Source organism: Elgaria multicarinata, chromosome 13 (genome assembly GCF_023053635.1).
Source record: "Elgaria multicarinata webbii isolate HBS135686 ecotype San Diego chromosome 13, rElgMul1.1.pri, whole genome shotgun sequence".
Lineage (NCBI taxonomy): Eukaryota > Metazoa > Chordata > Lepidosauria > Squamata > Anguidae > Elgaria > Elgaria multicarinata.
The window spans coordinates 7,532,847-7,597,279 of NC_086183.1; the positions used below are offsets into that span (position 1 = coordinate 7,532,847).

The following is a 64,433-nucleotide window of genomic DNA, read 5'->3' on the forward strand; positions in this document are numbered from 1 at the left end:
GGATGTGGCAGAGTTGAGGACCCTCTGTGTCCCCCAAAAGGCCTTTTAGCTTTCCCCAAATCAAAGGTCCCTTTTGCACTCTAGTTTCACCTCATGGGATGGTTCCTCAACCTCCAATGGGAACTAGAGGGCAGCCTTCTGGCAAGGGACACTTAGAGCATGCAGGACCTGCTGCATGAGATCACGAAGCACCTGAGCAGAGAAGAGTGGGTGGACTGTTGGGGGATGAGGGAGGTGCATCTTCCCACAGCACTCAGAATTTGCCCTTGCAAATAGCAGAGGGTGGCAGGGGATGGGGTGCTCCTGGTTGATGGGCATTTCTTGGGCTTTAGGGTGATTTTCTCCTAATCAGACTGACATCTCTTGTGTATGGGATGGAATGAGCTCGAAGTTTCCCTCCAGCAACTTCCAATGCCCCACCCTTCCTATGTCAAGAATTTCTGGGCACGGAGAGGGTCTTATGTACCAGACTGTAAGCTGCCCTTGTCTTGCGTTCCTCCAGTTCTGGACAGCCTGCGCCCCTGCCGTCAGACCAAGGAGACCCTGTGGGAGGCCTCCGGTCTGCGAACTTCAACATTGTGAGGCCGAGAAGGTGGGGATACAGCCAGAAACACCTTGGTGAATCCAGGAGGGGCTAGAAATAGGAATATTGCTACTCTCTGAGCTTGCCCAAGATTCGATGGCTTGAGGAAAATTAATTGGGACTCATACTGATTAATAGAGACCTGCACTGGTGACAAGGAATTAGGAACTAGGATTGTTTTGAATTGTATTCAATAAAGACTGTTGCCCATTCAAAACCTAAATGACTGCATTTCTCCTCATTCCTCTGGTTTCAGGATAAGTGCTAATTTGAAGGTTCTCATTTGCAAGCTTTAACTTGTGCCATCTTGTAAAAAATGATAAAAACTCTTAAATGATCATTCAATGAACAGTTAAAACTGGATGGACCAGTTTTTAGTTGCAGATGTAGCTGTTATAATTTAAAGGACATGAATCTTTTAGATCTTATTTTTAACAAATGCACTTAACCAAGCAACCCTATGGAGGTCAGGTTGTGAATCTGATTCATTTCCATGTCCTGCAGTGCAAAAATGCAATTGGAACCAAAATCCAAGGGGTCAAGTGCCCAGAGGAGGCACCCTGAGATGGAGCAGCAAATGGTGCTCCCCACCCCCCGCTCCAAGTCAGGGTGTATCGTATCCCAAGGCCAGCCAAGTTATTAGAGTAATAAATTAAATAACTAACAATTTGCTGCCCCTTCATTATACTCAGAATCAGCTGCCTGAGACAGCTACAGTTATGAAGCCATCATGAATCTTTTAAGTCTAAAAATCCCCAAACTGTTTTTAAGGGGTCAACATGCCACCCTCCTGGGGGTGGAAATGGCAAACCTCAACCAAAGCCTTCCTGGAGCAAGGAGGGAAGTAGTACGAAGGCCCATGCTAGGGCTGGAGCCAGGTATGCTTGCTACTAGAGCGGCAAGGGGGGTGGACCTAAAAGCAGAGAGGGGAGATACGTCTGCGTTGAGATTACCCTGCAAGTGAAAAGCAGGGACTTTAGCCTAATTAACTAAACCGATAGGAATCACAGAATTATTTTATTAAGGCTGAAACAAAGTTTGGGCTTAATATTATGCCTAATTGTTTCTTTAATAAAATATCTTAGCCTGCCCCAGAGTGGCAAGAAAAGGTCTTAATGAAACAGTAGAGGGTTTTTCTATATGAGACAATTTAAATACTGGATGCAGTGATATCTAAAAAAGTAGTGTTATGCCAGCAACAGAGACCAAACAGATTATGTTAAACAGTGAAAAAGCATGGGCAGAAGGACAACAAAATAGGCATCAGCGAGCCTCCCTGGGGAGAGCATCCCATAATATGGCCACACAGTAGCCATTGTCTATTGGTGGGGGCACCTGGAGAAGAGTCTTTGTCAACGATCTTGATGGCCCTGTTCAGAAGACGCCTTGAACCACAGCTTTAACCACCGTGAATGACGCAAAAAGCCTTATTCACCATGGTTAAAGCTGTGGCTTAAGGTGTCATCTCAGCAGGGCCAGTGACAGCCTATGGAGGATCACAGCTGGCGCCCCAGCCTCAGCGGGAAGAAGGTGGTCCGTGCCATAGACTACAGATCAGACTACAGATGAGCTCCGTCAGGAGAAGGGCAAACTTGCCCAGGATGGGACCAAGACTGGCTCACAATCTTACTGTGCTGAACAGCACTGTGTTGACCACAAGTAGCGATGTCCTAAAAACCTCATCCCCACCACCTTTATAGAATCATAGGATAGTAGAGTTGGAAGGGGCCTATGAGGCCATCTGGTCCAACCCCCTCGCTTCCCTTCCCCACTTTCAGCGTTCAACTGGCCAAATTCCTACTCCTAACTGCCATTCCGCGCTCCCCCTCCCGTTTCCCTTAACGTTCCACACTCCCCCTCCCACAACACGACCCCCCAAACCCCACCCCCTCCTCACATTCCGATTCAGCTGAAGCCAAAGTTCCATGCCTGCCCTGAGGGTGCTCAGATGGCCCTTCCCTCAGCATTCCACGCCCACTGCCACCTGGAATTGAGAGGAAGGGGTTCCAAGCCAGTGTTTGACCTTTCCAGGACTGCACGAGCCTCAGAGCCTCTCCTTTTAGGAAGGTCCTAATACAAATATAAAACAGCAAAGTTAAAATTAATTTATAGACTGTTAAAATGCAGAAAGAATAAAAAGGTCTTCACCTGGTGTCTGAAAGAATATACTGTAGGTGCCAGGCGAACCTCCTAGGGAGCTCATTCCACAGCTGGGGTGCCATAGCAGAGAAGGCCTTCCTCCTGGTAGCCACCTGCCTCACTTCCTTTGGCAGGGGCTCATGGAGAAGGACCCCTGAGGATGACCCCTGAGGCAGGTACATATGGGAGGAGGTGTTCCTTCAGATAGCCTGGCCCCAAGCCGTTTAGGGCTTTAAATGTTCATACCAGCACTTTGAATCAGGCCTGGAAAAGGACTGGCATGACGTAGTCTTGTTGGCCAGTCCCTGTTAGTAAACGTGCTGCCCTGTTTTGTACCAGTTGAAGTTTCCGGACTGTTTTCAAAGGCAGCCCTACGTATAACGCATTGCAGTAATCCAAAGGAGAGGTAATGAGAGCATGTACGCCACTTTGAGATCTTAATGATATAGGGCGGGATATAAATGTTTTAAATAAATAAATAATAAAATAAACTGTAGCTAGGCTATCTCCATCCAGATAAGGGTTGGTATGTCAGCCTAAGCTGGTAAAAGGTGCTCTTTGCCACTGAGTTCACCTGTGCCTCAAGCGACAGTTCTGGATCCAAGAGCACCCCCAAACTACAAACCCGGTCCTTTAGGGGGAGTGCAACCCCGCCCAGAACTGGGTGAACATCACCTAGCCAGACAGGCGAACCACCCACTAACAGTACCTCTGTCCTGTCTAGATTGAGTCTCAGTTTATTGGCTCTCATCCAGTCCATTACCGTGCTCAGGCACTGATTCAGGACAGCCACTGCCTCACCTGAGTTTGATGAAAAGGAGAGGCAGAGCAGGGGGTCATCCACACATTGATGACACCTCAACCCACATCTCCGGAAAACCTCTCCCAGCGGTTTCATGTAAATGTTAAACAGCAGATGGGATAAAATAGAGCCCTGGGGAACCCCATGGCCTAAATACCATGGCACAGAGCAATAATCCCCCAGCACCACCACCTTCTGGAATCGGCCGTCCAAGTAGAACACAGGGCCTCCAACTCCCAGCCCAGCCCACCTATCCAGAAGGATACCAGGGTTGACGCTACTGAAAGCCACTGAGAGGTCCAAGGGAATCCACCGTGTTGCACTCCCCCTGTCCCTCTCCCGGCAAAGGTCATCCCACAGGGTGACCAAGGCAGTCTCCGTTCCAAAGCCAGGCCTGAAGCCCGATGGAAATGGATCTAGATAATCCATTTCATTCAAGAGTGCCTGGAGATGCTTGCCTTTGCTTCCTTTCCCCTTAAAGATGCCACATCTTTAAGACTGTCTTGTTTTTAATCTGTATACAATGCTTTAATACATTTTAGAATCATTATTATTATTATTATTATTATTATTATTATTATTAATGCTAATGATGTGGCTGCTGGGATTTACTCTGCTTGGTGGGCAACACGTTGTGAAAACTGAAGACGAACGCCCTGCTTGGAAGATGGCACACATGTTCTCTCTCTCTGGGTCCCTGCCTGGAAGGCTAAATGTTTTCTTCTTTTTTCTTCTCCTGGCCTGGCTCTTGTCCCTTTGACAAAGGCTTGACATGCATAAATGTAGAAGGTGAAGCTTTTCTTGGTATGGAGATAAAGTGAGATAACATTTCCATGTCTTTGTTTTCCGTATGTGAGGCTGTGTGCAGGAGCCGGGTCAGTCAAAGAGTTGTGCCCCATGACCACCCTGGGCCCTGAGAAGGCCACCGTACGTGTATTGGTTCGAAATGTGGCAGTTGCTGCTCTGCCGCCCAGTCCCGGGTGTGTTTACACGGTTGCCGGGTCGCTGAGGTTCCGATCCAGCCCAGCCCATTCCGAAGTGTCCGTTGTTGCTCTTTGAATTTCTGGACGTCGTTGCAGGCAGAAGCGCCGTTGCATCGCTCCTGCCAGCGCTCCGCTCCGCTCCGCTTGCCTGCACCTGAGCGCCACCTCCGCCTCAGAGATGGCCGTCAAGACGAGGTCCAGAGTGAGTGTTGACCCCCTTCCCCTGGGAGCCAAAGAGGTTTGTTGGGAATTGGGCTCTGGGGCTGGTTGGCTGACGGATCAGGGCACTCTGGGATGGGGCCCATCGTGCCCACTTTGGGGTGGCCCAGGTGGGCACAACCCCTCTCTCCCCTTCCCCTCTGACCCGGGGGCATTTCTTCTCTCCTCTTTCTGCAGGAAAGGGAGCCGGGATGTCCCCTCAGCCTCCTGGACATCCTCGGAGAAGGAGATCCCCTGGCTTCGGTGAGGTAGGATATGCTGCTCCCAACCTCTGCTTCGCACAGCTGAAGTGCCACCGCCGTCTCCTTACGTCAGCCCCCAAAGCCAGGGCCCCGTGGACAAGGAGCTTGTGGTCTCGGTCGGCCTTCCCCAACCTGGCACCCTTTGGCTGGGGGACATGGGCAGAGGAGGGGGAGAGGCAAGGGGAGGAAGGGGTCCCGCGGAGCCAGTGCCATGCCTTGGGGGTGAAATGACGCCAGAGGGCTTGCGCTGGAAGCTCAAGGGCCGCTTCTAGGTAAGGACCACTCCCACAAACATGCCGTGAGTCCCTCTAGAGAATCAGATCTCTGGGGTGCAAGCGGTGGGGTTGGCCGTTGCCTTGCTGGGCTCCCCGTAGCCTGCTTCAAGGTGTACGGCTGTCCACTGCTGGAAGCAAGGTGCTGGGCCCGTGGGCCGACCCAGCAGGGCTCTTCCAGTCTTTCCACATTCTCAGGGCTTGTGCCTTCTTTCTCCCCGCAGTGACCTGGAGCCAGAGGGATGTGGCGCTGAAGAGCCCATGGAGGTGAAGGAAGAGCGATCCCCTTCCGGAGATGTAAGCATACAGCAGGCCAGCTGCTTTGCCCAGGACCAGTCTCTCCATTGGGCCCTCAGAACCGCCCGACTGGTGGGGCGGAAGACAGGTGGAACCCAGGGGTCATGGGAGGCGGAGCCAAAGGGCCACAAGAGGCGGAGTCAAGGGGGCCAGTGGAGTGGAGCCGACGTGGAGTCCCCGAGAGTCAGCAGCCCCCACCCCCACCGGGAGAGACAACTGGCTCACAGAAGATGCAGAGGGGAGGTGGGAGATCACACAGCCCACCCAAAGGGGACCCTTTGGACCCACAGTCTCCTCTCCCAGCCACAACCCCCATTCCGGGGAGAGTGGCGGGACTGAGAAGGAAGGCCTGGGTGGCCCAAGGGGAAGGATGGGCGTCCCTTTGATGCTAACCCTGGTGCTGCTGCTGGGGATGACGACGACGAAGAGACACACCCACAAACAGACCTACAAACACACACAAGTCCCTGCCGTACAGGAGCACACATGCAGACCCACACCTACAGAGCCCAAATAGTATATGCACAAGAGCATGCGAAACCCAGACCATACACACACAGACACCAAACCCCCCTAATATGCACACACAAATACACTATACCACACAAAAGCACACACACACACAACCCCAATCATACACACACAGAGAATCCAAACCCCCAGATCATACACTCACGCAGCCCTAACGTTACAAACACAAAACCCAAACTATACACACACAAACACAACTATTCAACACACAAACACACACAACTCACAAAGCATAAACATAGCCATAGAAACCCCAAATTTTACACACACGTTTCTCAAGCTATACACTCCCCCAAATGTACACACACAAAGCCGTACACAATCTCCTTGGTGTTGGTGGTGATGATGAAGATGCCCACACACCCACACAAGTCCCTGCCACACCCACACACAAACCCCAAATTGTATATACACAAGAGCACATATACCCCAAACCATAAACACTCACGCACAAATCTCAAACCATACACAAACCTGAAATCATACACACACACACACACACACACACAAAGCCCACATCACACACACAAACACACAACCTCCAAACCACCCACATGGATGCACACAGAGACTCCATAGCATACATACACAAGCACACACACAGGCCACTGACTCTTGGCGACTCCAAGACGGCTCCACTCCACTGGCCCCCTTGACTCCGCCTCTTGTGGCCACACCCACACACACACATACAAACCTCCAGACCATACACAAGATACACAAGCACAAACCTTTGGGGTGTACTGTTTACCGTGGCAAAGCGATGAGCTGTGGTTCCCTGGCAGTGGGGGGACAGCAGCCCTGGCCTCTTCTCCCCTGGCCCGGCCTCCCTGGAAGGGCTCTGGGGCGTTTCAGCGAGGGGCCTCCCCAGCCCTCCCTGGAGGGGCCCATGGGGAGCTGCTGCAGGCGCATCGGGAGCTCCACCGCTCAGCTGTGGTGCTCAGCAGACGCTGCTCCCTCCCTCCCTCCCCGCTGAGACCCTGCTCCTGAAGGGGACTCCCACCCCGGGAGGAAATGCCAGAAACGGCCACCCCACATTCGCCCCACCCCACATTCGCCTCCTTCTGCATCCGGAGGCGGAGGAGTCTCCCCAGGAAAGACGCCAAGGCCTCCGGCTGCAAGAGGCCTGCCGGCCTTCTCCCTCCCCATGCCGAAGGCTCAGAGCCCAAGGGAACCTGGCCCTGGCCCTGGGGGGCCCAAACCCTCCCTTCCTCTTGAACGCGGGCCCGGACTCTGCCTCCAGGCGGACCTCTGTCCTCCATGTCCTCCACACCCGTCGGCCTCTTCTCTCGTTCCTTCCTTCCCAGAGCGATGACACCCTGGCCGACATCAGCAGCATCGAGGACGAGGAGTGGGACCTCCCCCCCGAGGCAGCCAGGTAGCCTGTCCTCCGCGGAAGGGCGCTTCAGGCGGTGGAGGGCTGGGAGCACCTTCCCCCAGAGGTTCCAGGGGGATCCAGGGGCGAGAGGAGAACACTTCGGAGGGGACTTGGTTCACCCTCCCCATGCTGCAACTGGGGGCCAGCCAGAGGAGCTGACTGAGCACAGCCCAAAGGGAGTCTGTCTTCACACTCCGATTGGCCTACCTGTGGCACTCACTGCCACAAGACGGGATGGCCGTTCCCTTTAAAAGGAAGGAGGCGCATCCATGGTGGGACTGGGCAAGCTCCGCCCTTCTCCATACCAAGCAGGTGTCGGGACGAACCCAGGGGGTGGGGTGGCCGTGGGATGTTGCCTTTGCTCCTTCCTTGGGGGCTTCCCAGTTCTCAGAAGCGTCCGGAAGGCCACCGTAGAAGACGGTGGATCTCGGGTCCCATCCAGCCAGGCTCTTTGGAGCTCCTGAGGGTCATTTCCCGCCCAGCTTTGAAATCCAGGCCCCTCCCTCCCTCCCTCCCTCCCTGCCCCAAGTGCTCTGCCTTCCCTTGGGGTCTGTCTAGCAATGGCTGCCTTTCCCAAGGCGGGAGCTGCCTAACCAAGCGTTCTCCTTTCCTCTCAGGGACCAGGAGGAGCAACCGCTGACGCCCAGCTGCTTACCGCCGCTGGAGGAGGTGAGGCGTGACACTCCCGGGGGAACATTGGGGGCTTCCTTTGACCCACCACCTCTCCTACCCAGCCCCATTCCGCTCACTGGCAACCACATAGAATCATAGAATCATAGAATAGCAGAGTTGGAAGGGGCCTACAAGGCCATCGAGTCCAACCCCCTGCTCAATGCAGGAATCCACCCTAAAGCATCCCTGACAGATGGTTGTCCAGCTGCCTCTTGAATGCCTCTAGTGTGGGAGAGCCCACAACCTCCCTAGGTAGCTGATTCCACCGTCGCACTGCTCTAACAGTCAGGAAGTTTTTCCTGATGTCCAGCCGGAATCTGGCTTCCTGTAACTTGAGCCCGTTATTCTGTGTCCTGCTCTCTGGGAGGATCGCGAAGAGATCCTGGCCCTCCTCTGTGTGATAACCTTTCAAGTATCTGAAGAGTGCTATCATGTCTCCCCTCAATCTTCTCTTCTCCAGGCTAAACATGCCCAGTTCTTTCAGTCTCTCTTCATAGGGCTTTGTTTCCAGACCCCTGATCATCCTGGTTGCCCTCCTCTGAACATGCTCCAGCTTGTCTGCATCCTTCTTGAATTGTGGAGCCCAGAACTGGACGCAATACATTGCAGAGGATCTCTTCTCGATCCTCCCAGAGTGCAGGACACGGAATAACGGGCTCAAGTTAAAGGAAGCCAGATTCCGGCTGGACATCAGGAAAAACTTCCTAACTGTTAGAGCAGTGCGACGGTGGAATCAGTTACCTAGGGAGGTTGTGGGCTCTCCCGCACTAGAGGCCTTCAAGAGGCAGCTGGACAACCATCTGTCAGGGATGCTTTAGGGTGGATTCCTGCATTGAGCAGGGAGTTGGACTCGATGGCCTTGTAGGCCCCTTCCAACTCTGCTATTCTATGATTCTATGACATCCACAGCATTCCCACAGTCCACAAGGGAGGTTATCCTATCAAAAAATGAGATCAAATTAGTCTCACATCTCCGGGACAGATGTGACGTTGGCCAATCCGGGTGTCCCAACGTCAGTCCCTGCGCCTGGCTGGCCGTAGGAAGGCTCTCGGTTGGTCCGGCCTGCCTGGGGGAAGTGCAGGGAGCCTGGCCTCCTGGCCTCGGCTGGGGATCCACGAGGGGGGACCCCTGGCCCTGGCTTAGGCCCAAGGCGTCTCCTGAGCCATCACTGCACCATGACAACATCGCCACCCGTGGAAGGATGCTTCTCTGGCCCGGTTTGCGACGTTGCCGAGGTTCTGAACCGGGTTTGCAAACGCCAATGCACAACAGGGACGTGGCCACAGGGGCTTCGTTGGAGCCTGCAGCCTGAATCTGTGCTCAGCTCTTCATCTGATGGCCCCACAAGGACTTCAGACATGCCGCTGTTTCCTGAGGTCGAGAGAGGGCCGGCTTTCTTCTCTTGAGTAGCGCTCATTCTAACGCTCCTTGCAAGAGGGCTGTCGATGTGAGCTGGCTCTGTGTGGCGTGACGGGGCGCTCCAGGTGGAGCAGGCCCTGAGGCTGGCTTTGCCTGCCCCCTTGCCCCTCCATGGCCATCTCCCCATCCTGATCCCCAAGATGGAGCATTCACATGTTCTTTGGATTTCCAGACGGACCACGTGGACCAGCAGGAGGCCGAAGAGGCAAGGACGGGGGACAAGGGATGCCTGGGATTGCAGCTCCCTCGGGTGTCCCCGGAAGACGCCACCCTGAGCCCCAGCTGCCTAGGGCCGGTCAACCTGGCAGAGGTAAGGCCTGAAAGCCCAGCGAGGTGTGGTAGGACTTCCTTCCACGCCACCGCCTCTCCTGCCCACCTTTTCCCGCTCCCGGAACGTCCTCTCCTGGCCGGACGTGGAGATGGCCAACGGTCCTGTTGGGATTCGGGCACATCTGTGGGAAATCTCAAGAGGTGCCCGACATCATTTCCTCACTGAAACATCCACACTGACTCCTCACATTTTCTTGGGGTTTGCAGAAGGCGGCGGCCCAGGAGAGGATGGACGACATTTCATTCTTCCTGAACACCATGGAAAACCAGGTAGGCAGCTCTGAACATGGCACCTACATTATATGCTTTTAGACACCAGGTGAAGACCTTTTTATTCTCCCAGCATTTTAACAGTCTATAAATAAATTTTAACTTGGTGTTTTAAATTAGTAATTTTGCATTGCTGCTGTTTTTATCTGGTTGAGCTTTTTTATATTATATTTTATATTATGGTTTTATACTGTTGCTTTATACTTTGAATGTTTTTAATTTTTGTGAACCGTCCAGAGAGCTCCGGCTATTGGGTGGTATAGAAATGTAATAAATAAATAAATAAACCAACATACGTCAACAGGGACGCCCAGAGCGCCCCCTCCCCTCCCCAGTGCCCCTTTCTCCCAGCACCCTCTGGGCCCAGCCCCTTTCAAAGGGTTTCCTGGCCTGCACATGTGAATCCATGACACCGACATGCGGCCCCCGCTGAAGAGAACCCTTCCTTGGCCCCAGGGGCCGTTTTCTCTCGAGGCCTCGCCTGCCTGCAGCTCCAGGCCCCTCCCCTCCCTTCGCCTCACAGGTTCCAGCAGACCTAAGGGGAGTTCCCCCCAAGAGCACTCAGGGCAGGGATTTCCCATTGGCCTCATCCAGCAGCCATCTTACGTCGCCTCTGCTTGGATGTAGGAGCCGCCTGGGACAATGCCGGCAGAGATGTTCGGAAACCTTGGGAGTTTTGCTTCCATTCAGCCCTTCAGCCCCCTCGCTGTTTGCAAAGGCTCTGGGTGGCCAGCCTGCCTTCGGCAACATTTGGGGACAGGACAACCGTGGAGGGGGGGGCAGTGGCAGAGTCCAACCCCTGGGGCTCAACAGATCCCAGACTGGGGAGGAGGGCGGTGGGGAGATCCCCATTCCCAGGAGCCCCGGTGACGAGTCCCAATCTCCTCCTCTCCTCAGGCAGAAGCCACGAGGACCATCGGCAGGATCATCCAGTCCACGGATGACGTCGCGGCACTGGAGGCCCGGTTCCCGGAACTTCTGCTGGCCTTGGTGAATAACATCATGCAAGCCGCCGGCCTGCAGAGGACGTCCGAGGGATCCGAGAGCCAAGACATCGGCTCCCTGCCTCCTAAGTAAGTCACGGCACAGGGAAATCGGGGGCAGAAGGGGGCTGGTCTCCCGATGCTTCAGTAGGCACGGGAAAGGCTCCCTGCCCCACGTTCCCCGGCAGTGGAGATGTTTGGGACAGGGAGGCGTCCTCTGGGCACGAGGGCCCTTCTCCCCAGACATGCCATTTCCTGGCTGAAAAGGCCCCCTTCGCCCGGGCAAGCGGTGCCTCGGTGACTCTGGCCTCCCCCTCTCCTCTGCAGAGAAACGGTGGCCATCATGCGGATGCTGCTGAAGCGGGCGGCAGCACACGTGGCGGTGGACCCAGTCTGCTGGTACAACTTGTGCCGCCCTAAGACCTGCCTGGACGGAGTGGCCGTCCTGGTGAGGTAAGAGGGAGCGTGGCGCCTTTTGTCCGAGGGGGCCCGGAGGTCAGCTCCTCCTGCTCTCCGCGAGGACGTTCCCTCGCAGTCAGCCGGGACTCTTGTGTGTTGCAGGACCCTCCTCACAGCATCGCCCTCCACGCAGCAGGGCCTCCAGGAACACCTGAGGTCCCTCATGGAGAGAGAAGAACCCACGGAGCATGCAGTGGCAGCGGTGGCCTTCTTCATCGAGGTAGGAGCAGCCGTCGCCCGCGAGAGAGACTGGGCAGGGCTTGTACTGGAGAGGCCGGGGGGTCCAAGCCAGTCTTTCCCGGGGGCCACAGGGGCCCAGCCAGCGCTTCTGCTGCAGCTGGAGATGGAGGAGTGCAGGGCGGGAATCCAGTTGGGTGGGTGCTCAGGGAGCGGAGGTTGTGCCAGTCTCTCTCAGCTGTGCCCAGGGCTGCCCATGCGGCCTCGTCTTAACGCTGGCGGGGGCTGCAGCTGGGCCCTAGTCCGGGCATAGGAGGATCAGAGAGGATCATCCAAAGGAGCTGGAAGTCAGGCCAGGAGTCAGGCAGGAGAGGGTCCAAGCATTAGAGGGGCAGAAGCAGTCCGTGGGACGGGGCCCAGAAAACGGGGTTCCCGCACCTCCCCTTGTGGGAGCAGAGCAGCCTCCTCCTCCTCCTCCTGGAGAGGCCTGGTTCCTGGGCGAGGCTGGCCGTTCCTCCTGTGCTCCCGCTGGGGTTTGGACGTGGGGGGTGGGGAGGGGACACCCACAGCCCCTGCAGGGGCAAAGCGATGTGCAGAGTGGTGGAGGTGAGCTGATGCGCTCAGGGCTGGAGCACCCAGACCATCACCTTTCGGTGGGGCTCCAGGTATTGATGCGGTTTCTGCTGGCTTCCTCCGTTTCAGCTGCTGCTCAACGACACGTGCCCTGTCTCCCTGGAGAAGACCTGGCCGCTCCTCGCGGGCTGGCTGGTGCACCCCAGTCAGACCGCTTTCCAGCTGAGCAGGAAGGGCCTTCTCCACCTCTACGTCAGCTGTAAGAGGGTAAGTGGCAGCAGCCACACACAAGCCCAGGAGTGGCTCTCGCCCTTCCTACTGAGGAATTGCCACTCTTCGTGCACCCACGGCTAAGGGGGCCCCTACGTGGCACCCACACACACACACTCACTTTCCCAGCGGTTCCTCTGTCTCGGTCTGCTGGCTTTATTTCTGGGCAGTAACCGAAGTAGCAGGATGGCGGACCGGGCCCTGGGTTCGACAGCTCCTGTCGCATCCAGGGTATTGCAGCCGAGGGAGGGGTTTCTTGATGCTTCCCTGTCCGTAGCCAGCTCATGGTGGGATCAGGCGGGATCCTTTCCGTTTTATTGCACTTTTCCAGCGGAACTTTGTCCCTGAAAGTGCTCGCTGTTCTTACCCCTGTGGTATCCCGGCGGGTGGCTGGAAGTTCCAGGGAGGACTCTTGGCTCAGAGCGAATGCAGGGCTTTCCTCACAAGGGAGTCATCTGGTCTCACCCGGAGGGCAACCTCTTAGGAGATAGGACAGGATCCTCCTTCTCTCCCCGCAGAGGAAGAGGCCCGAGGAATTCATCCAGGGCATACTTGGGTCCTTTGACGGAGACGCCACCTTGGCGGCCCTGGACTTTGCCCAGCAGCTGTGGCGCCACCTCCCTGAGCAAGAACAGGTGCCTCTGAACGCTCCGCTGGCTGCCCAGGTCTGCCTTCTTTTCCACCACGTGAGTATTGCACGCCAGCCCTTGAGGGGCGCTCCGTCCAGCACAGAAGCTGGGGCAGGCGTGACCGACGGAGACTCAGCCCCGGGCCCCGTCTCTCGGATTCTCATCGGTTGGGGAAGAGGGCATCTCCGTGGTGACAGAGGCGAGGAAACGATTCTGACGTTCCTCTTTGTTCCTTCTTCGTAGGAGTCGGCTCAGGTCCGAAAGGCAGCCCTGCATTACTACCGGGTTCTTCTGCAGCACCAGGAACCTCATGAGGAGAGGAGGCGGAAGGTCACAGACCTCATAGCAGCCCTGATGCACGTGGAGGACGAGGACGAGGCCGTGGCAGAGGTGAGGCCCCTCCGTGCCCCTCCAAAGGGCTTCTGGCTCCCCCACGGCAAACGTCCTCCGTGGCTCTTGCGGCAATTCACCCATGGATGCCACTCCTGGGGATCTCAGCTCCTTAGTCTCTGTGCAGGAGCCCTTCCCTGCCTGGAGATCTCTTTCTCCCCCTGCTAGCATCTCATTGTCTGCTTCTGTTCCTTCGAAGGCAGCGAAGGACATCGCCCGGCGCCTGACGGAGGACCTGCAGTGGGACCTGCCCTGGCACGTTCTGGCGAGGGAACCCTTCAGCCTGCAGGAGCTGCTGCACAAGATCTCGAAGCGACTGGTAAGAGCCCTTCTCGGTCCCGCTCAGGCAAGAGCGGGGGGCGGGGAGGGGGGACGACTTCCCAGAGGGCTCAGCGTTTGCGCTTTCCCGTGTCATCCTAGTTACGGCACTTCATGTCGAGGTGTGTGCTGGAGAGCGAGGTGTACGACATCATGACCTACTTCCGCAGCAAGCAGGCTTCAGTGAGGAGGACGGCTGCCATGTTCCTGGGTAAGGAAGCACAACCTCTGGGTCTCCCTTCGTGGACAGCCCCAGGTCAAAGGGCAGATGGGATGCAGACCGTGGACGTGGACAGCTCAGGTCTCCTATGGCTCCCTCCGTGTCTCTCCAGGTCACCTGATGCACAAGGATGGCAGCGTCATCATTGAATGCGTCGTCGACACCTATCATGCTTGTAAGTGAGGAGCTGCGGGTGTGACTTCCCCCGGGTGGAAAACTGTAGGGTGCTCAGCCCACGTTCCTCCCTTTCCTTCCACTTCCCTCCCTGGGTGGATGGCGGTGCGGAGGACTGCAGGGGACGGGTGCTCCCGCTGGCTGGGCATTTTGTGGCGCGTGGGTTGGTGTTCCCAGTAGGACTGCCACCTCTCAGGGCGGAAGGTTGCCCAAGGTGTCCCTCCGGCCGTGGTGCGCTTCAGGGCCCGGAGAGGGTCCCCTCGGTGTCGCCAGGCCTGGCTGTGAGCTGCCTTTCTCGTGCGTCCCCGCAGTTGTCGACCTCCTGATCCGCGACAAGGACCCTGCCGTCAGGAGAGTCGGCTACCGGACAGGGGACATCCTGCGGAAGAACTTCGCTCTCCACTCCCGCCGCGGTCTGCGGGCCGCCGTCCGGCGCTTCGTTGCGGGCTGTAGGCGGACGAGGTACCCGCCAGAGTACGACGACCTCCCTGCCTGATGGAATGGTAATTGGAGCAGGACGGCTGAGGGCCTGGCGGGTTGCAGGAGCCCTCCCTCCAACGGGGCTTCGCGGCCCTTGCGGTGGCTGGATTCTGCTGGGCTCCACCAGTCCGGGGCTGCGCATCCATGAGGTGGTTCTATGAGGAGGCCGAAGCGCCGAGGAACACGGAGCTTTTCCCAAGCGGATGCTGCCTTTGGGACGTTTCCTCTGGAGGAAGACAGACCAGAGGAGGCGGGGCGGAGGGCTGGAGTTTTAGGGAAGGCTGGATTCCCTTCCGGTCAGGGTGCCATAGCGAGAGAGGCTTATTTCTTGCGGACGTTTCGCGTGAGGAGTAGGCTGGGAATCCACAAACCCCCTAAAGATTGCTGTTGCTTCGCTTAGCGGCTGGGAAGAGTCCTCCTCTCCCTGTCTTCGTGTCCCTGGGAAAGGCTGGCACAGCCCCAAATCTCTCCTCTCTCTGTGTGTGTCTTTCAGGAATGAGATCTCCTGGACTTCTGGCTCGGAACACCGCCTGGGAGCCATGCCGCAGCCCCCCAGGGAAGTGACGTGAGGCCGAACAGCGAGGGGGAACCTGGCTCCGCCCCCTGAGCCCATGCAGCCCCACCCCTAGTCTCAGGAGGCCCCTCCCCTGCACAAGTGACCTTCTCTGGGATCCTTTGCTGGGTCAGGAGGGGCTGTGGGGCCGCAAGGGAAGAGGAAGGAAGATCATCTCCCCTCTCCTCCATCTGCTGGGGGGTGGAGTGCCCCCTTTTTACTCCTGAACCCCTTTCCCCTGCTCCCAAACGGCCTCTGGGCCACTGCCCCTGCCCCCTTCCCCACCGGGATGTGCTGCTCCTCCTCCCCTCCCTCTCCGGCAGCCAAACCCCGCGTCCCCCTTCGTTCCCTGCCGCCTTCCCCAGGCAGCGTCAGCCGCAGAGCAGCCCCGGAAGCAGAGAGGCCCCTGGGAGCCCAAGAGGCTAGTGGGAGGAGGAGGAGGAGGAGGAGGAAGAGGAGGTCAGGTACAGGGCCGGAGCCCTTGTTGAACGCAGGTGGATTTATTAGGAATCCTTTTGGATTGTCTGTGCAAGCGGAAATCTGTGGGAAGTTCCCGTGGGACTAGCTGTCTCGCTCCCTGGTGTGGCCTTGAAGCCCGAAAGTCTCCCTGGGAACTTGGGACTGTTTTGGAAAGGAGGGGGCCCACTTTTTGAAGGAGTCACTTTGAATAGGCTTATAAGCGAGACTGCAGAGCTGAAAGCCTTGCTAGGTTCCATCCCTCGAGGCAAGGCCTGAAATCCCGGCTGTTTGGATTCCACCTCCGATTGGGACTTTGAAAGCACTTTGCACGTGGACGCGCTGCTATTGGGACTCTGGATTTCTAAGGACGGTGCCATGAGGAGAACTTCCAGCTTTACAATCTCGCTTATCAGCCCCTTCACAGCCACTTGACAGACAGGTCCTCTGACCTGAGCACCATGCCCATGTGCCAACAGGGCGGGAGCGCACAAGCCACGAAGGTGAGGCTACCATCTCAGGGACCCCTTGACTAAGGGGGCCCCACCTTTCCAAAACACTCCCGAGTTCCCAGAGAGCCTTTGGAGCTTCAAGGCCACACCAGGGAGCCCGAGAGCTACTCCCGTGGGAGCTCCTACAGAGACCCGCTTGCCCAGTCATCCCAGAACGATGCCTCATAAATCGCCCTACCTTCAACCAGGCCTCTGGCCTTGTACCTGGCAGAGGAGGAGAGGCGGCCAGGCCAGGGAGCAGCGGGGGTGTCTCCGGCCCCTGCCATTGCTGCTCCCCCGGTATACGAGACGGGGTCGGTCAGGGAGCTCCTCCCGCCCTGGCTCCGCCCTCCCCTCTCCACAACTCCGAGGCTGGGGTCCCCATTGGGAGGGGGCTCTCCTCTGCTTCCTGCCCCCCAAAAGCCCAACGCTCCCACCTGTCCTGGCCCGGAGGCAACTCAGAGACATCCCTTTGCCTGCTACGGTGGGGGCCGGGGCCAGGCCCTTGCTGCGTTTTGTGCTCTCCCCCCCTCAGGAGGAGATGCACCGGGGAAGAGGATTCTCCCGGCTGCATCCGGGCCCCACCACCGCCACCCAATCCCCGAGCGAACCGAGCTGGACGTGGCTTCGGCTGCCGGAGTGGGAAGGGGGGAGGAGCAGAGCCGATGAGACTGACGCCGTTTTCTGGTCCTGCAGGTGCCCCTTGCCCTGGAGCCTCCTGGGACATCGAGGGAGGAAGAAGAGGCGGTCTGGAAGATCGGGCCCAGGAAAGAAGAGGCCGTGCCGTTTGGCCCTGCTCCGCGTCTCCTCCCTCAGGCCCGTTTCCAGCCTGGCAGCCTCCGGCCGGCCCTTGGTGCAGTGTGGGAGGTTCTGGTCGCCAGTTTCCATCTGGGGCCGCGTAGGAATTTCCCCCCCTCCAAGACCCACAGAGGGGGTTTTCGCCTACGCCGCACTGGCCAGGGCCGGAGCCATCAGGAGTTGAGGCTGACGGGAAGCGACTGAGGACCCACACCGATTCACAGGGACCAGCACGGGCGAGAGCATGTAATGTAACCCTTTATGTAACCCTTTATGTAACCCTTGTCATGAATAAACTTTGTTTCCCTTTTCAAACCTGGACTGTTGCCTCGTCGCCTCGTTGCTGGGTTCTGGATGCAAATCCCCTTAGGAAGCTTTTCATTTGCGTCTTTTAGCTGTCGTCCGAACAGATAGAATTCAGTGGAAACGTTGAGAATGATTCCTCAACCGTCACCAGAGAGTTACCTGGGCCCAGTGAGCAGCCCAGCAGCCATCTCCTGACCTGATGCGTCTCCAAAGAGCCCCAGGTGCAACGACTTCCAGCAGCCTCGTCTGGAGAGCAGTGATGAGAAGGGGGGCTTGAGCTGAGGCCTTGGAGCCCTCTGAGTCCTCGTCGCCAGCTTCAGAGAACAGGAGAGGAGGGCAGACGGAGAAGAGGCGTGTGCTGGTGTGTGTGGCAGAGAGCACTAGTTCGTTAGTGACGTTTATCCTGGAGTGTTGAAAAAGGTAAAAACTCATCAGCTGAGCCTATTGGCTGATCTACAGCACAAATTCCACCATTAATCCAATTCCTTCACACACACAAAGGTGCTTCTCCATTTTCCCATCAGGATTCCCCTAGGAAGTTTAGGTTTCCCCTGAGGCCAAAGTTTTCATTTGCATCTTTTAGCTTGAAACAAATGAAAAACAATGTTGAAGATTTCTATGCTGTGATGCAATTAGTAATTAAAACAGGACAATCCAGTTTGGGTTGCAGATGTGTAGCAAAAATAGCTCGCTCCCTGGTGTACCAAGTCCAGTTCAGCACACAAGGAGGAGAGGAGGAGAAGTTTGGGTCAAACAGTGTTTATTCTGCAGAATAAAGAGGCACGGGAGCTAATTGCAGCAAAGCATGTGCCTACCTCACAAGGGCGGTAGCTAGGTATTTACACACTACCTTCTCAGGCGGCTGCATACGCACGCACCATCTAACAGGAACTTTCTAGCTGAAAAGGAAGTACATGGAAATACAGTCTCTGTTCTTTTAGGCATCTACTAAAAGAGATAGGTACTCACTGTTCTTTAAGGGAACATTCACTTGATTTCGGTTGCCTAAGAATTTCTTGGCTTCTTAGACATTTCAATTTTGCAACATTTCGTTAGCAACTACCGTAGGTTACTCTGGTTCAGAGCTGGGCACTTCTCCAGCGGATGTAGATGATACAATTTAAAAGGATATGAACCCTTTGGACTAGAGGGGCTTATGGGCATTTATTATAAAACATTCCTTGGTATTTTAGACTTTTTTTAAACAAATGTACTAACACAACAATCTTGTGGAGGCCGGGCCTCTTGCCAGGGCTTTCAAAAATGCAGTGGTAGCCAAAATCCAAGTGGTCAGATGGTTGAAGATAAAGCGCCTGCCCTGCCCTGCAAGTAAAGGCTCATAGTAGCCCCAGGGCAGCTAAGTTCTTATAGACATAAAGAGAGCCGGTGTGGTGTGGTGGCTAAAACGTTGGACTGGGAGATCTGGGTTCTAGTCCTCTCCCACTGGGTGACTTTGGGCCAGTCACAGACTCTTAGCCCAACCTACCTCACAGGGTTGTGGTGGTGTGGATAAAATGGAGAGGAGGAGGAGGAGGGATTATGTACACCCCCTTGGGTTGTTCATAAGGCAGGATATAAATGCAATAATAAATAAATGAAATAACAATTTGCTGCCCTTTCATGACACCCAAAATCAGCTGCCTGAGGCAGGCTGCTGCCACAATGATGAACCCACCACGAATGTTTCAAGTAAAAACAACAACACCCACTTTTAAGTGGATCGACATGCCAGCCTCCTGGGGGGAAATGGTGAAACACAGCCAAGGTCTGCCTGAAGCAAGGCGGGAAGTGCTGGGAAGGTCCGTGCTAAAGCCGGAGCCCGGTCTGCGCGTCCATAGAGAGGCCAAGCTGCTACGTGGATGTAGAGACAGGGCGGGGAGGTGCGTGTATGTGGACCTCACCCCACAGCAGGGAAGCAGGGACCTACTCCTGCCAGGAGACTTTTTAAAGCCATTTAGAGTGTGCATCTGTTAATATCAAGAACATTCCCCCACCCCTAAATGGACAGCATAACCTACCTGAAGTCTTGCCCAGGGTCATTGTGGCCACTCCCAAGGGTGCTGTTGGAGGAGCATGGCAATTAGGGGGACAAACACCACACTGCTGCACTACTGTCTCGACCTGTTGGGCTATTCCTGGCCACCACACATAACCACGTGCTAGCCCCTTCAACAGCACAATGTCAGGATGCGCTTCACGTAGCCACTTCAGCGCAGCAGACCGACTCCCTGGTGGTACCACTATCTGGGATCCCCATAACAGACATCCATCCTGGATACTCAAGGACTCTCTACACTGAGAGTAGGGTTGCAAATCTGTGCCTCCCCCAGCACTCCATCCGTTTGTGACCATTCTTCGTACTCTAAACAGAGGATCTTGGTCAATCTCCCATTTAAACTTTGCTGCCTCTATTAGCAATGTGGACATCAGTTCAATCAGTTCAATGGCGCCAGCCAAGAAAAGCCTCGGAATGACGCAACGCGAGGTGGGCGGGGCTGGGGGCTGCATTCCTAGAAGTGTGGGAATGCAGCCTCCAGCCCCGCCCATCACCTCGCGTCGCACATCTGGGACCGACGTGAGGCTAGTGGCAGGGGGCTGCGTGCAGGAACTTCCAGCACACGACCTCCAGAACACACCCCAGCACTGAGGAAGAAGAAGAAGAGGAAGAAGAGAAGAGGAAGAAGCAGCAAGTAGAAGGTAAGACTAAGGTGTGTGTGTGTGTGTGTGTGTGTGTGTGAAAGTGAGTGTATGGGTGAGGGTGCCTGGTTGTTTGAGTGTGCTTTGGAATGGGTGATCCCTATGAATGGATGCATGTTTGCAGTGTGTGTGTGGCGGGGGGAGCTGTAGTTTGTTGCAATTTGTGGGGGATGATTTGGACGTGATATCCCTATTTAATAATGCATTTTGACCCATAGACCTTCCTCCAATTTGTTTGATATAATTGGCATGATGTATATTTTGTAACAATGGCTGATAACTGTCTATCGTTCTTAAAAAAAACTTTTAAAAATTAACAGGGTTGCCATTATTATTATTATCATCATCATCATTTATCTCTCTTTTCTTGCTCGTGGTGGTTTTTCTAGATGAACATCATGGGCTTTGCCAAGTCATGCTGTCTTTTACTGATTCAGAAATTTCCTGACTATTGAACATGTTTCAATTATGACTGATTTCTGGATGTTGGCGTACATGTAGGTTTTCTCTTAAAAATATATATATGATGTGATGCTGGTGACTGATGTGACTAACTTAATAATTGTAACTTTTTCCTCTGGCCATGGTTCTTTAATTTACATAGCCAGTGGTGTTTCCTCTTCCTTTTCTGAAACATTTTTGTCATTAGGTATGGCTATGTCAATGAGGTGAGTGTGTTTTTCTTGGTTGTTTTCTTTACTGTTATCTCTGGTTGAAGTTGAAACAAGCTAAGAGGTACTAGCCTTTAGTCCATTTTGTTCCATGGCTAATGTTTGCAGGGTAATAGTAGTTTATACTCTTTCTGAATGCTTGGTTGCTTGGTTGTTGTACTAGATTTTTCTGTACTTGTCAACTGCTTCATTTGTTCAGTGGTTGCAGTATGTTGAATCTGAGTATGGATATGAGAAAGGTGATGGGGAAAGAGTGTTAAATGTTAGGAAAGGTGAGACTATGGTCATCCAGTGAAGGATTTGCAGTCAGCAAAGATTATTTGAGGGAACGGGAAACTGTATCACACAGAGTATAGCAAAAGCTTCAAAGTACAGCAAAAGCTACAAAAGTACAAATGAGTGAAGTTAATTTCAGATACATTGTTCTTTATTCCAGTGATTTTAACATTAAGATGTTATGTAGAACAGGTTTGTCTTAATTGTGTGCTGTGAAATCAGGCATGTAACGAAGGCCATGTTTAGGTGGGCACGCCCCCTTGGGGCCTGGGCATGTTGGTGGGCATGCCCCTTTGGGGGCTGGACATGTTGGTGGGCACGCTCCCTTGGGGGCTGGACATGTTGGTGGGCACGCCCCTTTGGGGGCTGGACATGTTGGTGGGCACGCTCCCTTGGGGGCTGGACATGTTGGTGGGCACGCCCCTTTGGGGGCTGGACATGTTGGGCATGCCCCCTTGGGGGCTGGACATGTCCTCCTTTTTGGTTTCCAAAATATGGTCACCCTAATTTTCTGCCATGGGATCTTGTTACTTGCACTAGTGGGGACACGGGGTCAGCAACCAAAATATTCAAACCAGAATTATGCAAACCAGCATTAAATGGGAAATCAAATGTTTATTACACAGGAAAGAAACGTTTATGTCTACTCCTCACTGTAAAACACACATTATGCAACCACTTACTTCCTTTAAATCTTCCTCAAAAAACCACCTTCTCTATTAAGTCTTATTTAGGCCAAGTCCCTAGACCTGAACCCTACCTGGTGCCCTTCAGATGCATTTCACTACAGGCATTCTCCAATCAGCCACGAGTTCCATTTATGTGATGTAAAGCTGTCCATGTATGTCTGCTTTACAAAGAATGAGAAGGTAAGTCTCTACGCCAAGGAGCTACTATCTAGAAAATTGCTCAAGGGGGACTATACAGTTATTGCCGTTACACATACTTCAGGTTTCGTAACAGTTAGGGATGTCTGAGAAATCCGTAACGGATTCCAATGAATTCACATTTCTTTGCATCTGGCCTGAAAATTCTGCAGTGGACTGGCTTTTTCTGAGTTGGACCAGGTTTTGTTTCTTTTTTTACTTTGAGGGAGATTTATGTGCAGGTGTACATGCAATAATGCACATTTTCAAACAGGAACAAAATTCTCATACATCCCAAAAACAAGAAAATCCAGTCCCATGAATGACCGACGATGGAATGAAAGACACCTGACAATCTGTAAACACAGATGGAATGGATTTAATGATATTCGTTACCTCCCTAGTTACAGTATGTCTGAATGCACTGAAACCTCTATGTACTGAATGGCACCTATATGCACTTAAGAGCCCTGCTGGATTAGTAAAGGTCCATCTATTCCAGCATCCTGTTAACCACAGGGAGTAGCCAGGTACTTGTAGGAGGCCCACCGTCAGGGCTCAAAGTTGTTAGTCATTGACAGACCTCTTCTTCATCAATGTGTCTAATCCCCTTTTAAAGACATCTGTGCTAGTTGCCCTCACCACCTCTTGCAGTGAATTCTTGATGTCAATTATGTGTCATGAAGTAGTCATTCCTTTTGCCTGCCATGAAGCTACTGCAAATTTACCAGTGTACACCCATATTCCATGGGAGAAGAAAAACTCTCTCCCATGCAAAATGTTATAAATTATGGCTCTTTCCCACCCTTCTAACTCATATTTTGTTGCCCTTTCTGTATTTTTTTTAGGCCTATGTCAGTGTTTCCCAATTGGTGGTCTGTGGACCCCAGGGGGTCCGCGGCACCATTCACATATTGACCATTCATTTCTGGAGTCCACTGACGACGAATTCCTACCAGAAGTAAAATATAACATCACTGAGCACCTGTGTGATTTAGCGACTAGCTTCAGAGATTCCTTCCCTGCACCTAATCCTGAAAACTCATGGAGAAGGAATCCTTTTGAATGTGGTGATGTACAACTAACAACTCTTATCTGCAGAAGAAGGAATCCTTTTGAATGTGGTGATGTACAACTAACAACTCTTATCTGCAGAAGAGCAAGATGCACTTGTTGATGTCACTTGTGATGGTTCATTGAAACCATTTTTCAAAGAATACAGACTGGACCAATTCTGGGTGAAGGTTTTTCCTGATTATAAGAAGTTAGGTGAAAAAGCTTTGAAACATCTAGTTCCCTTTTGTTCCACATATCTTTGTGAACAAACATTTTTGACATTTTGTTCTATGAAGAACAAGCATAGAAATTGGCTCGATGTTGATCCAGATTTGAGATTAAAGGTAGGATACATTGAACCGGATGTGGAAGGGATTGTTCGGGACAAAAAGAGGCATGGTTTCTCCCATCACATTTAGGTTTAGTAGCTGCTAGACATGTCATAATTTGTTCAATTGTAAACTAGATGTTAGTAAAATTAAATTCGTCTTTATATTCCTAACTAAATCATTGTCGTGGTAATATCACGAATTTTATGGTCTGTTTTTTTAGTATACCTAAAATCCTTTGCTTATTAGGGGCTACCCCTTTTCTCCAAAAAATTGCTTCGCACAGGTAACTACCATAGAGATTAATTTTTCAGAAGTAGGGGGTCCATGGCTTGGCATTTGAAAAACAAGGGGTCCGTAGTACTTAGCTAATTGGGAACCACTGGCCTATGTGATATGATTAGAACTGTACAGCACCATACCATGGACACATAAATAAAATTAATATACTGGCCATTTCCTCTTTCCTAATAAACTCAAGCAAAGAATTCACTACACAGTCCATATTTTAATCGCTCCAAGATTTCTTTCCTTGTTAATCACTGCCAATTCAGAACCCATCAGCGGATATGCAAAATTTGGAGGTTTTGCTACAATATGCATGCTTTACATTTAGCTGAACTTGTGCTTTTTCCACTTACTTACGCCTCTGCTCTTACCCACCATATGCTTATGTATTCCAAATTCTGCAAGTTCTCAAATATCTGCATGCGAACAATTCTATTTGATATTCAATAGTACGCAAACTGTTTCCTCGGTGTGTTACACAGTAAACCATATCTAGACTTTAAATCATGGAAAGACGCTCCCCTTACAAGCAAAAATAAATAAATTGCAGGTTGCTTTTTTATTGGTAGTATTATACACAAATGAAGAAAAACATTTGGCACACAAATGCCTTTATTTTTTTGGACACATGAACACAAAATCCCTGCAGGCTAAAAAAGAAAAGAAAAAAATACATTGCAGTTATACACAGCCAGCATATCGCAATGGGGGGCTATTAACCCACCCTCCCCAAAACAGGGTTTATTTTTTTAAAAAGAAAAGTACCTCGTATTGCTATAGACATACATCCAGTCCAATTTTAATAAAATACAATTTAAAACATTACAAGTCTAACAATATAGAAACAAAAGAAAAATACATCAGAAGTCAAAAATGAACAAATGCAAACAAGTTTTACATACAAGTTTCAGGCTCTAGACATAGAAATATCACAAAAGTATCAATAGCAAGGTATAAAGAAACTCTTTAGTGATATTCACATATGATCTTTCCTCAAATTGCACAAGGGAAAAAACCTTGCAGTTGAAACAGTATTGATACAATGCCCTCGGAGCTCTACTTTCTGAAAATGAAAGCAGAGTGACTGCCTTGCTACTGAGCAAGAAGGGGAAGAGATCTACACCACATCCACAAAGGTAGTTTTTTTTTGGGGGGGGGAAGGGGAGCTGGGCGATTTATTAACCTGTCAGAAGAATGGCCTTGCCACCATTGAATGGCCAAAGGCTTTTGATATAAAGGAAAGGGTGGGGGAGAAGAGACATTTCTGGATCATACGAACATTGAACATCTTTTGCATCCTATTATGATGCCTCTTTGGATGTCATCATTAAAATGCCAGGCAAAGTCAGAGCCTTCAGCGTAAGAGCAAGCAACACCTCCACCCCCTCCCTCCCTCCCTCCCTCCCTCCCACAGACACACACTCACACACACACCTGCTACAGAGCAAAAGCTTTTTAGAGCCTCTTCGGAACTTAAGTGCTCACAAAATGCAGAACAGGACTGAGGAAAAGAACAAGGTATTTGCTACTCTATAAACACCAACTGCTCCTCCTTTTGATTCTCTCCTCCCCACTGCCCCATTCCCAAATTGCTACATTTGAAAATCTTCCACAACATATAGCTAAACAGTACCCAGTAGGCTTTATTTAAACGAAAGGGGGGAAAAACATTTAATAAATCCCAAACACCTTAAGTACTACAGCTACAGAATGCACGTCTTCCCATTGATTGACACATGCATTAATGATTCAGTTCATCCCCCGGAAGGGTGGGATTTGTTCTGATGAGCAGAGTCGAGAGATTCTGCCACACAACGGTCCTGCTGCAACTGGATCTTGCCGTTATTATTTTGAAGACCTTTGCTGCTGCTGCTGCTGCCATCCACACTCCTTTCAATAAATCCTCAGCTTTGAAACATCCACCCAAAAGACATCACGGCACTCTTGAGTGACTAAGAGATAACCAAACACGTTTTTGCACACAAAAAAATGTCCAACAGGGGCAACAAACCCCCCCCAAAAAAAGGAAAAAAAAAAAAGGAAAATTCATGAAAAATTCCAAGAAAGTGCAAAAGTTGGCAAAAAAGTTTCTTTCCATAGACATTTTTGGGATGATAAAATTCACTGTGACAATAATCATTTAAAAAGAATCCTGCTTATATATATGTGTGTGTGTATATATATATTTAAATACAGAAGACTTCAAAATATAGCTGCGGCATGTAATACACAAGAAAAATATAAAGATCAGAACAGCTTTCTTTCCTATGATAGAAGATTAAAAAGGCCCTTTTCATCTAGTCCCGGCCTTATTTTATTATGAATTGGCCAGAAAAGCCCTTCTAGGGCTAGTTAAGATTCCTGTCTGCACGTTGGGCCAATCTATGAATTACGTAAAGTGTGCATTTTAAAAAGCATGCTTGCGACTGGTCACTCCCTTCCTTCAGCAAATGCAGCTATGTTGGAGCAGTGATGGGTGTTCAGATTTGCTTCGGTAGCAAATTTTGGTGGTGCTTTTGCAGAGCAACCTTTGATAGGAAAACGGCCTGGGAGAGCGTTAAACCATCCTTCTCCTGCACAGCTGCCCTGATCCGGATTTCAGAGCAAAAGCTGCTTCTGCAAAGGAAGAGTGGCCAGCTGTAAGACATGCAAACGAGGGTGTCTCTCTGCTCCACCCGTGCTCGGAGTGCTTGGTCAGCTGCTACCTGTTTATTTGATGATACAACATGGATTTTTCTTCTTTATGTACCCTCTCTTTCTCTTGCCATGTCCTTACCTAGTGCAATAAAAAAGCGCTACACACTGAACAGGTGCTTGCTTATATTCTCTTCAAGGTGCCTCAGTTCTCCATATGTTTGGGGCCAAGCAGGAGTTCAATTCTTGCATTTTCTCCCTGAACAAGTATTAAAAGAAAAGGAAAGGAAAGCAGCAGGCTAACTGAAGCAGCGGTCACTCTTCCTCCCCACATGTCCTGATATTTATCCCAAGTGAGGTATACTTAAGGGGGGAAAAGACTTAAATAAGTTTAAAGAAATCTAGTATCTGTCCACACTGTGTGTCAGAGCCGAGTTTGCTTCACTCCTGTTTCTGAGTAGGGAAGAGAAAACTTTTTAAGTCCATCCCCATTGACATACACTTCTGGAAATAGCTTATGAAATTGCTATTTGAAGACTAACTTCAGTGCACTCTGGTACGGCTGAATGACAGTATTTGGAAATGTAGACTTTCCAAGTATCTACAAGCTTTATCTCAAAAGACTGAAGGAAAATATAAACCACAGAGCATATTGCTGACCTTGAGGTCTGGATCTGAAAGCTCACAAGGTCGCACAATGCTGCGCCACCACCTGCTCATTTCAGAGACTAGAGTGCAATTATTGGCAAAATCCCAATCTTTCACAGTGGCGTCATCTCAGTTAAAAACTAGGAATTTAAAGCATCTTGTGCTAACACTCACAAGCTAGTCTCAACGCAACACTACTATTGTCTGCAAGTCCCACCTCCCACCCCTGCTTTTTGCATTACACATTTTCGTGGAAGAGAGCCAAGCAAATAAGAGTCCTAATTTATAGAAATGGGTCAAGATCAACATTAAATTGTACACATCACACATGCTACTGAGTGTCACTGTACATGCGGGCAACCTAAATTCTCAAAGAAACAATGTTTTTAAATGCTGGTAAAAGTCTTCGATTGCTACTGTCACACTATACACAACTGTACATATTGGCAAAGCCTTTCCTATATAGAACACCCACTTTCCAAGCTTATAAAAAGGGGTAGACAGACCAATGGTGAATATAAAACAGTTAAAAATAACCATTTGTAAAAAGCATGAAGGGAGCCTTTTCTGATCCTTTGTTAAGAACTAATTTTCTCTTCAGCAAAGATAAGTCAATCTACACAAGAATGCTGGCTGTAACTCATGTAAAGTATTCAACTAGAAAAGTTACTGCCAGGGTATTTAAAAAAAATTATTGCCAAAGTTAAAACCTTCTATGAAAAAGAGTATTAAAAATGACTTCAATTCATCAAACACAGCAGCATAAAATGGGCACTTTTGTTAATGTCTGAAAAATACCTAAAACTAATCTTTTAGAACTTCGCCACATACTTTAAAGGGGGAAGCAGTTCAGCATTCTGAACCAACCATACAGTGGCTGTTGTGTGTAGCCATTGATTTTATTATATTAGGCCTGCCAAAGGGCATTCCTGTCCGCTTACGTTACGCATTCACAGAACAAGAACCACCTAGTTGAATTCGCAGTTATAGTGCAATTGCTTTGCAGCCCATGACTGCAGAGAGATTTACAAAAAGAGAACTAGTAAAACTTGACAAAGCAAAACAAACAAACAAACAAAGAAGAAAACCAGCAATACCTCTGAAAGTTAATGTTTGTTGAAAGGCGTTTACAGTAAAAGTTCCATTTATAAAGTCTCTATGGCCCCACACAGTAGAACAGTGGAACACGATGTTTTGCCATATCTGAAGACTCACTAAGCAGTATGAAGAAGCCCAGGAGGAATTCAGCCTCTTGATAAGCTTAATGGGGACGAGGAGGTAACTTAAAATTGATTAGCAAAATATTTCAATAAAAACCTTTCGTGCCAAGTCCTTTAAAAATTTCTTTTAGGAGGATCAGCCTTTTGCGCTTTGAGGTAAAAATTCAGTCCAATGCAAAGACTGTCTATGAAATTTCTATTTACTGAAAATCACAAAATAAAAATGGCTCAATTGCATCTGCATCAGATGTTGCTGCAAGCGTTGATTCAGTGCAACCGTCCCAAGCTGCTGGTGGTGGGCAGCCTGAAATAAAACTGAGCCCTAACAACCAGTAGTTGTTGGCAAGCCCAACTGGGCTACTGCTTCTGCCTCATCTTCTCACATTCTCATCAGGCAAAATACATGGTGTGCTGAGTGTCATGGTGAATCTGTACTGCCTTGGCTAGTGCTTGGGGGTCACGCCCGTTGCTCTGTCCTGAAACATGGCTGCCTTCAGCACTGAAAAGAAACGGAAGAGGAAATTAGAAGGCAATTGGAAACATGGCTCGACTGCTCTCCTTGGTGTCTGCCGCAACTGCCTGCACTAGTTAACAATGTTCGCTTAAGACAGAGGATCAGCAGTTCCCAGGGTCTTGGGCAGAGCTTGTTTCTAACCATACTTCCAAGATACTTAAACTTTCTGGAAACTGAAATTAACATCTTCTGTATGCGATGCATGCACCCCTCCATTAAGCCATGCCTTCTTTAGAAGTACCCCAAACCGTGAGCAGATAAATGTTCTAACTGTGGAACAGTGAAATAGCTTAACCAGGTTCACCGGAAACTTCTTTGGAGTGCACCTTGGATCAACTTAGCAGAAGCACCTTCTCTCTATTGTCTTCATCCGGTACACTGCCAAGCTCTGGTCACGACAATGCAGGAAAGTAGCGCATTGCTCTTTATGAGGGCAGTCACATAAAGGCTGCCTATGCAATAAGGATCAATAGCAGTGCCCCACTCCCCCAACCCCAACTATATACACAGTGCAAAACATATAACTTGCTTCTGAAACTCAGATTACTACATGTGGAGGAGCTCACATGGCATAATTAGCTAGTTCTTTGCAGTTGAAGTTCATGATAAAAGACTGAAGAGGAAAGTGACTGCTATTCACATAGAATACAATCTAATAATCTAGGAATTCGTTGAACGGAAGCATGCACACTGTTCCAATGACTGCTCACCTGTCGTGATCTTTGTCCACAAGATGGTATCTTGCCCTAAATGCTACCAGCCTGGCATAGTATGCAGGAGCAGGAATTGAGACAGACCGTGTACACCGAACGTAAGTGTGACACAGCTGGTATGTCAGTAGCTGCAATTCATCTGCAGTGAAACAGTTGTCATCCCACAAGACTTGATAGTGAGAAGGGCGGCTGGTTCCCTGGGAGAGGAGAAGGCCAGTAAATCCACCAATCAGACTGAGAAAGAGAGACGTATGACACAAAAGTGGTGACTGGATGCCTGCCACCGAGTCCCTTTTCTCTTTCTTCCAAGAGTGAGTAACCTATACCCAAAGGCTGAGAAATCTATTCATTCTTCTCCTTTCCAGATGTTTCCTCCCTTTCCCACCCCCACCCCCCAGATACAGAGAGATTTTCTACAAGGAGGAAAGAAACAAGGTTTCTCAGTCCATGGGTGAAGTCCCTCCACTGAGGAGAAAAGCAGAAGGGATTATTGGCATAACTGCATCTACTTATGCAGTCTCCCTCAGCGCACATTCTAATGGCTTAAATGAAGCTAATACAGGTGCTGTAGGACAGTCCCAGTTAATGTAAATCGGCAAACGAACGAAATACTGCTCATGAAGATGTCATAATCCAGACGTCATATCGAACACTGTAGATGAAACTCCCGATTACCTGAATTCCTGCATGGCTACAGAGGTAAAAGTCGAATTCAGAGGGATGCGTGATAGTGCTGTCCACAGTAGTGCCTGCTGGAACATTGCCACTTTTCCCCACCTATTAAGATACATCAAATCAATAAGGACCTTGACATCTACATTCACTTCTGGCACAGTTTGTATCGAACAAGCAGTTCTTATGGTCTTGGTACCTGATCAATGACACACATTTTAAAACTTACCTTCTTTCACTAGCCTAGCAGAATGGGTTGATTACCAAGGCCTAATCAGCAACTGAACTGGTTCTCTCCATCTTGCTCTTCAGCTTTGTCTCAGAAATCAGCTAGGTCCAGCTGTACATAGAGCAATACTGGGTATGGCTGGGCAATATGAACAGAACTTGAAGTATGTGATTGCCTTATTGCAGCTATGTTTCTTGTGATTATAAAACAAGCAGTAGAGCGAACCATGTGCGATGCTACAAGCTCCTTGGCAAAAGGCAAAATATAAATTAAATAAATGTAACACTGTATCAACTACCAATTTTCTAGCATTTGCACACCTCAGTTTTTAGCTTTATTTTTCATACCAACTTTTCTAAGCTGTAGGTTTTGAAGTTCCTCAAGAACGGCTGGTTGTCTTAAAGGTCAGGAGTCATAGTCAGGAGTTGTACCATGTTACCCTATACAGTGTTGGGAGTTGGAACTTAGGCTCCAATTCTCACTGTGGCTTTCTATGATTCTGACCATTTCGTTATCAACACATTATACCGTACGGAATTAACAACCTTAAGTCATGCCCTTCAAATCTCACTGTAGCAAACAGACATGAGAGCATAACCTTATGAAAGTTATGTGCTTATCCATCCCCTCTTTCTAGTAAGAGCCATTCAATACCATCCTATGAGCTATAGGATGCCTCCCCATCCCCAAACCCCACATTACCTACCCTTTCAGTTTTGTCAGCACAGAAGAGTCTTGTGTGATGCCTTTTCTGCACAACAATGTAGGTGATTCCTGGTCTGTAATCTTCCTCCAAACTGATGCAGGCCTTCCGGATTGCAATTAGTTCTGGCCAGGCTACCTAGAAATTTTAAGTGTTTGACATCAACTGCGGACATGGACTGTACAAGGCAATGGGTTGGATCCAGACTTTGTCATACTTAGAGTAGACTCACTCAAGTCAATGAGACTTAGGTTGTGGCTAAGTCCCACTGATTTCAATGGGTCTACTCTAAGTATGTGTAAGAATGGCTACAACCCAATGTTTTTTCTTCGCTTCCCCAAATAACTACAAGCTGGGGAAACATTCAAAGCAAAGCATGACTAGCTGCTTTCTTTAGAGGAAACAGATAAGGAGGGCTTTACAGTCTGGATGACCCAGCTGCTGAATTAAATGCCTTTAAAAAAACAAAACAAAACCAGACCTGCTCTCAGCCTCCCTCATGGCACAAATGCCTCTGTACAGAAAAGGAGTGAGTTTTCCTAGCGCAGAGTGGTAAGCGGCAGTTACTGCAGCCGAAACTCTCCCCACGGCCTGAGTTCGATCCCAGCAGAAGTTGGTTCTCAGGCAGCCGGCTCAGGTCGACTCAGCCTTCCATCCTTCTGAGGTCGGTAAAATGAGTACCCCGCTAGCTGGGGGAAGGGTAACCGTGACTGGGGAAGGCAATGGCAAACCACCCCGCTACAAAGTCTGCCAAGAAAACATTAGCGAAAGCAGGCGTCCCTCTAGGAGTCAGCAATGACTCAAGTGCTTGCATGGGAGGCTCCTTTCCTTTCCCCTAAGTTTGGGAAACAAAACTTCCATTCAGATTAAGGATGTTAGACCAATACCTGTTTCATCTGCCCTTCTGACACGCCTCCCCTATAGTAGATGATCCGTGTGGGCTTGAAGCGAGTGGACTTATAGAACTGGATCAGCAGTTCTCGCACCATGTTGGTCAGGTCCTGGATCACTTCCTGACTGTACAGCAGCTCCTGGGAAGTTTCCTGGCGGGAAGTCTGCACTCGCACCGTAGCACAGTAGCGGCTAGGGTGGCCGTCCATGCTGCCTACTACAGCAGCAATGGAAGGCTTCTTCCCATCCCCAGCAGGTGGGTGAGTGACATCTGCTCCAAGAAAGATCACGGGCTGCTGGAACACAGAGGGCCTGTTCGTTTGAACAGAAAAGGGTTTCAACTGGAAATCAAGGAAGGAAGGAAGGAAGGAAGGACGGACAGCCATCTTCACGTTCCCTTCCCAGATTTCTGGCTTTTAAACAAATGCACTGATGTAAAATTACGCTATACAGCAGGGGTGGGCAACCTTTTTACACCTAAGAATAAGAGCCACATGCAGGATGTGGGCAGGGCCTGGCCTCTCCCATCTCTCTCTCAGGCACAGCCTTCCCCTTCCTCCCCTCCCCACTCTTCTCTCAGCTCTTGAAATAGCAAAGATTTTGGCTGCATCTGGATCACTGGAGAGTGGGGGGATTTTACCTTCTCTCTTTTACACACACACACACTGACACCAAGTGACTGCATCAGGTTTGCTGGGGCAAGAGTGAGATTAAACCCTTCATCATCCATCTTGTAGTGTGTGTGTGTGTGTGTGTGTGTGTGCGCGTGTGCCAATCTGCAGTTTAGACTCATTATCTCAAATGGCTCAAGTTCCATTTTGAACTCCCAATTCTGCCTTGGAATGCAAAAGCAGCTAATCTAAAGGCCGCTGCTATGATTCATCCTCATCAAACTGGCCTTCATGCCCAAAAGCATCTTTACTGGGACCATGGCCCCTTTGCCTCCTGCCCTTCCTGGAGCCTATAGGGATAGAGCCAAAGAGGCATCTCCTCAAGTATGGTCATATCGAGCCCTTTGAAATTCAAAGCTTTGTGTGCTGAAATACACATGGCTCATCTGACTCAAATAAATCAGCACTAGATTATTTCAGGATGTCACAGTAAACAAGCTTTCTTTGTATGCAGTTCTTAACTATCCAGATTCCTTTGTGCAAAACTGTTTAAGTTGTACCTTAACTCTTGGAAATTAGGAGCTTTCTGTACTGCAGTGGCTGAATATTTTTCCTCTCTTGTCCAGAGTGCAAATAATAAATCTATGCTGAAATCATGGCATGGTTTCCTATTTCATCTACCTAGGAAATTTGATTCCCAATTAATCCCTGTCTTTTTCTTCGGGGCTACGGGGGATGCTATTTAGTATATTGTTACCCCACCCTTGAGTAAAAAACTCAGGGAAGAACACAGTCAAATGAGAAAATGAAAACAATAAACATAAAAACACAATTGCAAACAGCAGAAGACGTTTCATGTTTCCAAACCCTCAGCATGCCGTTTTTGGTGTCTGTCAAGGTCTACAGGGGATTTAAGAAGGACTTCTAGTAAAGCTGTTTTAATACTGCCCTCCCGTCCCACCACAGCAGGTAAAACAATGGATTGTGGTATGGAAAACTGTATAGTATGGGCAAACTGTACTGTACTAATCTAGTTTGCCATACAATGACAAAGACACACACATGAAAATACAGGAAGAATTTTAGTGGCATTTGGATGTCAGCCCTGATGGGGCCGAGAGAGAGCTTTTAGAGTTTGTATATTACTAGTGAGAAATCTGGAAGAGTTTTATCTAGTACAACAAGTATTCCAATTCTAAGCACTTTGCTCTCCAACCAAAATCAACCAATGTGCCTGCTAGATTCCAACAGGTGTTTAAGTTTAAGCTGACCTCTGATGTGGTACAAGCACGTTGTTTATCCCGCCAAGTTTTGCATTGATCTTCAGACAGAGGTTAGACAAAGTCTGCGGAGAGGTTTTTACCACATTTTTCACCTGAACACACTGGGTGGCCATGCCTAGGAGAGTATCCCCAACACGTTTAACTTCAGCTGTAAAGAAGACAAGAATTTACTTCAAGCAGTCTTAATTAAATGTTCCATCTATCCCCCTCCCACCAAAACAACAACAACAACAACAACCCAGAAGCTAGCTGAACTGAACGACTTTCTCAGTAAGTAGAGTGTTTTTAAAATACTGGCTTGCAGAAAAACATTAGGGAGGAAAAGGTGATGCCGGGCATCGAAAGATACCTACATAGACTTCAATCATGATTATTGAGTTGGGGATTGTATGAAGTCTCATTTTCCTTACCATACACTGGTGTCTTTCCAGGGAGAATCACTACAATTAGCTGCAGCCCAACGTAAGTCAGCTTCAAGTGTTTGAACATGGGCTCCACACTGTCTGCACCCTGTGCATATTTACAGAAGCATGGTTGGCCCTGAATTGGCATCCCTGCGTCCTTGGAGATTTTGCGCAGCTGATCAGTAAAACTCCTATGAACACAAATTAAGGCTTTTAGGTCTCTGGCATGGCAATCCAACAGTTACAAATACAAACCGTTTGATTTCAGTTATTATGGCCATTATGAGATTCATAGCTACAAAATGTAATGGCCACTAGGCAAGATACCCTTGAGAAATGAATTAGGCCAATTCCTGGAGGCCAGGTCTCTCAACAAGCATTAGCTTTGGTAGTTAAATGCAACCTCCATGTGCACTAGCAGTATAAATCTGAGAACCAGATGCTGGAGACAAATCAGACAATTCCTCTGTGCCTTGCTTAATCGTTTATTGGAAATTGGCTGGCCACTGTTGGAAATAAAATACTGGACTAGACAGATCTTAGTATGATTTAGCAAAGCAATGCTTAGGTTTTTAATCAAACATTTAAAATTAGAATAAGCAAACTGTATTGGCAATTCTTATCTAGGATTTGGAAAATATCTTCCATGACACTTTCAGAACCCCACCCGCCCCAAACGGTTGCTCTGTTGTGTAAATTCTTTTTTCTTTTCTTTTTTTTTAATTATTATTTTTTTAAAAACATCCAAACAATACAACAATACAATATGAAACAATGCCCCATAATACACAATAATATAAAGTAAACAATTTAATAACATATGTTCTAACTTAATTCCATTTAACATAACATAATTAACGTAAGTGTGCTCCCTCCAACCCCAGGATCTTATTCATATTTCCAAAATCTCATTACTTACTCTGAGGTGTTTTCCATCTTCCCTTTAATAGTACAAATTCTAAAAACTGTTTCCATATTCCTTCAAAATCATTCGTTTTTATCATTCCTCTTCTAACTTTCATGTTACATGTTAATTTATAATTAATAGCAATATCCCATATTTCTTTATACCAATCTTCTATATGGGTTGTGTAGATTCTTATGTACCGTCAATTTAGTTAGTTTGCCAATTCCCACATACAGTATGACTGCGAAACACAACGCTCCTCCAGAAGGTCACCAGACATCAGTTGCAAAAAAGAAATTTCACTCTGTTTAAAGGAGAAACCTACTTACTTCAACAAGTCTTCCCGGCATTGCTTCTGAGGAGCAAAGCAGGCAACAGCCCAAACTTTAATTTCAATGCCAGCGTAGAACTGCTTTCCTCTCATATCCCAAACACCCTGATTTGGCGTAGCAACAGTCTTGTTCTAAGGAAGAGCACACACAAAACACTGTTCTTCCAGATCAGCTTTTACAAAAAGCTTTTAACTTCTGTACAAGTGAAGGTTTTGTGCTGCCTTTTGATGATTGGTGAAATTTTACTTGCATAATTTTAGCAGTATTTTTAAATTATAAAATAGTTGCCAATCCTGTGTCTAAAAGGGATTGGGCAGGCTAGAAACCCAACTAACAATTAAATGATTCCCGATTTGTGTAATCTATTATTTTGTGAAAACTGTAGAAAACTTACCCTGCCTCCATACTGCAACATCGGTGCAGGAAGCACCCTGCCAGTCAGCTCTGTCATTTCGTTATGGACAACAATACCAAACTCCTTCAGATATGGATCAGGACCACCTACCATGCTGTTACTCTTCACCTGGGGATACAGAAAGCACCGCATGGACACACATAAAGACTCAAATGAATATTTTATTTGCACAAGTGTGGCTCAACCCACAGCCAATTAGCTGCATTATTTCCTTTGCCATTGTCACTCTCGGCTTCATTCATCAATGCTGGATGTTGTATTTCTATTATCACACATTGTGTGCCACAAACTCACCAGATGACAAGCCCACTGGCCAGGAACCCAAGAAAGTAGTTTGGAACACTGTCCTACTGTTACAGACTTATTTGATGCTTCTTACACCCCATAAGATTAAGTCAGAGTTACTCACTAATCTACTAATTTCTTCCTGCCTATCAGGTGCAGACCGTGCTGTTGCTTTGATCATAGTTGACGTCTGATTGTCTGTTAGCTTCTTGATGCAACGTTGGCCTGCTACTATATTACACACCTAGGATCAGAAAGACAGTAGGTAAGCAAGCATACTGAAATACAACAGAACAGAGCAGCTAAATCCTGACTTCTTTTACCTCAAGGGGTAAATATGTATGCTTCTGCTCCTGTCCTACTTGGAGGCATGGAAGATGAGGGTATTTCAGCTGCAAACTGTACTTCTGCTTAAAATACTGAGCTACTGTACACTCCATAGCCTGCCCATTTTCCAACTGCAAAGGGAACCTGTGAAGGGAATATATATGTGATTGGTCTTCACAAGAAAAATGTTCATCATGTTAGAATATCACTTGTCCGCTCTCTGTTACTAGTTCTGTATTGCCTTGTACTGTTATTAAAGTTACAGCTATAAGAAAGATAATTTGTGACTTACAGATTACTATTCCAGATATTTGATAAATGGGTAGGATAGGGTATGGTATGGTGGATGCATACTATTGATTGCTTCATCCAAAAGCCATCATTAAAAGGAGCCAAAATTAGTTATTCACAAACATACCATGAACACGTTACCTGAGACGGAAGGCCACCTGCTCCCACACAAGACTGCAGCTGAGATCAAGAGAACCTTCTCCAGGTGCTTGTGGCTATGTTAGTTGGATGGCTTCCAGAGGGAAAGCCTTCTCTGGTAGTACACCAGTGATGGACTCCCTCCCAAATATCTGCCTGGCACAGTTGCTACTATTGTTTAGGCACCTTGCAAAGTCTGTCCTGATCATTCAAATTTTGGTTAGGTAGTTTGATTTGGTGTGCATGGTGTCTCTCCCCTGGCAGTTTTAACACTGCTCTTCATTACTTAAGGAATGATTTTTAACGGCTACTCTTATCGTATGTGTTTTTTTTTGGGGGGGGGGGCGTTCTCAATCACATATAACTGCCCAGAGAGCTTCAGCTATTGGGCAGTATAGAAATGAAATAAATAAATAAAATAATGGGCTGTAGTTTTGATTTAATTGCTGTTTTTGTAGGGTTCTATAACATGTTGTTCACACATATATAATAGAAATATGGTTAGCTACACTAGATCATCATGTAGTCCATTCTATAAAATGCGTCATCTCAAGTAAAATGTAACAAATTCTAAGTTGCTTGAAGTCTAAGTTTGCTGGACAGGTATTCTCTAAAATGAACATGTTTTCAATAGTTAACACTTTAAAGTCTCATTCTTAAAAGCAAAGAATGGGTATACACACGTCTGATGGCTGGCTGGTCGCCTAGTAACATTGCAAACTCTGTATTTTCTTTTCATCTGACCACAGTGAGTAACCTCTACTTTTAGACCTGCAAATCCAAAAGAAAGAAAATAATCAAGCAACACATAAATATGGTCCAGCGTGATTTAAAGGAGAAGGGTTCAGGGTTTTGCATCAGACCCCAGGTTCTAATCCCTGCTCTTTTCATGAGTACAGTTACTGCATACATTAGAAAGTCGATGTGACGTCCACTTTATTTGGCCTGCCAATATCTAGAGCTCAAGATGGACAGGACTCTCAAACAAGAGTTAAAATATCCCACCTATTAAAGCTTAACCCTGGATATCAAAAATCAGCCCAAGTTAAAAGGTCTGAATGCTTCCAAAGGATGCTCATGCAAAACCTCATGGGAAAGAGAGTCTCACAGCTTAAATGAGAAGAACTAACAGAGTTTGAACATAGAAAAAGCCTTAGGAAATTGTCATAATGGTCCAGGCCAATTTATAATTTTTCAAAGATGAAAACATATAAGAAGAGGCTCCAGAAATCAAGTTCTTTGCTTATAATAATTCAACATACATGGAAAGATTTTATTTACTCCAAAAGATTTACCTCTGATTTCTTTGGTAAACTTAACACGCTGGGAATCTGTAAGGGGTTTTGTTTGTTCATTGATGTTCTGAATATCCAAGACCTCACACATGAATTCAATAATAGGCTGGGCACGATAGAAAGCAGTTGCTGATACTAAAACAGGGAGAAAAATATATACTAAGACAAGGTTGGTGGGAGAGATTTAAGTTAATTTAAGCAAATGGGTTTCTTCCATACCATCAATGTTGAGCATCATGTTCCACATTGCAGGCCTGACAGACTGATGGAAGCCAAACCAGACCTCCCGTCCCCCTCCCAGTGGGTGATAGTATCCTTCAGGGGGAGAGAAGAAGGAACGACCCACTGGGGTGTACCTGATGAAAATAGGACAGTGTCAGTTTTGACATATAAGTAATATTTTTGGCAGTTACAGTCTATATTACAATGAGCCCCATCCATTTATCTATTATGAATGTCCTCTTTAGTTTTACTCAGCACCACAATTAACCTTAATTTACCACATCTGGGCTCTAACTGCCTCCAGCACCACATAAGGACTCAGGCAGCTAAGCATTCTGTTTCTGCTAGCAGCCTAACACCACACTGAAAATTACTACAAGCTGTGCTAGACCTGTTGCATGTAAGTACTCTAGTTCTAAATGTATACTACCATTCTACATCACTATATAGGAGTTTTCTCAAAAAAATTATTAACTACCAATTCCTCAAACATGTTTCTTATACGTACTTTTAATTCTAGAAAGAAAGTAGCTCATTGTCACTTCAAAACTACCTTACCAGGTGGGACATGAGGGCCTAATTCAAAAGCTATAAGTTTCATAACATCTAGAATTCAGTAGGCTATTTTCAGCCTTCAGAAAGCAACAGTGTGAAGTGGTAAGATTAAGGTTAAATAATTTTACATTGAATTATATTTTTGTAAACTTGTGGTTCTAGCACTAGTATGAATGTAGCTAATACCATATTCTTTTGATTTTCAGGCTAAGACGATTCAATTTTTTTTTGCATTTTATGATATATATTGTATTATACCACTGAAGAAGACCTTGCATAGTCAAAACGCTTTTGGTATTATTGCTTTTATTGTTGGTTTATGTAACACTATATAGTTCAGATTCATTTGAATTATACAGAATAGCTTCCGGGCTCATAATATTAAAGGTATCTTAAGCATTGCACTTATCTCTATGTGACTATTGACAGAGATACGGTCATCAATATTTCCACCCCTTTTCCCATTTCACCGCTTTAACTGCAAGGGGTCAGGATAAGTTTTTTTGCTTATTTGAAAATAGGAGTGTGTCAGTTTTGACTTCTTCAGAGGATTTTTGAGGAATTTTGTACAACGTATTGAAGCATTAAACGAGTGGGACCTACAACAAAATGTTGCAGTTCAGTGTTGCAGACGTTCCTGCCCGGTGTTCCCACCAGCCACTAAGGCCCTCTTTCAGAACACTTCATTCCCCCTCCCTGTCTTCCCTCCCCCGCCCCCAAGTCAAGTCAGCATTCTGTGCTCACTGAGCATGCTCAGTCCTCATTGGGCAGGAGATTTTTCCTAAAGGTTTTTTTGGTACTGCTACAACCCTTGGGGTTCTGCCAAGCCTGCCAATACCTCCCTCTCCTGTGTGAATGGTGCCATTTCGGTTACATAAGAATAAGCACTCGGAGAATAAGATTGCTCTTTGTGTATGTATGAAGCGTTGTACAAATGTTATAGTTTACAAACAAGCGAGGTAACACCCAGCTGTACAAAATGAACTGCACTCTACCCTCTTCAGTCTGCCCCCACCCCCCATTAATAGTTTTGCCTGTTCACTTGGTTATTTCAGCAGGAACAATGGAAAATGTAGAGGCGCAGCCACGAGAGGCAGTCCACCTAGCCTCAGACGTGGAAAGAGCAGTCTGAAAATAGATTGTGGGAGCTCACCTCATAGAGGGAAGGTGCCGTGTGATGACATCAAGTGCTTGTACTGAGTCTTCTGGGACTTCATTCAGATGCCCGGCCAGAGCTTCCAGGAGCAGCTGAAGGCTGACCACGGACACCCACTGAACTGACACTTTAAAGGTTTGGTCCTTCCCTTCACCTGGGAGCGTGACCTCCATATCCACCTGAAAAGTCAATGATAAACTCAGTCATACAGCTGATACAGAGGCACAGTGGTACAGCTAGATGCTTTTAGATCCTGGATGTAATGGTCTTATCCCCACCCACCCCAACTATTTTAGATGCCCATGTGTATTACTTCAGTTGTGAAGTACACAACTAACATTTTTCTTCTCCGTCCACCCATCACCCCATGCTTCACAACTGCTTCTACACTCCTAATGTCAGAACAACAACCAACATAAACCTGATTGCTAACCTGGCTATTTTTAAAAATGCTTTATGTGCAGTTTCACCTTTTAAACTCATTTCAATCAAAGCACCAGCATAACGACAGAAATAAAATGGAGTTTGCTTCTAATACCCTAATGTGAAAAACATTTAGTTGGGAATAAGCACCACTTTGTTGTGGAAAAGGATAATATATGTTTTAAAGCAGAATAATACTAAAATGTTCATCTTTAACCATGGATGTCATAGGCCAGTTAGGAGGAACTATGATTTTCTTTCAGATGCCCATGCCATGCCTGTTGCCACTGCCCTGGACCCTGCCTTCACGGTGCTGCATTGGCACCACTCTGTTGCCAAACCCCACAGAATTGCTGCTGTGGGATGGCGGCCAGTAATCTTCACAGGAGGAGGTAATGTGGGCTTTCTGGTGGCCATTCAGCTCGCTGGACTTGCCCCTTGCCCAGCTTCTGGTGACCAATCAGAGGTTGCCTTCCACCAGGGCTTTCCCATGCAGCTGCGCACTGTAAAAGTAGGGGACTTTCCCCGATTTTTCCTGCCGAAGAGAGGTCACGACAGTTCTCCTTTTCCTGCTCCCTCTATGTATCCGGAATGCTTTTGCAGCTCTGTAGTACTGGCACGTAGAGCAACTGGGTTTTGTTTTTTTACTGCTCTTGTCTGCCATCTCTGTAGCCTGGCAAAACAATCCATGATCAAACCATGTTTCTGGGTGCACAGATAACAACAACCCATTCTTTTCACATCCCAGAGTTTAAGCCCATCAACAAGCAATGGGTTCTCTTCCTAGGTTGTTCATGATTAATAAATCATGGTTTGTTAGCATGCGCACAATCATACATCATAACAAACCAGGATTCAACAACCTTTATGGATTGGTTAACTGTGTGAACCAAGACACAGTCAATAAACATCACTTGAAGCTCTTGCAGAATGTTCAGTTTACATAGCACTGCTTTAATTCCTAAAATGAACCAGTAATTTGATACTTTGTATTCCTGTAATAATGATGGTCAGGATAAACATGGCATCCTTAGAATATAGACACTGGGCCACAGGATGGAGCATAGCATCTACTGAAGGCCACTTACCCTATCCCGGCCAATAGGCAGGGGAAGTGCGGTGTACATGTTCCTTTTGCCATCATAGCCAGGCTGCCGATCCCCAAATATCTGCATCTTGAAGTGTCTTACCATAGTATCCACTACCTCCCTGGAAAGTGTTTTAAGTTAAATAGAGTTTAATAGAGAAATCTGACAAACTTAGTTACTCACAAGCACTTAACAGCCTAGATCCAGTTTTTCAAAACTGTGTTTATATATCATCCAAGTTGCATGCCGAGCCAGAATAAATACAATTATCAGAAAACATGATTTTAGTCCAAGAACAAGTGGTTTATACAATATCAGATTGTCATCAATCTGTTGAGGAGGTGGGTGCAGGATAGTTCCATGGTACATCCAATTTTAGTACTCTAATACTCACAGTATATTTTAGTTCTTTAGTTCAAAACTGCAATCAGTAACAGTTGGAGAACTGTTAAAAATAGGCTTGAAATGATCAAGTTGAGGCTCACCTGTTCACCCTCCGGGGACGCTTTTCTGGTTTAATATCCACATCATAATGATAAACATCAATTTTAGGGATCTGCACTTGGAAATGATTGGCTAAGAGACGGATTGGTTTCCCAACTGTTCCCAGGCCAGGGCGACGGGGCGGCTGGAAGAGGCTGGCTGGTGGCCCTATGAAAAACGGAAGATGTGAGAGGAGAACCAAACCACAAACAATGGCACTCCAGGCTCTCCAAGCATTCTACTAATTCCAGATCAATTTAAGGCCATGACCCATGTAAGGAGAATAAAGTTTGAATTTACTTGCCCAAGTGACAAGGTTTATCACGCACTACTCAAAATAGCTGACAGTTATCCAACATTTACTTCTGTGTGTGTGCTCTACAAGTACAAAAGCCAGAAATGTGATTTCAAAAACCAGAAATGTGATTTCAGTGGGTCATTTTGCATCTCTTGTCTATAAAATCAAAGAACTGTGAGGGAATTCTGTAAGTTTCATAGTTTTCTCCCACCTCACAGTATCCGTAAGGAATATACTCCAACATCACTGCAGAATTTTGTGTTCTATCATTATTTTAATCATTTTAAACAAACCCAAATGGCTTTAATTAATCCTTAATTTAAAAAGTGACAAACCTGGGGATTTAAGAAGTGTGTGTGTGTGTGTGTGTGTGTGTGGGGAGGGGGGGGTTGCTCTAGAATAGCACCCATATTCCCAACCCAACACTCGCATCCGCTCTGACTTGGATGCTATAGTTGATACAGACCCAATAATAAGACCCAGTAATAAGACCCAATGCTTAGTAATAAGACCCAAGCTTGTGCTGGATGAGGTTACACTCCCTCTGAAGACACAGGTCTGCAGCTTAGGTGTACTTCTGGATTCAGCCCTGAGCCTGGATGCCCAGGTTTCAACAGTGGCCAGGGGTGCATTTGCACAGTTAAAGCTAGTGCGCCAGCTGTGCCTGTTCCTAGGGATGTCAGACCTGGCCATGGTGACACATGCCTTAGTTACATCTGATTGGTTTACTGTAACCCACTCTATGTGGGGCTGCCTTAAAAGAGTGTTTGGAAACTTCAGCTGGTTTAAAGAGTTGCAGCCAGAGTGTTGACCGGGGCTGGTTACAGGGAGCAGAGAACTCCTCTGTTAAAACAGCTCCATTGGTTTCCAGTCTGTTTCCGGGAACAATTCAAAGTGCTGGTTATGACCTATAAAGCCCGATACAGCTCGGGTCCAGGTTATCTGAAAGACCGTATTCTCCCTTATGAGCCTGCCGGTGCTTTGAGATCTTCTGGGGAAGCTCTTCTTTCAGTCCCACCAGCATCACAGGCACACCTGGTGGGAACACGGGAGAGGGCCTTCTCGGTGCCTGCTCCAGTGCTCTGGAACTCTCTTCCCAGGGAATCTAGACTGGCTCCCTCCTTGATGTGCTTTTGGAGGCAGGCAAAAACATTTTTGTTCCAGTACGCCTTGAGCAATTAATCTGGGCCTCTGTCTGTGCTAAGGACTTTTAAAATTGTCGTGTATTTTAAATGTTTTAATATTGGAATATATTTTAACTTTTCTATTCATAGGTTTTAAAATGTATATGTTTTAAATTTTGTAAGGCCACCTTGAGGCCAAGTATTGGGCAAAAGGCGGGATACAAATAAATATAATAATAATAACAACAACAACGATGCTCGACCTGCAGGTCACCCACACAAGCAACAAATCTCCCAGCTACAGGATTTTCAAACCTTCATACTACTGGCATGAACATAAACAGAACTTCAAAATTAAGGGCAATTAGTTTTTCTGCCTTTACTTTTCAGTAGTTTTATTGTTATTTTTTAAATATGCTCTGGGAATCAAGTTGAAGGGCAGTATAACAATGCTTAGTAATAAGACCCACATTTCAATAAAGATGCATGATTGTGTGCTTTAGGAGTATCTGTTAACCTCACAGAGCTCATACTGACTGAACATCAAGGTACACACACAAAAATCTGTCCTTTCATCCACTATCCCTAACTAGCTAACTAACTAACTAACTAACTAACTCTCTCTCTCTCTCTCACTCACTCACTCACTCACTCACTCACACACACACACACACACACACACACACACACACTGTGGCGTTCCTGTGATGATGTTAAGTTTACTCTCCTTGATAACATTCAGCTTCCTTGTTAGTAAACAGCAGCCTACTCCTGACTTACTTAAGACATGAGGTAGATGCCTATCAACATACTTTTCCTTAGGCAAAAATGTGACACTGACAACCAAAAGCTAAGCTAGTAGTTCTTTCCCAGGGGAAAGAGAGGACGGGAGAGCAAGAATGAAGAGAATCCACTTTTTTCTTACATAAAAGCCAGAACCAAACATGATGGGAGACATGTGCCTACAGCTCAGCACCGTTGAGTCCTCTCTCCTTGTTAACATCCCATGATGTGATGTCAGCCTGTGACATGTTTCCTGCCAATCACAAGCAGCAGCTTTTCATGGCTCCTCTGATGAGTCTTCTTCTGAGGAGGAACTTGGATTACTTGAACTTGAGGACTCTCCTTCTTCTGAGGATGTTCCAGAGGCAGCATCACGGAAGGGTGGCATTTGTGCAGCTGAGGAAGAGGATGAAGGCCCCCAACAGGCATTCTAGAGGAGCCTGGCTCCTCTTCAGCTGCACTTCCACCATTGTCATGTGACACTGCCTCTGGAACATCCTCAAGAGAGTCCTCGAGCTCAGGTAAGCCAAGTTCCGCCATGGGAGAATACTCCTGGGAAGGGGGAGATGACACAGCTAGTGAAGTGCAGCAGGAGAAAACTTGTAGCACAGGGATGTCACGGCATACGTTTTGTATTATCGAGGGTTGCAAGGAAGAAGCAATTCAAGGCTGCTGGTTTTGGTGGTAGTCTTGAATCTACACCTAACTCCATCTTGCAACAAAAATGGAAATACATAACCTTTTTAAAAAAATTAGGAAGATGATCTGGAGTTTGGGCACTTCCACAGGAGGCCTTTATAGCACCACTGCCCTTTTTCATTCACAGAATTTTATTCTGTGTTCAGGTGTTGCCTTCTACTAGTGACTCTCCTGTGTTTCCTTATTGCTTCTTCCATAGTTTTCTTTAAATCAGACAACATACTAACCCACGGTGGTCAAGCATTTTGAGCTAAACATGTTGTGTAAATCTTGACTTAGCCTGTCCTGTGAACTGCTCCTATCATTGATAGATTAAAGCACGCTATTTTAGTTTGACCCCCCCCACAAATGCCTTATATTTTACTTACTATTTCATAAAACGTCAAGTACATATAAACACCCTCACAGCAGAACTTGCTTAGAAGGTGACATTTCGGGGGCCAACAATAAAAACATACACCTGATATTTCAACTGACACCTGGCCCCTGTCTTTATGGGAGCATTTTGGCGCCACGAGGCGCCTTGCTTCTGCACTTGCGGTCCTTCCCGGCATCTGCACAGGAAGGAACACAAGTGCGGACTTCCCTGCTTTTAAAAGCAAAAAAACAAAACAAAAAAAACGGGGGGGGGGAGGAGAGGAACGAGGCAGCTAGAGGAGGACGCGAAGAGAGGGGGCAGGGACTCAGGGAGAACGACCTCTACTCCCTCTGGCTGCCTGTTCCTCCCCCCCATTTCGTTTTATTTTTATTGTCTGTATCTGTGCAGCTGCGGAGATACAGATTTTTTTTAAAAAAAAGGGGGGAGAAACAGCTTTGTTCCTTCTCCTCCCCATTTTTTTTTTTTACTTTTACAGGCACAGGGCCGCCCATGGCAACCAATCAGGGGGTGCCATGTGCTCTGCTGCCAAAAAAGTCGGGGTAAGTATCTGACTTTTTTGGAGCACAGTTTCCAGGGTTTGACCCTGGAAGGCTTCACAATGGCGGGTGCGTCATGTAGATGACGTGCCGCTACTGCGAAGCCATCCTGGGGCAAACCCTTCATGTAGACATGCCCCTATATATTGTGAAACTAAAAAAATGCCAAAGAACCCAACTTAACTCTCATCCATATCTTCTTCTTTTTTGCATTCAATTTTAGAATCCTTTTCACATTCAAGTATCTATCCATGTATCCCAAAACATGCATCTCATTGAACATGCTAATAAAATAAGCCAAAATTCCCAACAGGGATAGCAGTTCACAAGTACAGGCCAGTTCAAACAACTGTTCTGTGTGTAGCCAGCTGCTTTCATCTACAGGCCCAAGAGAACTGTGCTGATCTAAATTATTTATAATGAAAACAACTCAAAAGTTAACCCACTTCAGGAAAGGTTGGGTCAGTGTGCAAAACCCTAATGACAAGTGAGGCAGAGCACTTATTTGTCATGTGTACAATGAAATAAAGGCTTGCAATTTTATTTTTTGCAACTCAGTCTTACTACATCTTTAGCAAGTGTGGTATAGTGGGTTGTGTGTTGGGTTTCCATATGGAAAACCCAGGCATTAGGTTCAAAGGGCAGCCTTGGCAAGTCAGCACTACCATATGTACTTTGTCTCACAGTCTTCATACATGGATAAAAGAGTATACAGAGCATTCGAAGTTATTTAGAGGAACCTGCTTATGAAGTTCAGCAACCTGCTAATGTGTTCCTCTTTTCTGAAAGTGACAAAGGAAGTGCAATGACCATGTCAAAAGCGAGGTGGTTGTCCCTGCATGTGAACTTTACCATCTTAATTAAATTTGTTTGACTCAACTGTGAGTTGAGTTACAATAAAAATCTGCATGTCATCTTCCAGCACTCAGTGGCTCAGTTCAGACAACATGTTTCTCAGTGGTGGTTTTAGAAGTCCATGGTGGAGTTTTTACACCACCATTGAGATATGTGTTGTCTGGCATGAAAACTCCACCCCATGATAGAGTTTTTTTGGGAAAGCACTCCATGAAGAATATCCACACTGCGCAGAGGAGAGTTCCTGCACAACTGTTGTGTTGCATGTTGTGTGGAGGGTTCCATGGAATTTTCCGTTGCGTTCTTTAAAAGAATCCCATTGGAAAACCGTCTATACCCACGTGGAGATGGCAGTATCGAAACAGTAGCTCATGTATTATTATTTTGTACTTTTTACAGAGACTTGAAGAAAGAGGTGATCACTCCACTACTATTATCTATTCCAGGGCGGTCAGTCATTGCTTCTGTGTCTTTTCTTCTTGCAGACCAAAATAAGCAGGTGACAGCAAAAACTGCAAAATTTTTAGTAGGTGCTATTAAAATAAGAGCTACCATTTTATCAGAGTCCTAATTTCTCACAGTTCCTTTGACTGAACAGAAGTTTATTTAATTTATTTACTTATTCTTATTTTATGTGTAAAGACTTGTATTAATTTTGGAATATGTATTTAATGTAACTTTTTAGACTTCGACTTGGGTAATTTTGGTCAAGTACAATATTGCTTTTATTTTTTGTACATTTCATTTCAAATACTAAGGCCTGTGGCTGATGCAAATAAAAATCAATCAAAGAAAAAAGTAGAGAGACATTCTTTGTATTTAAATGTACACATAAATTTTCCACCTAAAAAAGTACTCAAAAGGGTATACCATGAATTAACACATAAAACAAAATCAATTCAATTTTAAAACATTTCATTTTAGAACAACCTTAGGACAGCTCTGGAAAAATGACGGCATCAGTATTAGGGAAAGGCCAGGTGGAACCACCACAGCTTTTCTAGACACAAAAAGTCCTCATTGGAATGCACCTTTAGATCTGCTCTGGGGATGGAGGGCCACAAACCAGGCACCACCACTAAAAAATACTTGTTTTAGGGGCAGATACTGCTGGCACCCAAAGCAATTCCTGTTTATCAGGACTCACAATATGACAGCATTACTCCTTCCCACAGATAATTTTAACAAAACCAGTTAAGTCATCTCCTACTAAAGCTTTTTACTAGCCAAGACCAAAATGTTCGAGAAGACAACTTGTCGAAGGCATCTCTAAGCACCCCATATGCACCCTTAGGTGTTAGCAACTATAGCTCCAGAGGCAGCTCCGGACAATTCTGCAATTAAATATACCTTCAGTGGTATCCAAGCTGGGATATGAGGTTCTTATATGCAAAGTACTCATTAACACGGTCACACTGTGCTAGTAAGAGCTCTAACAGTCAAGCTAGAACTGGGATTGGTTGAACTAATCCCCTTCCCTCTCTATCCAGAAGGGGTCCACCAGATAAAAGGAAATGGGCCCACTACAATAGAGTAAACATTCAAATATGCTCCCAATTCTATTCAGTCAGATTTCATGAGTCTTCATCCACCTCTATTCAAGCCATTATATCAACTATGCCTTACTGCTTGCAACTCTTCAGCCCAACTCACCGAACTATTTGGTCAACTGTCCATGAGAGTGCCATATTCCAGGAATGCACTACAGCCAAGTCAACTGGACATTCCCTGGAAGCCATTTGGAGCCATCAACCTTGGAAGATAGTCTCTAAGTGGGCTGACCCCATGAAAGCGAGTCCACCCCCTCCCATGATGTCATTTGTGCTGAGGCACACAGCTCCGTGCCTCTCTTTGCATGGAATGCGATTTGGACAGCACTCCCGCAAGCACTGGCTGAGTCAAGCGGTTCCTTCCTACTCTGCTTGTGACCGAGTGGGGCACAATTGGGGTGGGAAGGGATTCTGCTGGTGCAGGGGAATCCCTAGCTTATCCTTGGTCTTTGATCCGAGATAGAACGGGGATTCCTCTTCCCCAAGAGGAGAGGCTTGGATTTAATGATCCTTCAATGAGTACATCGTAAATAATTTGTGTTTTATTTTGGATCTACCAGACATGAAAAAGGAACGATTGAAGGAACAATGGGACCTTAATCAGGTTCCACATGAGTAAAGGGTTGGGTAGAAGGCCAGGAGAGCTTGTAATTAAATGATCTATTTTCCTTTAAAACACCCTATCACTCTCCCTTGAGAAAGCAATAAAAACCATAAGATCATAAGAAGAGCCCTGCTGGGTCAGACCAAGGGTCCATCTAGTCCAGCACTCTGTTCACAGTGGCCAACCAGCTGTCAACCAGGAATCCACAAGGACACAGTGCAACAGCACCCTCCCACCCATGTTCCCAAGCAACTGGTGCACATAGGCTTACTGCCTCAGATACTGGAGGTAGCACATAATCATCAGGGCTAGTAGCCATTGATAGCTTTTTCCTCCAGGAATTTATCCAACCCCCTTTTAAAGCTATCCAAATTGGTGGCCATCACTGCATCTTGTGGTAGTGAATTCCATAATTTAACTATGCACTGTGTGAAGAAGTCCTTCCTTTTATCTGTCCTGAATCTTCCACCAATCAGCTTCATGAGATGACTCGGGTTTCTAGTATTTTGAGAGAGGGAGAAAAATGTCTCCCTACCCACATTCTCCATACCATGAATAATTTTGTACATCTCTATCATGTCTTCCAAGCTAAACAATCCCAGCTGTTGTAACCTTCCTTCATAGGGGAGATGCTCCAGCTCCTTATCATTTTAGTTGCTCTTTTCTGCACTTTTCTCAGCTCTATAATATCTTTTTTTAGGTGTGGTGACCAGAACTGTACACAGTATTCTAAGTGTGGTCACACCGTAGATTTGTATAATGACAGTGTGATACTGGCCGTTTTATTCTGAATTCCTTTTCTTATAATGCCTAACATGGAGTTTGTCTTCTTTATGGCGGGGCAGACATTTTCATCAAGCTGTCCACCACAACCCCAAGATCTCTTTCTTGTTCAGTCACCACCAGCTCAGATCCCATTATGTTATACCTGAAGTTGGGTTTTCCCCCACAACATGCATCACCTTACACTTGCTTACATTGAACTGCATCTGCCATTTTGATGCCCACTCTCCCAGCTTGGAGAGATCCCTTTGGAGCTCTTCACAATCCTTTTGTGCTTTGACAACCTTAAATAATTTTGTATCATTGGCAAACTTGGCCACTTCACTGCTCAGATTCCAGATCATTTATAAACAAGTTGAAAAGTATTGGTCCCAATATGGATCTGTGTGGGACCCCACTATTTACTATAAATGGAAGAATTTACCATTTATTCCAACTCGTTGTTTTCAATTCTTTTTTCAATTACTGATCCATAAAAGGACCTCCTTCTATCATTCATTGCTCGAGTCACATCCATTCATCTTTGCTCAACACATCTAGATCTCAAACACACAAGTCAGCTGACCAGCAAGTAGGAAAGAGCTTTTTAAAAAGGCAAGGCAAGAGGAGAGCAGAACTGCTACAAGAAAAAATATATCCAACATGACAGGTCCTCGCAAATTACATTCTGTTTATCACAGTCTCATCCTCACCATGAGCAAGAAGACTGAATAGAGCAGCCACTCTCAACTTAAAAGAAAGGCCTGACAAAAATTGGTTAATTGTTCAAGCAAAGTTACCCCAAAATAAAATTCTCAACTCCTCTGCCCATCCCCTAATAACTGACCAAAAGAGGCAATCCTTTGGATGTCTTGAGAGCTGACTGAGGCTAATTCCCCTCCAAAAGCTCACCTAATCAAATTTAATTCTTAGACTTTTATCTGCCCAATAACAAACATTTCTTTAGGTAGATTACAAAAACTAAAACAATAAAATACAATGTAATAAATAGTCAGCCATAAAATCTAATAAACTAAACTAAATACCTGGGGAAAAAGACAGGTCTTTGCCTAGCACCAAAATGAAAACAATGTAGGCACAAGGAGAGCCTTCCTGTTTAGGACATCCCATAAATGGGGTACCATAAAAGCTAAACTGAGAAGGGCTTCTACCTTATAGCCATCTGCCTAATTTCCTCCAGCAGGGGCACCAGGAGGAGGAGCTCTAAAGATGACACAAATGTTCAGGTAGGTACATGCAGTAGGAGACGTTCTTTTAGACAGTTTGTTCCAGACAGTATGTTCCCAAGCTGTTTAGGATTTTAAAGTTAAACACCAGCAATTTGAATTGGGCTAAGAAATGGACTGGAAGCCAGTACAGCTGATGAAGCACTGGTATCACATAATCACACTGACAAAATATGATAATCAAATATGATAACAATGATGGTAATCAGCAGCAACTGGGTAGAACAACTTACATCACTTCCATTTCTGGTGAGAATTTGGTCCAAGGATAGTCAACCTGTGGCCCTCCATATGTTTTTGGACTGCAACTCCTCTCAGCACCAGCCTGCATAGCCAATGCTCAGGGATGATGGGAGCTATAGTCCAATAATATCTTCAGGACTGCAGTTTGCCTGCCCTGAGAGGGGTTTGAAGGGCCTTGTCTGGTTGCAGATGTAACAAGGCTACCTCCACTCTTCTCGGTGGGCAGTGCATGCTGAGGAACTCTTTGGGCAGTAGCGACAGGCTCTTGCAGGCTCTCTCCTGGTCAGTTTCCTGGGAGCTCTGCGGTGGCCAGAAAGCCTGGGTTTAGCAATCCATTTTCCTTCTCCTAGGTTAGCTGCCTCCTTCCCTTCTTAAATGAGTGTCCAAACAGATAATCATTGAAGATACTGGCTGTCGTGGAAACACGACACTGGCTGCTAGAAGGCAAATGGAGACCACTTATTTGTTTATATTTATTTATTTATTACATTTATATACCGCCCCATAGCTGAAGTCCTATGAGGACTTAAGGTGACAACTATTCCTTCACTGGGTGCATCTAAAACACGATATTCAATTATATTTTTATGTACTTCATTATTGTGAAGATGTTAGCTGCTTTAGGGGCTCCTCATGAGCTGAAAGGTAGGATAAAAATGGAAAATGCAATACATGTGACTCATCTAACAGCACGAAGTAACAGCTTTTAGCCCTCACACATTTCAGATAAGAAATGTATCAGGGAACAGTAAGTTTAGCAAGGGAAAGGTCTGGCATCTACCAATATCATAAAGGCATGGTGAGGATGCCAAACTTCTGATCAAGGATTTATCAACTACCCACATGAGAACTCCATACTACCCAAGCCCATGCGAGACTGTTTTAATTACCATTGTCTCAGATACCTAAAAAACTTAGATGTTATACAAAACACACATAAAGACAGGCCCCATCTGTCTAATCCAGACAACATAAAACCAGAAACAAAACTAAAAATAAATAAAAAGTGGAAAAGATCAAACACAATTAGGCAAAGGTTGGCTGCAATAAATAAGTCCTAAGAATTTCTTTTTTTAAAGGAAGGCAATAAACTGAATAACTTTGTGGGGCAAATATGTGAACACCCAATGCAAAAGGCCCAAGAGGATGCAGGAATATCTCACTCCTAAAACTGAAAAACAATTATTATTCTCAGCACTGTCTTCATGAATATATCTCGTTCTAATTTCCATCTATAAAATAAAATTTACTTTTACACTTTGCATTTGGGCAAATGAATCAAGAGTTGAAGTGCATTTGGGCAAATGAATCAAGAGTTGAAAAGAATCAGATCCATTGGGGACATCCATTACTGTTCTGAAGCTTGACTGGTTCCTCTTCAACTGAAAATCTTGGCTGCCCCCTAAGTTCACTTCAATAGCCTAAACTGAACATCCCTCCTGTGTACTAACTACTACTATATTTAATACTTTATTTAATACTCTCCCTTTGGATCGAGGCGGGGAACATTAAATACAAAAATGCTATAAAATACATAAAATACTAAGAACCCCATCAGACACAGATTAAAGTACCACCAGTACTACTGATACATACTTCCGCTGTTATTACACCAGATTCCTTGAGCCACAACACCAAGGGGAACAGATCCTATATACAACACACTTCCACCACAGGGCCACTCAAGTACCACATCTCCTTATCATAACCACCCACCAATATCTTCTGCCACTGGTGTAAGACTTTCCTGTTTGAACTGGCTTTCAGTGATCATTGTACTACAGGCATATTTCGTACACTGACTAACTATTCCTCCCCCTTTAATTGTTACTCACGCAGCAGAAATGGGAACAAAAATAGAAATATACACCTTAACCAGATAAATTATGTTCCCATACACCCAGAACATTTGTTACATTTATACCCCATCTTCCCATAATAATAAAAAAAATGCTCAAGAAGCCAACAATAAAATCCACAATAGAAAATAACTAATCCATAAGCAAGTAAGCTAGACCAGAGTACTACTATAATACAGGCTTATCCATCCTCTCGCAACAATCCCAGCCAGGGCCCCTGTCCCTGGAAGGTTAAGTTCACACCAAGGTGCACTCCCCACCACAACACAGGTTCACTACACAGATTGCAATTTGGGGGTAAACACTGAAGACATTTAAGCATCTACTGCAGCCTTTTCCCCAACCTGGTGCTTTCTAGAGGTTTTAGGCTGCAACTCCTACGTCTTCTAGCCAGCACAGCCAAAGGTCATGCTGGCTGGGAATTATGAGAGTTGCTGTCCAGCACATCTGGAAGGCTGATCTACCTAAAAACAGCATGTGCTAAATGTTTGAAAACATCCAGTATCATACAGGTACTTTCAGCATGTCACTAATTTACCACATTGTTCCTCATTAAGCCCGACGGACTAGGTGGGGAAGTTGGGGTACATAATGTGCGAAATAGCCCTCAGGTATAGAAGTGACAGCTCCCCCCACCCCCGGTTTCAGGCTCTCAGTCCCCTCCATTAGTATACTTAAGCATGGCTTTCTTCCTACCTCACTCAGAGGGGGCCCATGTGAACCTCCTGGCCAAGCCCCACCACCCCTTTTTAAAAAAAGAACTCACCCCCAATGCCACCCCTGCACCCTCCTCAGCTTGAATCACCCCCAAATTCTCCTTCAGTGTCACTCAAGGCAAAACATGACAGGCTGCCCCCCCTCCCTCCCGGGCCCCAAGTCGCCCCTCGCCCCCTCCCCTCGGCTTGACTCTCGTGAGCCCCTCCCGGACGGCCCTCGCGGGGACCCCTCCCCCCAAACACCCCCCTACACCTGCAGGCCGCGCTCCTCAGCCTCTCACCTGGTCCCAGCGCCTCCATGGCGACGGCGGCGGCCTCGCTGCGGTCCCCCCCGGACCCGGCCGCCCCGGGCCCCGCAGCTCCAGCCGCCGCCGCCGCCGCAGCAGCGTATCTCTTAATTTCGGGAATATTGGCTCCGGGATGAGAGTCGGTCTACAGGGAACGGTGGGGGGGGGGGAGAGGGGGCGGGGGGCGTCCCCGCCTCACAAACAATCCGCGGCCGCGGCGGAACCAGCCCGCTGGCTCGCCTGCCCTCTCTCTCTCTCTCTCTCTCTTTTTCTCGGCTGCTTCTCCTCCTCCTCCTCCTCCGCGCTCGCTCGCGTGCGTAGTTCTGTACGCGCGCCCCCAGCCGCGGGAGCGAGGGGCCGGCCCGGGATGGAAAGGACGGCGACGAGAGAGGGACTGTCAAGGTGCGTATGCGCGCTGCGGCTCAGGCCCAAGCCGTGCGCGCGCGTGTGTCTGCGTGCGTGCACGTGCCCAGCTCTCTTCCTCCTCCTCCTCCTCCTGCTCCTCACAGCTGTCACCTCAGGCAAGCGGGGTGGGTGGGGGGCGCTCCGCCCACTTCAGCGACAGGAGGCCGAGAGCTCGCCCGCCGGCCGGCCGTGCTCTCGCTCTCTTTTTAATTTTACCTCAGATGTTTGGGGTGCGCGCGTGCGCGCGCTTGGGTCGCTTGGCTTCCTTCCTTTTTCCGCCTCTCTCTTCTCCCCTGCCTCCCGTTAGGCAGAAGAACCTGACGGGCGCTGCGCTCTCCGCCGCCTCGGGAAAGGACGCGCCCCGCACTCTCCCCGAGGCAGCCGCAACCTCACCCGGCCGACTTTTAAGGCATCGAAACGGAGCCTCACCCGGCCATTCTCGCCGTTAATGACGGGGACAATAACAACAATAAGCGGGAGGGAGACCGCGACACCGCAACCCCCCACCCCACCCCCGCCCGTTAATCCCCGAAGTTTTTTCCGGATAGTTTTTAGGCCTCGGTCCTGGAAGCGTGCGAGGTGACAAGAGGGCCTCTGAACACGTGGGGAGTGTCTCTCACCCCCCCTCCTTTTACACACCTTCCGCAAGTAGTCACAAGCACGACCCACACGCCTACAGTTGCGATTACATCATGGGGTGGTGGGAAAGTCCCAGCGCACGTGAAGGGCACTGTGTTCCGTGTCTAGTCAGAAGCGAGCCCACCTACTTCACCTGACACGCCTTCAGCACTTCTGCATTTGTCGTTTCCCCTGATTACAATTCCTGCACACATAGGAATCAAGCAGTTAGCATTTACAAGGGGTCTATGTGGGATACTGTGGCTCTAATCTAGCATTTTTAAAAACTCTTTAGCAAAGTACCTTGGATAGTTCCTTTAGAGTTCTGACTGAAACCTGGAGCGGATTTAATGTCCGACCCCCATCAGACCCACTAGCCTGCACTGCTCTTCAGATATCAGGCTTAAGAGCTAATTCTGCATTGAGGGATCCATCAACCTCCTTTATTATTGCCATTCAACATTTTATTCCCAAATAGGCTCTAGGACAGTGGTTCCCAAAGTGGGTGGTACTGCCCCCTTGGGGGCGGTGGGATTGCATAGGGGGGCGTTAAGCGGCAAGGGGGCGGCAGGGGGGTGGTCTTTTCTGAGAAGCGCCTCTCCAGAAGGTCTTAAAACCCAGAGACATTTTTATGGGAGAAGGTAGTTTGGTCCCAAGCCATATAGGGGAAGAATCCACACATGTATTAATACCGTTTAAGAAGAGTCCTTTTAACGGTGAATTGAAATATTTCAAAAGCACCAACACACTAATGAAGTGACATACCCTGAATGGTGTGCCCCGCCACGCTGGCTGCAAAACAGAGGCGTTCGCTCTCTTTTCCCTCCCTCGGCAAGCCTGTGGCGGGTGCTTCGGATTTTGAATAAATATTCAAATAATTGTTACTGTTTTGATTTTTGTTATTATCTTCCTTAGTGGGTCGTTGAAAACAGCTATTCTGAATAATGATTTTTATAGTGTAGGGTAGGGGGCACTGGGCATGAGTTTGTGGAACCAAGGGGGCGGTTACCTGAAAAAGTTTGGGAACCACTGCTCTAGGATGACAGGATGTCCAAGCAGAATAGCCTTTGAGCTAGTCCTCCCCCACTATCTGCCCATCTTTTAAAACAAAGGCACAATCCTATGCATGTTTAGACAGAATAAAAGTCATACTATTTCGAGTATGGCTGGCTGGGGAATGTTAGGAGTTGTAGGAATTCCCCCCCACACCTTAAAATAGCAGTCAACAGTAGTTGCCACTGCTCAACCAGGATAACAACAGATGCTGGTCTTTAAGGAGCCACAAGATATTTTAAAATATATTTGCTGTGTAATAGGTTAACACAGCTACCCTCTAAAGCTTTTATATTGGTATTAGTGAGGTTACAAACTTCTATTGGTTTCAGTAGTTTAGAGCCACCATGGCTTCCCCACCCCCTCAAAAAAAAAAGAAAAAAGAAAAAAAAAGAAAGAAATTCTGGGAAATTGGGAATGATAGCCTGAGGAGAATGCTGGGAATTCCACCCCAGATTCTTATCCCAGCTTCATATCTCTACAATTCCTAGAGTTCCCTAGGAGGGGGCCTATGAAAACTTATGCAGCTATCAATGAGAAATTAAGCCCAACACCCCTAGACAGTCTACTTTTTCAAATGGATTACATTTGTTTTATTCATGGTACTCCAACAAGCTCTGTAATGCTGATTCTTTTGTCCTAGCTCCCAAACTAATTGTTAAACTAGGAAACTACTAAAAAGAATTTTGTCTTGTCCTACATGTATGATCCCCCACCCAAAAGGAAACCTCCAGTCATAATATTTGTGCCAGCAGCCTGACAACCCAATCAACCCCTGTCAGATGTGCCCCCATAACTTAACATTTGGGAATCATTCTTGTGGAAATAGTTCTGAGCAACAACATTTTTCAATGTGCAAAGCCATGTACTGAAAAAGATACACAGCAGCGATCCTGCCAGCATCAAATGTTAAGCAAACTAAGAAACATCTACCTCAAGCTAGCATCACTTTCCTTCCCTCAGCCTGCTTTCTCGTTCAGTTTGAAGACCACCACCCCTGCTGTGACTGTTCATTGTTGGCTTAGCCCACTCACTCCTTCACACACTTTAGTTTCTTCTCAAACTAACATGGATAGAAGATTACTGGGCCACAGGCAGTTTCGGTCACATGTTGATGCTAGCTGGATTTTCTCCATGTGGCTTTCAAAGTTCAAGTCACAATTTGTAGTATTATTCCATTATTCTCTGACATAGTAAATTACAAATGTATTGTTTCTGAAGGCAAGTAATTACAATCAATGTTGCATATATAAAGCTGCCTGGAAATAGGGACATTTGAATTGCAGGTGACTGGTCTCAGTGGTAGTACCAATGCATAAGCTTTACTATTTTCTGCTTGTAACACACTTATAATCTGAACTCTGCATGTGCTTGGAAGCAATCTTCTGTATTTCTCCATCTGTGCCTCTATTGTAGTATTGAAAACAGGTTCTATGTCTGACTTCTAGTAGGCCCTGGAAAAAATTATGCTCCACCTATCACTGTCTTTATAGCAAGTTGATACAAGCAACATTTTGTTTCTCCCAGGACTGGTTATAAATGGAAGATCAAACTTTCCACAATCAGTACCTATCTAGGATATGTATGCACACACTTAGGCTGCTTCCAGATGAAGGGCTTCTAGCACTACCTGTTTTTCTCCTCCTTAACAATTTTTGTGTGAAAAAAAAGATGTATGAAGCAGTGGGGAAACAAAGGAGGACTAGAAGATGAAGGCAACATCATCTGGACCCCCTGTAAAAATCTACGATTGAGGCAGGATGATTGCACAAGAGAGCTTTGGCTATTGGGTGGTATAAAAATGTAATAAATAAATAAATAAAAGCCTCATCTGGAAGCACCCTCACTAAAGGGCTATGGTGGCCATCATAACAAAAACTCTCTTTAAAAAAAGGACAAAAAGATGATACTGGTTTGCATGAAATGCGCATATGCTAATTATATATGTATAGATGTAAATTTAGAAATGGTTATTATAATTTAAATAAAAATACATGCACCTTACCATAGTGTAGAGGACTGTAACCAGGAGACCTGTATGCCTGGCTGTTTAGAGCAACAGTTCTTACGATTCTTCTATCTTTAAACTGGAATTGGACAGGACAGCCCTTCGAATATAGGATGATCCTGTGTAAAAGAGGACACATGGCCACCCTGAGTTTGTTTTAAAAACAGAACAGCAACAACAAAACCTTCTTTACATAAATTTACCAAAGTCAATAAAGCAGGTTGTTTCTCAATAGGTCTTTGGCTGAATTATTACAAATTCGTTTTGCCTTCAAAATGTGTTGCAATCAAATCCTTCACTCCAGCAGGAAGTTGAGGGAAGAAACTACACATACAGTTAACACTTGCCCCCCACACATGAGAAAACATTTTTTTATAAGACAGCTACTATAGAAATAATATTTTTAGAAGGCTCACAAGGGGAGAAAGGGGTGAGGAGAACTGAAGTTACGCCCCCCTCTCCCATCCTGACACTTCACTGAGTTTGTCAATAACACAAACTTCGTTAGGCTGCCCCTCCCTTCACACCAATCATTTTCTAACCATGGAAAAGACAGGTTGTTAGGTGAGTGTGTAATTAAAAAGGGGGAAATTGGAAGATTGGATAACAGGAGGATGTGGGATTCAATGAACTACAGATTAAACATTTCTCCCACCTCCAAGAAAACTACACTCTTCAATCATAATCCCATAGAAACCAGCAGGGGTTACTTTTGCATAAACACGAATACGATCTGCTCTTAACCGTGGGTTACCGGCATTTAAGGCTTTTTGAATACAGCTGGACCTACTTCAGAGGAAACATACACAATTTCCATTTATACAGATGCACTCTTAAACCCAGCTAATAGGAAGTAGATAGTTTTGACACCATTGGAACTTACTTCCAAGTTAGCATGCTTTTAGAGTCTGGCTGTAACCCTGGTACAAATTTGAGCTATGATCCTTAGGATCACAGCCTCAGGATCTCCGTTTCCATTTCTGAACATTTCACTGTTTGTAATTAATTGCAGTGTGTGTGTGTGTGTGTGTGTGTGTGTGTGTATTTGTAGTCCAGTGATAAATGTAATAGTTCTTCTCACTGGCATTAATGATTGATTAGTACCCAGCAGCTAATAGTTAACACAGGGAGCAGAGATCAATAGCAATCACGGGATGTCACTCAGAATTTGGAAGGAATGAGAGACATTGTAGGGAGGAAATTAGCTGATATCATTAGCCCTTAAGCACTTAAAATATGATAGGTCCCAATCCTGAAAAGGTATTAAACACATGCATTACCACACACAATTCATCTTTAAGGTTGCAATCCTATGTAGTAAGCCCCATTGAACAGTGGGACTTAACTCCAAGTAAACATGCATAGTATTGCACTGTAATAGCCTGAAGCTACAACCCTGTGTTTACTTCAAAGTAACTCCATTAATTTCAACAAGGTTTCTCTACTTCTAAATAAATTGTTGGTATATACTGAATTAACATTGTTGTAGATCACAAGCTGAATATGAGCCAACAGTGTGATGTGGCTGCAAAAAAGCAAATGCTATTTTGGGCTGCATTAATAGAAGTATGGCTTCCAAATCACACAAGGTACTGGTTCCCCTCTATTTGGCACTGGTTAGGCCTCATCTTGAGTATTGCGTCCAGTTCTGGGCTCCACAATTCAAGAAGGACGCAGACAAGCTGGAGCGTGTTCAGAGGAGGGCAGCCAGGATGATCAGGGGTCTGGAAACAAAGCCCTATGAAGAGAGACTGAAAGAACTGGGCATGTTTAGCCTGGAGAAGAGAAGACGGAGGGGTGACATGATAGCACTCTTCAAATACTTGAAAGGTTGTCACACAGAGGAGGGCCAGGATCTCTTCTCGATCCTCCCAGAGTACAGGACACGGAATAATGGGTTCAAGTTACAGGAAGTCAGATTCCAGCTGGACATCAGGAAAAACTTCCTGACTGTTAGAGCAGTATGACAATAGAACGAATGTCCTAGGGAGATTGTGGGCTCTCCCATACTAGAGGCATTCAAGAGGCAGCTGGACAGCTACCTCTCAGGCATGCTTTAATGTGGATTCCTGCATTGAGCAGGGAATTGGACTTGATGGCCTTATGGGCCCCTTCCAACTCTAGTATCTATGACTCTATGATCTAATATTGGAATTGATCTGAGAGGTGACAACTGTACTTATCTGTACTTTACAAAGAGGTGATAATTGTACCCTAAAGCACTCCATCTAGTCCAAGGTTTGAGAAGTACAAGCACACCAAAACCCAAAGCACAAGAGGAATAGTGATTTCTTTAATGGTTTTATAGCGACAAAATTTCAGAAGGACAAACAATGAGTCTTGTGGTACCTTAAAGACTAACAGGTGTAGGGTGCTTCCAGATGTACAGTTCCTAGTGGTACCAGTAATAAGACATTGCTTAGCTATCCGGTCATTTTCTCCTTAACGGTTTTTCTGCAGTAAGAAAAAGAGGAAGAATTGGTGGAAAAATATGAGAGTAAACATGCTGTAATGGTGCAATTTTATGAAGTAAGTCCAATTATGTTCAATGGAATTTACTCTCAAGTAAGTGTGCATACAAGGGAGTAAACCCCACTGACTACAGGAGACATATTTCATGTATAGGATTGCACTGCAAATCTGTGTGCTTTAAGTGATGCTAACAGCTGTGGGAACAGGAAATCACTCACCCACCCGACTTTACTGCCTGTACAGTTTTACAATCCCCACAAAATCATCTATTTTATAGTTTCCCTCTGTTGGCAATTCACTCTTCTATCATAAAATAAGCTACAGCTCGAGATTTTGAAGGCGGCAGCATTTATTACTTCTATGGGAAATATTTAATAGGTACGAACTCCAGTGTAAGATTTATTTCCTTTTGATATAAACTAATAAAGACTGTTGTCCAAACCAGTAATTATACAAAAGCTTGGCATTTCAACAACTCACACATTTAACTTTAGGCATTTGGAATAATTTTAGCGAATAGTTCTCAATCCTGCCGGAGTCTTTGCAGGATCACCAACAGGCTATCTGCTACTCTTTCTGTATATTACATTGCTTTACACAGAGCTCAGATTAATGGGAATATTATCTATCTTTCTGTCAGTCAGTCAGTTCCCCCATTGGAATTTTTAAATCCTGCTCTTCTCCAAACAGGTCAGGGCTGTATACAAGACCCTTCCTGCAATTTTATCCTCCAATAACCCCGTCAAGTAGGTTAAACTGAGAGATAGTAACTGACCTAACATCACCCAGTGAGCTTCATGGGGGTGGCTAAGAGGGGATTTGAACTTTTAGTTTTGTTTTATTACACATTGCTATCCTTGTAGGTTAGGGCACTTCCAGATAGAGGGCTCCTAACACTACCAGTAAACAGACATTGTGCAACTATTCCATCTTAACAGCCTTGTTGTTGTAGTAAGAGAAGAGTTAGATACAGTGGTGGGAAAACATGGGAAGTGGAAAACGAAATCCCCCAGACCCCCATAAAATTCTATGTATGGGGCTGGCCACAATAAAAGCCTCATCTGAAAGGACCCTTATATATTATGATTCGAAAGCAAATAGTGACAACCACTATTCATGGTTACATATTTTGCAATAACTTCTCAGAACAAATACTTTCCAACATGGTTTATTATAGTTTTGGGAACTTGGGAAGCTACATGTTTAATATTAAAAACTAATCCTGATGCTAATCTCTGTGTTCATTCCTCTGCTGTGTGCTTTTAAGCACATTTCATGTATTTTTTTTAAAAAAATGGCGGTGCTGCCAAGTCTCAGACAAGTAAAGGCATGCAGTCTGCTCAGATAGAAAAACTTAATAACAATACATCACACCAAGTCTTTCGCTATCAAACCAAATAAGGTATTTTTGTACTCTACACTAAATCTAATGAACAAGCCTCTTCTCATGTAAAATTCATAGAGGATGCCTTTACTCATGTGTACCTACCCCACTCCCTTTGATCCATGGATGAGGCATTGTTCCATCTTTTCAATCTATCGACTAAGGATCATGACAGTTTTTTCCCTCAATGCTGGCAGCACCCACACTCTGAGGCATCCTCCTGTGAGAGATCCATTTGTCAACATATTTGCCTCTGTTTCACTGTCAAGTGAAGATTTTTTTTAATGTTATTTGGAAAGATGTCTTCTAACAGCTTATATCTGTATTGTTTGTAACATACCATGGGACACTGGTATCTGATGGAATGGCTCTCCATGTACCAACCTGCTCATGCTGTTAGACTGGGAGTGGGTGAGTGTTCAGGCCACTCTAGTCCCACCATTAGGTGAAATTAGTTTTGAAATCTTTGAGGCTCCTACGGTGATCATCACCAAAAAAAAAAAAAAAAACAGGACAAAAGAGGCCATACTCAACCACCTTGCAAAAAGGGGAGACTGAAGATGGGCTTCTCAACATAAGGAGATTTAAGGAAGGATTTCTTTTCAATAGATGTCTTGCAAGCAAGAGAGGACAGCATTACTCCTTCCCACAGATAATTTTAACAAAACCAGTTAAGTCATCTCCTACTAAAGCTTTTTACTAGCCAAGACCAAAATGTTCGAGAAGACAACTTGTCAAAGGCATCTCTAAGCACCCCATATGCACCCTTAGGTGTTAGCAACTATAGCTCCAGAGGCAGCTCCGGACAATTCTGCAATTAAATATACCTTCAGTGGTATCCAAGCTGGGATATGAGGTTCTTATATGCAAAGTACTCATTAACACAGTCACACTGTGCTAGTAAGAGCTCTAACAGTCAAGCTAGAACTGGGATTGGTTGAACTAATCCCCTTCTCTCTCTATCCAGAAGGGGTCCACCAGATAAAAGGAAATGGGCCCACTACAATAAACATTCAGATATGCTCCCAATTCTATTCAGTCAGATTTCATGAGTCTTCATCCACCTCTATTCAAGCCATTATATCAACTATGCCTCACTGCTTGCAACTCTTCAGCCCAACTCACCAAACTATTTGGTCAACTGTCCATGAGAGTGCCATATTCCAGGAATGCACTACAGCCAAGTCAACTGGACATTCCCTGGAAGCCATTTGGAGCCATCAACCTTGGAAGATAGTCTCTAAGTGGGCTGACCCCATGAAAGCGAGTCCACCCCCTCCCATGATGTCATTTGTGCTGAGGCACACAGCTCCGTGCCTCTCTTTGCAGGGAATGCGATTTGGACAGCACTTGGACAGCACTCCCGCAAGCACTGGCTGAGTCAAGCGGTTCCTTCCTACTCTGCTTGTGACCGAGTGGGGCACAATTGGGGTGGGAAGGGATTCTGCTGGTGCAGGGGAATCCCTAGCTTATCCTTGGTCTTTGATCCGAGATAGAACGGGGATTCCTCTTCTCCAAGGGGAGGGGCTTGGATTTAATGATCCTTCAATGAGTACATCGTAAATAATTTGTGTTTTATTTTGGATCTACCAGACATGAAAAAGGAACGATTGATGGAACAATGGGGCTTTAATCAGGTTCCACATGAGTAAAGGGTTGGGTAGAAAGCCAGGGGAGCTTGTAATTGCATGATCTATTTACCTTTAAAACACCCTATCACTCTCCCTTGAGAAACCAATAAAAACCATAAGAACATGAGAAGTGCGATGTTGGATGCATAAGTACCAGCTGTCGACCAGGAACCCACAAGCAGGACATGGTGCAGCAGCACCCTCACACCCATGTTCCCCAGCAACTTGTGCACATAGGCTTACTGCCTCGGATACTGGAGGTAGCACATAATCATCAGGGCTAGTAGCCATTGATAGCTTTTTCCTCCAGGAATTTATCCAACCCCCTTTTAAAGCCATCCAAATTGGTGGCCATCACTGCATCTTGTGGTAGTGAATTCCATAATTTAACTATGCACTGTGTGAAGAAGTCCTTCCTTTTATCTGTGCTGAATCCCTCCCCCAACCAATTCCATGGGATGACCCCATTCGGTTCTAGCTCTCTATCCATATTCTCCACACCATGAATAATTTTGTACACCTCTATCATGTCTCCCCATTTTTCCAAGCTAAACAATCCCAGCTGCTGTAACCTTCCCTCAAAAGGAAGATGTTCCACCCCCTTGATCATTTTGGTTGCCCTTTTCTGCACTTTTTCAGACATGTACACAGTATTCTAAGTGTGGTCACACTTTAGATTGCATAAAGGTAGTACTGGCAGTTTTATTCTCAATTCCTTTCCTAATAATTATGCGCAACATGGAGTTTGCCTTCTTTACAGCTGCTGTACACTATCATGACATTTGCATTGAGCGGTCTACTATAACGCCAACATCTCTTTCTTGGTCAGCCACCACCAGCTCAGATCTCATGAGGTTATACTTGAAGTTGGGATTTTTTGCAT

The 64,433-nt window shown here is 46.6% G+C and overlaps 1 protein-coding gene across 1 annotated transcript; it reads right to left on the reverse strand.

Moving 5' to 3' along the window:
* Positions 1–24,150: 24,150 nt before the first annotated feature.
* LOC134408201 (protein argonaute-4) lies at positions 24,151–54,098 on the reverse strand. Its single transcript, XM_063140366.1, has 18 exons — positions 53,974–54,098; positions 42,040–42,205; positions 41,555–41,675; positions 40,041–40,222; positions 38,330–38,466; positions 38,111–38,245; positions 37,499–37,586; positions 36,383–36,530; positions 36,184–36,303; positions 35,754–35,882; positions 35,357–35,490; positions 34,127–34,311; positions 33,705–33,864; positions 31,819–32,134; positions 30,935–31,069; positions 30,003–30,104; positions 29,325–29,524; positions 24,151–28,599 (listed from the first exon to the last, which is right to left on the reverse strand). The coding sequence occupies exons 1-18, from the start codon at positions 53,990–53,992 to the stop codon at positions 28,491–28,493; spliced, it is 2,586 nt and encodes an 861-aa protein (XP_062996436.1). The 5' UTR covers positions 53,993–54,098; the 3' UTR covers positions 24,151–28,490.
* Between the last annotated feature and the right edge of the window lie 10,335 nt (positions 54,099–64,433).

Coding starts and splice junctions, on each gene's coding strand:
- LOC134408201 (XM_063140366.1), bottom strand. Junction 38,467..40,040: donor CGGCACCTTCCCTCTATGAG/GTGAGCTCCCAC, acceptor TATTTTCATCAG/GTACACCCCAGTGGGTCGTT. Junction 38,246..38,329: donor CATGATGCTCAACATTGATG/GTATGGAAGAAA, acceptor TCCCTGTTTTAG/TATCAGCAACTGCTTTCTAT.